Source organism: Aythya fuligula, chromosome 4 (assembly GCF_009819795.1).
Source record: "Aythya fuligula isolate bAytFul2 chromosome 4, bAytFul2.pri, whole genome shotgun sequence".
NCBI lineage: Eukaryota > Metazoa > Chordata > Aves > Anseriformes > Anatidae > Aythya > Aythya fuligula.
The window spans coordinates 47,097,231-47,158,178 of NC_045562.1; the positions used below are offsets into that span (position 1 = coordinate 47,097,231).

Sequence of the window (60,948 nt, forward strand, 5' to 3'; positions counted from 1 at the left end):
CCACTTGCTTTCTATAGCTTTTTTTTTTTTTTTTTTTTCCCCCCCACCACTCAGGTAGGTATTTGCAGTGGGGAGTCAATATGTGCCTCATTCTTCTGTGGAAAAAAAAAAGTGGCAATGCTCATTTTTGGAGTTGTTCCACTGTGAATGCCTATAAATACATACAGCTGGTTTGTGTTGTGTACCACTCCAGAGGGTCCGAGGCAGTATGGGATTGCCATAGCACAAGTTGAGCTCAAAGAGTTTTTTTTTTCTTTTTTTATGTTTTTACACTGTGTCTTGCGCAGCTCCTGTAAAGGACGGTGCAAGGGATTAACTTTAGGCACCTGGTGCTTCCATTCTGGTGGTGTATACACCAGTGCAGATTCACACCTCTGAAAATTACTTTCTTTAATCAAAGGCAGGTAAATATAGGTTGAACTAGAGAGGAAAAGAAACCGCGATAAACATGAGAGGAAAGCAAAACAGTTTGAAAAACGTGTTGGTGTGCATTGCCAGGATGAGAATAAGAAACGGGGAACAGTAAAACAGGCATGTCTTACTCCTGCTTCTTGTGCTGTAACTTTTCCTCTTCTGTCGTACACAAGTCTTCATGGAAAGTGAACAGACCAGGAGTCAATGATAAGGGCACATAATTCTCATCAATTTCTAGTTTCCCCATGCACGGCCTCCTAAGAGCATAGGAGCTACTACAGCAGTGGCAAACACCGGGGTTTATTGGGTTGGTTAGGTGTCTTCTACATATTTCTCCAAGCACAAGATCCAGCTTTTCCAAAAGAGGTGAAAAAAAAAACAATCTCATGTCATTGCTTTATTTTCTATTCTTCTCTGAAAGAAACCACTCTTAGTAAAGTTGTAAATAATAAACAAGAATTTAAATTAAGCTTTGTCTATGAGATATAAGTTTATGTTTCTTCTGAATGCTGCCTTTTGTTAGTGCAAAACTGGTTCAGATTTATCAGAATATATATATGCAGTTTTAGAGACTGTTCTTTGTGCATAGATATTATGTGATTTCTTCATAAAATGGTGCTTCCTTTTGATGTGTATTGATCGGCAGGTTTTGTGGGTATGTTCTACTGTTCCCGTAAACATAAGGTTTCACAAATGATGGCTGGGTACAGGCTGAAGCTTACGTGTTTTGACTTATGGGCTTGGAGAACTCCTATGGAAGAGCTGCACAAAATGTATCGCTTTCATAGAGCAGTATGGCTTCAGGCATCTGGAAAGGATGATTCCTCTAGAAATAACCATCTCTCAGATGAGATCATTAGCTCCAGAGAGAACAGGGTCAGTCTGCCTGTACTGCAAAACTGTTAAGTGCTTAACGCTGGCATGACAATTTCCTGATCCTCACAGAGCATCATTCAAGCATTAACTTCAGTGACACTGCATTATGCTTACTTCAGCTGTGTACCTGATAGTACACCTTCAGTGCAGCTCAGTACCTGAGTCAACATTTTGCTCATTTACTGGTACTGTAAGTTCTTGGACCCTGCTAGTAGCAGGAATTGTCACAGAAAAAGTAGGACAAAGATGAGGAGGAAAAAAATTACTCACGTTTTCTTCAGCACAAGGCAATAGCTTGTCCTGGCTTAATTGGCAGCATTTGGAGCCGATTGTAGTCATTTGTTTGGTGAATTTTATTAGCTCTGCAGATGTTAGCTGAGGCATCTTCTTGGTGAAGCTCATGAGAAGCCTGAAATAATAATTGATTTGATATTGGTGCTTTTGATTCCACCAGGCAGCAGTGAGCAAGCCACTGCCTTCACATAAATAAAGCTCCAGCCAAACCCCACAGAAGAACATTCATTCATACAAGGGCAGGGCGGAGCCTGGTGTTTATAACTCCTGTAGGCAAGTATAAGCATGCTCCGTTAGTTGGAGATCTCTCCTTCTTCTGACCAATCTCTTACCAGGTTAAATAAAATTAATGGTAAGAAGGTCATTTATATGTTGGTGAGCCCTCTTACAAAACAGTACGTATACTTTTCCTGTGTTATTCACTTCCTTTGAATGTAGGGATCTTGTTTAAAAGCCAAATTGAACTCAAGTGACTTACTGACAGACTAAATCAGGGCAGAACATTAGCTCAAAAAAAGTTCACTTTTTTTTTTTTTTTTTTCTTTAAAAATATGTTTATTAGCCATCATGGCCAGGAGAAGCATAGTAACTGTTAAATAGGCAGAAGTAGCATACCAGATTTATTGGAACCCTGGAACTCCTAAGGTCTATTAAAGATCAAACGCCCAGGAGTACAAATAGCCTACTCTATCTCCCCACAGTAAGACAGCAGAAGCCTAACTTTAAGTATGCAAGCAGTTTACAGATTTCATTGAGATTGCTTACATACTTCATTAGGCATGTGCTCATTAACCTTGCAAATCAGGGCCAGAGTTCCTCCAAGAGGCTTGTGCCTGCATGTTGCATTTAAGCGCAGCATACATTTAAGCTACTCAGGTTTCATTCTGTCTCCTGTAGTTAAATCTTGTTACAGTTGTTAACATTTACATCTGCTGCAGGAGATTGAGAGCAAAGTCTTTTGCAAAAGATGCAGCAACTGCCTTTTGGCCAAAATTACAACTCTTAAGTTAGAGCTCATAGCTCAAAATGCAACTATAAAGCAAAAAAAGTCATAGGAAACATAGGTGAGAGATAGAACAAGTTGTCATTTCACTGCCTCAGGAGTTTGGATAAGGACAGAACCCATAAGAAGCAAGAACATTGTTTTGGAAAAGAAAAAAAAGTCTTAAAAGTATTTAACGTAATCTTAAAAGTAATTAACGTATTGGACCACACATTCTAGTGGTGTCATTTAGCCTAGCTTTTTTGCCATACATGGATTTACTCCAGCCTGAGTTGTGCCAGCTGGTACAGCAATAATATACGCATAAAATAAAATCAATAAATACTCGTTTTGGAAATAGTAGTCTCCTTTCTCCTTGTAAATGTCACAGCTTGTTTTCATCACACTTTCCGTTTCATAAATGTGTTTCTTCAGTTCTTCTTCCTGAGGAAAATAAATTAGTTTAAGGAGTCACTTCTCAGGGGGAATGCAGAATGCCCTACTGCCTGATGGTGAGGCCTTGATATCTAAGGCTGCCTCTCGCCTGATACATACCACCTATTTTTAATTTCATGAGAAGTCTTTATCTGTCTACAACCTCTAAACTGCCTGAATGTGACTATTGTCCAATTGAAACAACTTCATTAAATTCTGTATAATGGACGGAAGGCTAGGTCTGAAACTCAGGGTGGCTCCAAACTGCAGACAAGTATGATGCTAAATGTCTGTATCTGAGACAATAAACATTTGCAAGAGGACAACTGGTACTGCAAGGGAGCCTAAAAAAGAGTAGGTAGTGGCTCACAGAAATGCCAGCTCCACCCATCTCCCCAGCATGTCTGTCTATTTCTGATAAATTACTGGTGTACCACTGGAGCACCAATGCAGTCTCTTACAAAACATCTTCAGGGAGAGGAGGTTGGGTACCTCTTAGCTGATGTTTGCAACAAGAGAGGAGTTGGTTCTTGTCCTGTCCCCAGGAAAAAAAAAAGTCGTCTTGACCCAGAAGGCCTGAAGTCTTTCCCACCTACCAGCTCTCTTGATCTACCAGCCTTCTCCCCAGGGTGAGGTTAATACCAAGGGAGGAAAGCAGAGAGCTGCCTGAGGAACCCAGTCCCTCCAGGTGCTGCTGCAGGGGTGCATCCTGCTCCCACTCTCTGTAATGCCATGTTCATTTCCCCAGCAACCCTCATCTGCCTCCAGTCACTGAAGGCTGTGATGGCTCTGCTGATGCTTTTCTGTACAGGAATCATTTGGGCCTCACAACGTTTGCTACAGGAACTGTGGATACTTGCTCTAGACCTGGAGTAGGGATAGTCACTATTTAGCCAGAACCAGTCCTATGGTCATGTGTCTGTAACCATCAACGTATTGTGTGAAGCATGATGGCACCCACCCCTCTGCTGCAGCAGTCTTGTGGAGAATCAGTTTTGCAGCACTCATCCAGTAGGTCCTCATATCCTTTACCAATTCTTAAAAGCATTTGAGCAGAAAATTCAGGGTGTCTTCTGGAATATTCATAGAGAAACCTGCAATATGTGGAGTAGGTATGTAGTGGATATTAGAGATAAAACTGCCCATAAGAGATCAGGGATGGTAAGGACAGCGGGGTGCTTTTGGGATGGTCTCATCTGACCTTGCATGTAACGGGGAGAATTTCACAGAATCACAGCCTGGGATTCAACCAAAACAAAACTGACTGACTTTGTATGGTTTGGATTTTTGTTCTTTAAATCCTACCTAAATGATGATGAAATAATTACTAGTAGCAAAGCCATTTATCAATAGACAAGGAAAAAAAAAAAAAAAAACTCTACTAAAACCAGTCACCTCACCTGGAGTAGTTGTGCTCAATCTATTTCTTGGGGACTTGATACTGTTTCTGTTGCAGCCTTTTTTTTTTTTTTTTTGCCCAAGTTTAATACTAATAGGATCGGGGCATCATCACACAAAGGAACATGGCTAGAACAGAAATAGATCAAACCTGTTTGGATCAAGACATGAGCCTGACTTAGATAAGTGTTTTTTAATTCTCATTTAAGAGTGGATCAAAGCTATATTTTGACCCTCAGATCAGAACTGATAGTGCCTAATTTTCACATGCATTTCTTCAGTTTTCTCTGAAATAACCATTGTGCCCTGTTCAGCATTTGTTGCTATTCCATATTCTCCAGGTTTGAGTGGTATTTCTCTCAGGTAAACTTGTACAGTACCACACGCCCACGTCCTCACAGAGCAGGCATCTAAGACTAATAAGCTGAACTTAAACTTTCAAACTGGCTCCTTTTGACCAAAGTAGCAAAACAGCAAAATTGAAGGGTAGAGGAAGATGTGTTACCTGGCTAAGTGCGTATCTTTTTCCTGAGCAAAGCGTTCACATATTCCTTTGTCTTCTATAAACTCCCTGACGTGGGGGGACAAGTTTGCAGGTTTGTCATCATTTTCTGCATTAATTATGCATTCACTTCTTTGTAACAGTGGCTTTTCACAGCACTTTTTAATTTTACTTGATATGATGTCTTGGTTGGTGCAGACATAGTGTAGAATCTCTTCCTGAAATGTAAACAAAGAAAGGAAAGAAATGTTATCACGTTTTGGTCTCTATTTTTTTGATCAGTATTCTTATCCCAGTTTTACATACAGAGAGAGCGACACCCAAAGAAAGGAGGTGGCTGGCCAATGCTATGCAACAGTCACCTAGCAGAACAAGGAAGACTGAAGTCCTCTTGCTGTATTTGCTGAAGCCTCTTGCTTGCCCTTTGATAGGTGCTAGGTAACCACCTAAACAGAGAAGTTAACTCTCTAGCTAGACAGCACAGACAAGTAGTGAGATAAACGGAATTGGTTTGTTAGAAGAAAAGGAACAGCAGATAGGCAGACATTATGTTTTGCTGAAGGTTACATGGAAAATATATGGCACTGAAGCAGTGTTAGGTCATTTTAGGCACAAAGTGGTTCTTTCTGCCCTTTTGGATGATTTGATGCTGGAAATATCAAATGAGAGAGTCAAGCAGATTTTTAGACTGAAGAAACAAACTCCAGGATTGTCAAGCAACCAGAACCTCACATGAGCGAAAAAAAAATAATAATAAAATAAAAAAAAAAAGAAAAAATATAAAATAAAAAAAAAAAAAGAAAACAAGAAAAAAGGCATTTAATTTTTCCAACCATATAAAAGTTAAATGAATTTTACCCTATCGCGCATACACTCCAGCATATCTCCACGACAGCAGTCCTTGTGCATGTTAGCAACATCCATCACAAGTTTGCTAACAGTAACAAAATCAGCTTTAGGAAATTTCTGGCTTATCTGAGCAAGTTTCCTGGAATGAAAAACAATACACATTGCTTATATTAACGTGAGACTGACAGTTCACACCACTTTCCTGTAGAGGGCGTTATGCAAACTGGTCGGAAACGGTCGGCTTCTGCTCTCACTGAAGATGATAAAAATTGTCCCTTGAAGCCGGTAACTGAGATACTTAAAGTTATCTGAGGATGCTGAGTGAAATATAGTGTGAGATAACAAAGACGTGGTAGGTGAACATAAAATTACACGAATAACCTTATGTTTTTAGAGCTGGGTTGTACTGTGCTCACGATCACTCTTTCATCACAAAGAGCTTGGTTCATTTCAAACTTTGTTTTTCAATTTTTGAAAGCTAATGGCAGCTTTTAGGGAAACAGTGACTGCTGTGATGCATAAATTCGTATTCTTAATCTGTACGCCTGGTTAGATGTTTGCTAGTGAGCTGAAAACAAAAATGACGTGGCCAGTATTCAGGGTCATCATACTGTGTGCAGGTGCGGATCCACTTCTAAGCTAGTGTGTGACATCCATGCTTTATTTTAACATGTGTATGCCAACTGGAGCTTACAGAAGGAGTCAGGAAGGATTGCAATGAGTGTCTGTAGCAAAGCATTACATCTTGGTGATGAATTTGGCTGTTCTGTAGCCAAAGCAAACAAACCCAAGCCTTGTTTGGCAAGCAGGGGGAAGACTTACAGAGCCTTTATGGTCCTTTCTCCAAACTTCTTCAGAATTCCACATGTGTGTTCCTGCCTCAAGCCATCTTCTCTGACTGGCTTCACTACCTTTGGTGCCTGGTAGAAAGATGTTAAAGGCCATGAAAACAGAACAGAAGACAAGACAATGTTTTAGGGTAAAACTACTGACAACTTTTTTTTTTTTTTTTTTTTTTTTTTTTTTTTTTTTAAGGAGGGATTTTTAAATAGTGATAGAAAGACTTTTACTGTCCAAGCTGCAATCTGAACTAAGTGTTGTGCCTGCTATTTACTCATCAGCATGTATTAAATAAGTATTCTGCAAAAGGAAACTAGAACCCTTCTAGAGAGTAGTTTACTATTTTTAGGGTGGGGAAGAAATCTTCACCTGGAAGCTACAGGACTGCCTTTGTGTTACTATTAGCTAATGTTAGTTGTCATTTGTTAGTGGTATTAGCTGCCATCTCAGGCAACCCAGCCAGAGCGTAAGAAAGGCATATTCAGTAAGGGCAGGTTCCCCATGCTTATTTTCCACTGTTAAGGTAAGTTGCTGTGAATTTCTGACTCTAGTTACATGTGGGGCATACCTCTACAGTGCAAATACTTGGCCAAGCAGGTGATGCGCTATCATTATGGGGCTATAAACAGGGAAAAACAAACAAACAAAAACACCACACCACGGATTTCTGCACTCTGCATACTACCACTTCCTCTCCAGGCATCCTTACAACAAACATTGTGCACATAGCAAAGGCAGAACTGATACCATGGCAGGTGTGGGGACTGCCCGTGGCTCCATATACATCTACCCAACATCCCAATTCAGGTATTTTCATTTAAAAATTTAAACTATAATTTCAGAGAGCATTTAAGTCTAATTTCAGCCCATCCTTAACAAGGTGAATTCTAACATCAGATGCAGATGCTGAAAAAGAAACAGACAATAGCCCTGCTTCGGCATTTGTTTAGCTATGGGAAAGCCACTGCTCACATGTTGTTAAACTAAACCCCTGCAATGTAATACCTGTCTCCGAAAGCATTCCTCCAGGTTATGAGTGGGGTTTTCGGCACTTCTACAGCAGTCCTTCATCATCTCATCATAATGGATAGCAACAGAAAGGATTGTTGGGGCATAGAGGAAAGGATGCCTTCTGGAAATCTCATAGATGAAACTAAAACAGAGAGCAATGTCTTTACTTTCAGAATAATCCCCCATATACAGGGGACTGCAGTGTTATTGTAGCATCTGCCAGTACATTAAAATAATAGCTACTAAAAGTGACTGTTTTCCTGTCAAAACTATCAGCTGTATAGTGCAGTGTTTATCCTGGAAAAAGTCTGATGGGGCTAGCATTTTCCTATAAATTAGGGGCTCAAATCCTGATGGTCCTGGCCTACAGGTCGCAAAACATCTGCTTGCCTTTTTAGGACTGAAGGGAGGTCCTTGGTTTCCAGATGAGCTCTCTGGATAAACTACAATGAAATAGTTCAGATTGTTTATCATTTGGACATATATTCAAAGCAGGAGGTGGCCGAACAAGGTTCACATAAGGATAATCAGAGCTGGCTGGATTATACAAATGTTTCTCATTAAGAAGGAAAAAGAGGATAGCATTACAGAGAGTCTCGTATTGAACTTTTGGTTGGTACTGCATTTATGGTCTCTAGGCTTGTTATTATCATATCCAGGCAACAAATCTATGATTTATTTACTTACTATCCTGTTAACGAATGTTGATTCTGTGAATAATTTTTGCAGGCAGCTTCAGCATTTGGCCTTTCAAAAGGAGAAATGAATGCTCTTGATGAATTTTTAAGGGAGAGGAAGCAATCGTTTCTTTCAGGGTCCTTTTTAGCACAGCAGTCAGTAAACCTTGGAAGATTTTCCTCCTGGCATATTGTATCGAGGAAAATCTTGTCCTGTGAAAAATTAGAAAAAAAGTTGATGCGTGTGAGCATTCCATTTTACTCTTGTGAGCTTTCTGGGGAGACTTGTTAACCCAACAAGCCCTCGCTTGCATAAATGTATAGATTCTCTCTTTTTCTTTCCTCCTGCTTTGACTGCAATGAATATCAGACTGACCTCTAAAACATAAATGATATGTCACTCTCTGATAGCTACTATTATGCCAAGATAGACTTTGAAGTGAAGTGGTTTTGGAACACACTGTCCATGTTTCACTGAACTTAAACCAACATTCAGACCCTTGTTTCTTGATTACATTTGAGATGATAGGGAAGATTTGCATAGTGTTGTTTCTAACATAGCAGGATCTATTCTTTTCTAATTAAAGTCAGCTGATGAGTCCTTGTTTCTTGTTCATAAAATAGCAATGTTCAGGTTCAGCTGTCAGTCATGTGTCAGCTGGGAACTGTTTTTATTCAGGATTTGCTTCAGACCCAAGTTTAACAAATAGAAATGTGTCATAACACAGACGGATAGTCATGTTTTGTGATTGAATCTGCCAGCTCAAAAGTGTGTTGGAGCAGACACCATCAAAAACTAGCAGTGTGAGTTAATGGAGTAGAACAAACATCTATAAGCATCATATTTGCTAGAAACATCTAATTAGGCTCTACTGGTTTATTTTTTTTACACTAGCCATAAAAGCACAACTTTCCAACCATCTTTTACAAAGATATAGATGAAGTAATTCAAAAGTTGCTGTGATATATGGTGGGGGCAGAACTTTTTTTTCCTCCACTCATCTTGAGATGCCTTATAGGTGAGAGCATGGCAAGGGAAAAATGTCAATAAAAGCAAATCTATACACAAATAAATCACATCTCCTAATAATGTGTTCCTTTTCGGAAGAAATATGTACTAGTACTCTGAAATTATAAGTCACTTTTAAAAGTCTGTGCCATATTAGAAGTATGGACAAGCTTACCAAAGGCTTCAAACAATCTGGGTTGTCTCCATCTGCAGCAGCGCACCTTTTGGCAAGATCTGTTACAGCTTCAGCCATTTTAACCGCTTTGGTGAATGTGCTTCCTTGCACGTACTGAGCAAACATGATCATGGCACTACAAGAACACAGAGCGATAAAGATGTTGCTGCCTGCCTAAAAACTCATCACATTACTTTTAGTGTGAAACAGTAAGATGATCATATTCTGTGATTTCTGTCATCACAGACTGAGTTTGCATGGGCTGGTGGAAGAGGTGAGTGTTTGACTCACTGTATGCGTTCATTTCCAAATGACACAAAATACCACAGGGATGTTCATTGGCAGCAAATTTGCAAGTAGACTTTTTGTCTGGACAACTTACATGGCTTTAAAATTATTCTCCTGCAGCTGAGAAAAACGCTGGCCAATGCTGTTTTTTTCCTCTGAAAAACAAGATAATTAGTCTTTGAACAATAATAAAAAAATGTTAAGTAAATTCTTCAAATGCTTTATATATATATATATAGACACGTATATATATATATATATATATATACGTGTCTATATATATATATAGGAGTTTCAGAAAAACATAATTCAGTGCCTGAGGTAGTGGCACTAGGTTTGGAAGGCATAAGCTCATATTACCTATCTGACTTAAGTATGAGGATGTGAATTTGTTTTTGAACTACAGGGCCAATATAGTTCCCCTGCCTCATTCAAGTGTTGTGGGAGGAATGGACTCGATGACCTTGAGGTCTCTTCCAACCTAGAAAATTCTGTGATTCTGTGATTCTGTGAATTTGCTGAAACCTAGAAGATGTACAGCTACTTAGATGATGCAAGTCACGTGATTAAACTCATTAGAAAATATCTTTTAACCTTATTTTAGGTTAAAATAAGGTTAAAAGATATTATTAAATTAATTAATAAAAATTATTAAAATATTATTATTAAAAAGTACACCCTATTTAAGGGTGTACTTAACTACTGTTTCGTTGCAGATAAAGGCTTCTCTATGTAGAAAGCATGGAATAATTTGAGGGCTACATTGGTAGTCAAAGCTCCACAAAAATTCACAGAGCCACATCCTTCTGTACAAGCTCTGCATTGGCCCAGTGGAAAACAAATGTGCTCAATCTACCTGAAGATTATGTGCAAATATTTTTCTTCTGTCAGTGGATTATTTATTAATGGCAAAACCTAAACCTAATCATTTCTTGAGTTCCTCATTCATTAGAGAATATTTTCAGAGATTAATTTCAACATAGTGGGTATATTCCCGAATCAGGATGATACTGGCTCACATCCATGTCAGTAGGGCTGAGAGCAGTATAAAAAGATCAAAGTGAAGAAATAAGCCAGCTTCTCCAAGTAACTAGGAAGTGTGAATTGGAATGATAAGAAGAGATAACAAAAATAGCAGTTGTTTTATGGTCTTGGGCTATTTACTGCATTTGGATGTTCTGAAGATGAGAAAATGACTACTGATAGAAATATGTAAAGTGAAAGACTCATCTGAACTGCACACTACAGGAGGTTTTCATTTGCCTCATTTTTGACACTTGACCTTAGTACAAGGCAGGGCCATCATAAGCCTCTCCAGGAGTCAGTGAAGAGCAATTTAGATTCCTCCAAAGCATAATAAAGAGCAATTGAATAACTTAGCTACTGAATAGCATCTGGAGGTAGCATCCCTCTTGTGCCTTCACTGTGTCACTCTCCCATGGACTATAGAGGGAAGCTAAAACAATTGCAGTCTTTACTTCAGCAGTTCTTGGAGTACCTGAAATTCAGTGGAATAACTCCCCCAGAGATTAAATTACCCTTCAGTACACATCCTCTCAGTAAGTTCAGGCTGTCCCACTACATGGACTCTCAAGACATTAAGAAGCATCGTGTCTATGGTTGATCTCAAGAAACAAGTTATACAGCTACAGTGTTGTCGTATATCTTTCACTGCTAAGAAAATACTATCTAAAATTGGCAGTGATAAAGTGAGATACCAAATAACCATGCATGCCAAGTTGTATTTATCAGCATTAAGTGAAAGAATAGAATAAAAATACGAGATATATGCTTACCTATGTCCCAATAACTTCTAGGCAGGGCTTTGACTACAGTAAAGATTACTAATAAAATTATATAAATTACTGTTCTCCAATTCATAATGTCAGCCTTTGGCAGACGCCTGAGATGGGTTTGGTTTATCTCTGAAAGGCAGAAAGATTTAAGAGGAATGATCTTATATACTCTACCAAATGATTTCTGGTTAATCAAAACCCTTTTAGTGCCATATATAACATTAACCCTTTTAGAATATTCCCACAATAATTAAACATGACATTATTTGCTTAGTATGATGAACCGACCAGCTTGTTGCAAAGAAGGAACCTTGTAGATTCTTTTTTTCCCCTGAAATTTAGACAAATAGACATTTTAAACTTATCACACTTCAAACAAGAAGTTTAAACATTCTTTGTGCTTTTTATCATGAATGTAGATCTCTTCTACTTACAGATTTGTTCAAAGGTGATTGCTGTGCAGAAGATGCCTTTGTTGACTGAAAGAACACAAGTTCATCAGTTACCCTGAGATTTTTGCATCCCTCCTTGCTGAGCAAGCTATCTCTTGTTCCCACACTTGGTGGCTCCCACACTTGGCATGGTGAAAAAGGTGAATTAAGATGCCCATGCAATGTATTTGCAGCATTAACAATTAGCATCAAAGTATGTCAGAAATCTTGAGACAAAATCAAAACTATAATGAATGGAAAAAATAATAAAGTTACTTAGTGCCTTCTTAAAAAGTATTCTGTAATCATCATCATGATGAAAACATCATATTTTTGGAGATAGAATGGCTTCAGAGAGCCATGGGTATTTGTAACTAAGAGACAGGTGGGCAAGGATATGTATATTCAGTCTGAAGGAGGCAACAAAGATAGAACTTCTTATTTTTTTTTAGTGAGAAACTGGCAATATTCTTTGTTCCATGCTGAAGAAAGATGATGAGGGTTGTTTGTTATCACATGAGACAGTATCAAAAGGAAAAAGATTCTGAATGAAGGTGGGAGCATGGGGGCAATCTGGGGACTACCTACTGCAATCCCACATCACTTCCCCTAGAATCAGCAGGGAGAGATGCAGATTGATCCTCTTATTTTCAGAATGGTACCCTAATACAACCTTGCTACTCTAAGCTCTAAAACTAAGGAAAGTGGGGGGATGAGTATTTGCTTGAAGAAAAACTGTGGAAACAGCTGAGACACTGATGTTAGAAACTTTTTTATAGCAAGTTTTTTATGGCAGGAGTGTGTTTGAGAGTTTTTTTATGTGTAACATGTTGTCCTAAGTATTTCAGGAAGCTGTACTTGGCTGCTGCATTTAAAACCCTTAAACTCAATTTATATTGACGTTCACGATGTTTAGGATGGTTAAATATTTTTATATATTTAATCACTATTAGGGTAGCAATATATCTATCTACAATGAACACTCTCTCATTTGCAGGAGGAAAATGTGTGTACAATATTTAACCAGAAGGAAAGAGTGTGTCAAACAGCCAAAATAATCAAGAATTCTTGCTTTTCAAACTACAGAAACCATGCCAACAAAATCTGTTTTACACCTATAGAGACCAGAGTTGTCTCCAGGCCTTCTTAAAACTATCTGGCAAAGGCCAAGGCAGAGCTAGAACAAGCTGATTGCAGTCAGGGTTTTTGGAGCTATAAATTCCCATCAGCTGGGGATGGCTGCATGCAAGGGGGAGAAATGTCCTCAGCAGATTCTTGAAATTCCCAGGTAGCTCTTATGCTGCAAAGTTTTTGTTTTGTGTATTATTGTAAGCAAAGAGGTGAGTTGGTTTGTGTAGGTTGTTTTCCTTTGTTGTTTGTTAGTTTTAGGGGAAGGTTCCTGTGTTTTGTGCTGCTCTCTGTTCATGCTGCACTTTGGTCATTGATTAGCATTCTCAAAGTAGGCTCCCAAAGAGCAAGAATGTCTCCCCAAAGCTGAAGTATTTAGTCTCTCTTCTTACTAATGAGAGCAGAATTTGTGAGTTTATTTTTTTTTCCTTAATTTTTTTATGTTGGTATCAATATATCCATTGCATTTCTTTAAAGTCAATGTTGGTACTTTCTGGTAATGTAAGTAATACATGTAAATCATTCCATTATACCCTTGCTTTATTGCACTTGGAGAGTAGTATTCTTACTAAATCTTGATCATTCATTCTAAAATGAGTGATGTTTGTAGGAAGTTAATCTACATGGATTAATTAAACTTCTTCCTGAATAGTGAGATACTTGGTTTTTACAAAATCCTAAGGTGCTTTGATGTGATATTTGGAGTTATTTTCCATGTAAATAACTTCCACTAGTCTGATGTGCTGTCTAAAACCTGCATTGGAACTTTCTTAACTCTTTTTGTAAAGAAAACATCACTCATATTCACATTTTTAGACTCTGATTTAAAAAAAAAAAAAAAAAAAAAGGAAGATAGCTAGGCTTAATCTGGTTAGGTGTTTTGGAATCTGTCTTGTTCTGGTACTGGGGTATTTTGCCTGCAGAAGACTTTTTACGGCAACTGTTATGAACCATGAAGTTTTGATTTCTCCCACGCTATCTCTTTTGAGTGCTTGTCTCTGTTGCATGCCTAAATCTCCACAGGCCTTATCAGCTTCTTAGGTAATAAAAGAAGTTTCTCATCCCAGGGTGCAAACTGCAGGTAGCTAACCTCTGCATGGCTTGGTGCAGGGCTAGCTCTGGGTGAGCCAGTAAATGGGGTATCAGCAGTCCTACATGTCTGATCTCTGCAGGCTGGTTACATTTTTGTAACTTCTGTGATCAGTCTCCTTAGATGGCTGTGCAGCATGTATCTTGTTAACCTACAGGTTATTGAACCCTCATTATTCAAATAACTTGTAATATGTTCTAAATTCAAATAATGCCCACAGTACGATGGTTAGCAGCACCTGTTCTGCCCCTACCAGTGGTACTTCCTGCCCTCTTGGAAATAAGCAATAATTCTCTGCTCTGAAGGGCAAGTACTTGTAATAGTTAGCTCTAGGAAGGAAAGGATAGAAGTATGGGTTTATATGTTAAAAACTGAAACAGAAAACCTGGCTTGCTTTTGCGGGTTCTTGTTTTGTTTTTACACCCCCTTGTCATTGAAAATCCTAACCCTTCTCTCTTCCCATCTTCCAACAATTGTTTTGTGGTTGAACATATAGAATTTTCAATTGAAAACAAAAACTATATTTCTCTTGGATGGATGTTGTTCAGCTAATTATCTGTAGGTTCCTTAGGAAAGCTTGTTTTCCTGGAAAGTGTTTGAGTTTTTCCTGCAAATATTTAGCTAAAAAACTGTGAGCAGTTCTCTGTTCTCTTACTGCTGTGATACACATGTGTGAATAGCATTCTAAGTGCTCTGAACTAGTATTGTTCTCAGCCTTGCTTGCTAAAACATACTGAACTTATTGTGCATACCATGGAAGTATTGGCCAAAGCCAGACTAATTCAAATGAGAAAGCATGTTAGAGCTTGAGGGCTGCCGAAGGAGAACTAAGTTATTTTTCTGTCTGTTTCTTAGGATCTGCTTTGAAGCTGATTGAAGGGAGTGGAAGACTTTCCTTTAAGATCACTTGTGACAATATGACAGCTAACACTCACTGCTGAATATACGCCTCAAACAATAAGGCCTTTATGGGATGTATTATAAAGAACTTTCTTACCTTTTAAAAGTAAAGATTTACCTTTTAAAGGTAAAGGTTTGCTCTTTAAAGAGCAAATCTTTTCCAGTGTATGTAGCAAACCTGGAGGCAATACAGGGAAGAAACCCATGTTGTTAACTTCATTTCTTCAAATGATTTAACATGTTATTTGGCAATGTTAGGAAGTCTGATGGTAAAGACTTACTCTTTTCAGTCGTGAAAGTGGCTGATTATCATTTGTGAACTTCTGTTTGACCTGGATAACTTCCTGGATTGGTATATTTTGCCAAAACTGCATGTCTCAACTGTTTTTTTACTGCATACATAGTTCAGTTGTAATTCCTTTTAAAAAAAGCTGTCTAAATTCATGGTCTATTCACCATGTGGAGAAATATGACTTGTTTCATAAGTAACATGGAATGTTTGATGTGGAATTCAAGTATTCTATACTACAGATTTAAGTATCTTCATTGCTGATATAAGCTGAAAAAGATGCATGATGGTGTAATGCATACCATTTTTCTCATTAAGAGGATTCCGTTCAAATTCCATTAATTTTAGAGAATGAAAAGATTTGTGTGTAATATCTGGCTTCTCCCCATTTTTCAGTCACACTTGGGTGCTTTGTGTGGCCCCTTGATTTGATATGATCTGACAATTTTCCCTTGAGTGCCTGTCATAAGGAGTGTTCACCCTGTGGGTGTTGTAAGCATGTCTGCACAGGAGACTGGGTAACCTCTGGCAGTACAGGTGGAAGCATGCCCAGGCCGCGCACGCCTACCTGCTGCCGTAAGCTGGCAAAGATGTCCTCTGTCCTTTGGTTCCTCTGAGTCACTTGGCTGGGAATGAAACAACCTTCCTCGCCACTTTACTGGCAGTGCTCTATGCCCTTTGTCTCTGGGCTCGTTTGGACACATTTGCAGTGTGTTATGTCAGAGTGGCATGTTGGTGGAAAGTGCACTGGGTGCTTTGTTTGGTCCCAGTGTTTGGCATAAATTGACATGTCCCAGGAGCACTTCTTTGTGTGGGTGTTAGTACTGTAGCAGTCTTAGCATGTCTATGCAGAAAGGAGCTTACCCTGTCTTCGGTTTCTTTTAATTCTGGTAAAATTTTCTGGTGTACTTTCAAGTGAAACAAGAAGAAACAAAGCCTGTTAGCAAGTAGACAAATTAACACCTTCATAAATCGGATATATTAGCTTCAGACTCTGTAGCCCTCCTTGCAGCATAAATTCACGTACATTTCACAGCTATTCTTCCATTGGGACTTCTCTTCCCATTCATTTTGTCTGTGACACTGCTGGGATGCTGAAGGCAGACTGATCTGTCCAGGATAACTCTGTAGGCCATCTAGTACCATGTAGCTACCAGGGTGGCACAGCCATTTAGTATTCCTAAAGAGGAAACTGAAGAGGTTTAGTCAGTGGCTGATACAGCCACGTCATTGTCCTAACAGATGGTTTGTTATTTATATGTGATCAAGGATTCCTCATTAGCCTGTTCTTGAGGAAATTATTCTTGAGCTTCTGAGAAGAAATTTGGGTTTTCTCCATATGAAGAGCTATTCTCCCAGCTACAGTTCTATGAAGCTGTGCCTTTCTCCCAGGCGTGCTGCAACAAGAGCACAAAAGGAAAAAGCAACCATCCCATTGTTGCTGCCTGCTGGAGCTCCATGGCACTGTTCCTATTTTTTTTATTTTTTTTATTTTTTTTTAGCAGACAGACAACCTTCCACTTGAGTCTTTCCAGGTACAGGATGTAAAGTTTCTGTCCAAAAGGACATTTGGTCAATTCCATGTCATAAGGACTGAGTAGTACCCTTCAAATCTTACTACTCGGACTTCTATCTTGCTTTATTCCTCACCTTCTCTTTCATTCCAGGGCCATGTCAACAATGAAATACACATTTCCTATAGAGTACAGAAGATATAATTGAGTAAATAAAGTGATTACAACTCACCTCAGAGGGGATCTCGGTAACAGACATCATTTTAGATTGTAGAAAGAAGACAGAAAATTGATATGTATGTTGTACTTGGAGGACTGACATCTCTATTCAGGAGTGCAAGTTCTGGTTTCATTCAAGGGGGTGGTGTTGGTGCCAATAAGGATTCACCAAGAGAACTGAGTGCCTGCTTTAGCTCTGCAGGATGCTTTCTTTTTCTTTCATGCCATCTTGAGATGATCTTATTGGATCTTACCTTGTTTTGCTTTGCCTGAGGATCACATTGATGAGAGGCTCTTCTACTTTCCTTACTCATTGCAACAAAATGTCCCTCTGGAGGTTCTGGGCTGAATTGGTTATCACACCCTAAGGATAGAAAAAGCAATCATTGATAATGGGTGGATTGTGGGTATCAGAAGTGGGATCTGCAGCCTGGTATTTAGCATGCAAGCTTTAAATGAGTGCTGTTTCTGCTGAGGTTGCTGCATTTGTTACAATACAAATGCTTTTTGTAGGGCAGGAAATCGTATACCAGTTAAGTGTGAGAGCATAAGACAAACCCACAAAATCTGGAAAGGAAGAAGTAAGCTATCGTTCAAGTTAATATCCTTTTCCTTCTTTTTTTTTTCTTCCCTCTCTCCCTAATTTCCTAAGCTCCTACATCTATGTATGTTCCAAATCCCACAGGGGGTTGTTTACAGCTGAATGGGACACAACAAAGTACAAAGGGTGACATTTACAACTCGTCCTTGTCTTTATCTGGCACCTGTAGGCGTGATGGTCTAGCCAAGTGAAACACCATTGCTGAATGTCAAAACAAGCTATCTTAATAGCACAGAATCACTGTTATCTTAATACAACACAAACTTTGGTTGCAGTGACCTGCTTACACAGCGTTTTTGATAAGGTGGGGAACTTACTATGCCTGCTTGCAGGTACCAAAACAAAATGCATGCACTTTAGAAGGCCCCGAACAGTTTCTTATGGTTACTCTGCAAAAGACTGCTCTCAAGATAATGACTGTTGTACAGCTCACTGTGGACCTACAAGAGTTTTAGCTTTTGGAGTACAAATTGTCTTTTAACTCCTCAGTGTATGGCATTGCCTTATCCGGGGTTCTTTTCTGGTCAAGTCATCCTCCCACTGCTGCCCTCTCTGCTCCCCTGTACTCCTAACACCACTCGGTTTACAGCCTGACCCTCAGGGCTGACTGTTCTAGCAGGCCCACAGAGTGGTGACAGCTGTCAAGACTAAACACCCTTTTAAAACCATCCTGCCAGCTTTTACAGATCACTTCCTGAAAAGGATGAGGACTTGCCTTGGTACAAGTGCATAGAGCAGTTATTTTTGACTTGCAGGTGGAAAGTTTGTTGACTTCTGTTCCACCAGGAATCTATTTGCGATGGTTCTTCTAGCAAAGGATCCTGTTTCTCAGTGGAATACTGCCTTATGACCTTTTATTTCTCAAGGCCAGTGGCTCCTATATTATCTTATTCTTTTCCTGACAATTTTTAGGTTGTTCATGCAGCAAAAGTGTTACGGTTGAATGAACAACTTTGAAAGGTAGACATGAAGCCCTCTTAAGTGCTAATTTCATATATAAAGCTTGTTTTTACTTAAACATTTGTAAACCTACTTTTTCAATCACACTTGACTGTTGTCCACTGAATAGTATCTCCTGTGTGTGCTGCTGGATAGCTAAAATATGGCATGGCAGTTGGTTAGCATAGCACTTTGCCCAGAAAACTCCTGTTAGTTTCTGGAGTAGTACTAATCAAGACCAGGAGGGGGTACCTAGGGTATCTCAAGTGGTGTCAGATGCCACCTTGTAGTCAACTAAATTTAGTCAACTCTCTGTAGCTTCTGCATGTCTGAAGAATGAGACAAGCAGGCCGGTTGTATAGAATGCCTTAGAATTCTAGAGACTTCTCATGACTTGCCCCCCTTTCTTTTGAGGAAAAGGTATGTAAAATTGCTCTCCCCATTGAATTATGTCTACCTGGCAGAAATCCATGCTAGAAGAGATAGAAAGACAACCATTCTGGACTCCTGCTAGAAATGAGTCAATGGAACAGGTCACTCTTGCTGCAGTTCAACACTGAAGTATGTAAGGTTTTTTTAAGGAAGGGATATCGAAGAGTGAGGAAGCAATGGCTTTCATTTCTACCATGTCTACTCTTGCATTAAGCCACTTCTGCAGTGCATGTGTAATTTGCTTTCACTTTACAGAATTAGCCAACAACTGGAATAACATAGGTTTCCCAAGAGTTTCTTCATTACCCAATTAAAAAAAGATATAAAAAAAAAAATAAGTTATAAAATCCATGTTCTTTCAGACAGAGTATGACTCCCAAGATGAGCAATACAACAACTGCTTTTTCCTGCACAAGTACTACAAAGGACATGTTGCTTGGACCATGTAAAAGATTCCCAGGCACTGGGAGAACACACATCCTAATAGACATGTCCAGATGTTACTAGTCTCTGTATGTATTCTGAAGATGAGCTTTTTCTCTTTATGTTCTTTGTGAAATTATGCAAAAAAACTACCAAAAAGTTACCGACACAGTTGCAAAGATGTAAGGTCATCTTAAGGAAAACAATTCTACTAGGATTTTCCTACCTATATGTTGATCAAGTCTTTTCTGATTCTTTTGCATATAGCAAATTGGAAAAGAAAAAATCAAAGAACAAACCGGTAGTCACTTCGTTATTGTGGATTATATGTGACTATGCAGGGGAACTTCAAAACAAAGAAGACTGGAAGCAATGAAATTACTTACATGCTGTTATCAATGAATGCTTGTAAACAATTAACTACACAAATGTCAATTTCCATTAGAGTTTAGTGAGGCTTCCCAACTACAATCAACCTTGCTGAAAAGAAGTGTGACAAAATTATTTAATTAAGTTTGTGATTTTGGCCAGACTATTTTGAAAGTATCTTGTAAACTCAGATTTTTACTTTGCCTAGCTACTTAAGAAATAGTGTAAATAAAGATTGGGAAACAAGTTTTCCTGCAAATTATAACTTGGTGTAATCCTCGAACTCTGCAGCCACTTCTTTTGTCAATATTTCTTGAAAATTGGTCTGTATTGGTATTGGCAAATAATGGCTCAGGCAGAGGGGAGATTTGCCTTTATTTTTCACTTAGGACTACATATCATTAGGAAGTTAATTCAGAGTATCAATTACTTTGCGTAACTTGAGGGACAGTTTCCCCCATCTTCTCCATGTTTTATATGCTTCCAATAAAAGAAGTAAACGAAGTTTCATTTTTTTTCTTCACCAGAGAAGAGCAGAGGGTACAGCATGCTCTCACAGGTCTTGTACGACACCTATATGCAGTTAAATTTGAGAGATTCAGCAACCAAAGCCAAATGAAATGTTTCAATATTAGTCCTAGTGACAAGTTTAGTCCTAGTTTTATCGTGGTTGAAACTCAACTTACTAGTCCTGGTTGCAGAAAAGTCACTTCCAGGTCTTTGGATCCAGACACTAACACAGCATGAATCAGAAAACATGAAAGAAAATAGTCACTTAGCACTGATTACTAAGCTATACTTATTTTAATTAACTTAAAAAGCACACCCACTGCTGAGCAGTAAGTCATGTGCTACCCTTAGTAAGAGGTAACAGAGAACAACCCCTGGGCAAAAAGATCATAAAGATTTATATTATGAAGAAATATACCTGATGGTGCTAAGGGATACATGATGATGGTAGGAGACTTTCTTGTATATCTTAAGATGCACCCAAAATTTGCACATTTTTGATATCATACAGTCATAAAGATCTTCTGACATGTATCTGAGAACAGAAAAGCTGCTGTTTGACCAAGAGGAATTTTCTGTAAACTTAGAAGCATGCCTTGGTCCAGAGCCACTACCCATTGCCAAGCTCTGGAGATACTTTACTTTTTTATAAAAAAAAAAAATCTGAGCTCTTCATGATTAGCATCATACGCTGGTATGGAGAGCTAGAAAAACGTTCTTGCTAACTGATCAGTTTGCTGTTTTCTTTCTCATGACCTGTATATAAGTATTATACAAAGATATACAAAGATCAGGATGTTATCAAATGTTCAAATGAAAGCTGAAGCCTGCATTAAAGGAATTCCCATTTATTAAAGCTGCAGCAGGTGGCTTTACAAGAGACTCTCGAAAATCATGAGCTCCCAAATATTGAGACTGAATGCAAAGCAAATGGGGCCAAGAGGGCGTGGCATTTCATCAACCTCAGAGGGACTGTGAGAAATCAAGCAGTAACAGGGAAATGCCATGGCCAGGAGATGACAATACCTTGTGGGGATGTTCTTACAAATACCAGTAGCAATACCTGGTGTTTTAAAAGACAATGGAAACTCTGCTTACACACAAGACAACTGTTACTTCATAATTCAGAGTATAGTACAGGTATGGACAGGAGGAGGTAGCTGATTAATTCAGGGATGAAGAAAATAAGCTTTGGGTAGGTGGGAGAAGAGTATGATGGATGCAGATGATGAGTGGTCAGCTGAAGGCATTAAAGACTGAAGGAGAGGGCAGAAGGAAATGGATATGGTTTCTTACCCTTCTACTCCTGGAGAAGTCAGATAAAGATCTTGCTTTCTAATCACCTAAGGGAAAAGCATCATTTCTAACTTCTGGATCATGCTGTTATTCTGGAAGCTCTGGAATCTGTACAGACATCTTCTTCACACAGCAATGGTAGGTTTTGCGCAAGAATTAAGGATTTTGACTTTGTTTGTTTTGTTGGTTTAGCATATGAAATCTAAATATAACAAATAGGTTAATTTAGAGGAGTTTTCCATCAACTAGTGTTAATGGATGATACTGTCAAAACTGTGTTTCATGTAAAGGATGGGTTTGTAGCTGACATCAGGCTTTTTCCAAAGACTGAAGAACTTGATTTGCAGATGTAGTCTTTGTGAATATTTGAGGTTCACTGGTCATGGTTTTATTAACCTTCAGAGAGGGTATACGAAAAAGAGATATGAGCTATTAAAAAAGTGATAATAGAGAAAGTAAAAATTAGCTTGCATATTACTGAGCAGCTACAGTACATCACAAACTACAGCTAAATATTGGTTTGCTATACTGTGCTGTTGTAGGAGGAGGAATAGGCAAATAGGGTATACAAACAGGAACAGAGTGCAAGGCTTTGTAATTCTCTGGAATACTCAGCACTGCAAGATCTCACTCTTTTAGATCCTTGTGTATTACAGCAGTACCATGTTCACAGAATCATCTAGGTTGGAAGAGACCTCCAAGATCACCTAGTCCAATCTCTGACCTACACTAACAAGTCCTCCACTAAACCATATCACTAAGCTCTACATCTAAACGTCTTTTAAAGACCTCCAGGGATAGTGACTCAACCGCTTCCCTGGGCAGTCCATTTCAATGCCTAACAACCCTTTCGGTAAAGAAGTTTCTTCTAACATCCAACCTAAACTGCCCCTGACACAACTTTAGCCCATTCCCCCTCGTCCTGTCACCAGGCACGTGGGAGAACAGACCAACTCCCACTTTGCTACAGCCTCCTTTAAGGTACCTAAAAAGAGTGATAAGGTCACCCCTGAGCCTCCTCTTTTCCAGACTGAACAAGCCCAGCTCCCTCAGCTGCTCCTCGTAAGACTTGTTCTCCAGACCCCTCACCAGCTTTGTTGCTCTTTTCTGGACTCACTTGAGCACCTCCATGTCCCTCTTGTAGCAAGGGGCCCAAAACTGAATGCAGTACTCGAGGTGCGGCCTCACCAAAGCCAAGTACTGGGGGACTATCACTTCCCTAAACCTGCTGCCCACACTGTTTCTTATGCAAGCTGGGATGTTGTTGGCCTTCTTGGCCACCTGAGCACACTGCTGGCTCATATTCAGCTGACTATCAACCAATACTCCCAGGTCCTTCTCAGCTAACCACTCCTCTCCCAGCCTGTAGCTCTGCTTGGGGTTATTGTGCCCCAGGTGCAGGACCCGGCACTTGGCCTTGTTGAACTTCATGCAGTTGACCTCAGCCCATCGGTGCAGCCTATCCAGATCTTCCTGCAGAGCCTTCCTACCCTCGAGCAGATCGACACATGCACCTAACTTGGTGTCGTGTGTAAACTAAGGGTGCACTCGATCCCCTCATCCAGATCACTGATAAAGATACTAAAGAGAACTGGCCCCAGTACTGAGCCCTTGGGGACTCCACTAGTGACCAGCCTCCAACTGGATCTGTCTCTATTCACCACAACTCTTTGGGCCCAGCTATCCAGCCAGTTTTTAACCCAACAAAGTGTATGCCAGTCCAAGCCATGGGCAGACAGTTTCTTAAGGAGAATGCTGTGGGAAACAGTGTCAAAAGTCTTGCTGAAGTCAAAGTAGACCACATCCACAACCTTTCCCTCATCCACCAAACGTGTCACTTTGTCATAGAAGGAGATCAGGTTCGTCAAGCAGGACCTGCCTTTCATAAACCCATACTGACTGGGCCTGATCGCCTGGTTGCCCTGCAAGTGCTGAGCGATGACACTCAAGATAATTTGCTCCATGAGCTTCCCCAGCACTGAAGTCAAAAGACTTAAGTCTTTCCTGAGACACCATCTCCCTGGGAAGGCATTGCTATTTTCTATCTAGACAGACACAACAAACATTAGCCTCTCCAGGGCACACCATGTACTAGCAAAACTGCCAAGTGAATTGTCACACTGCAAGAAATGGATGCTTACAACAGTGCTGGTTTGGTCAAGTTCATCGAGGTTGGACTCAATGATCTTGAGGTCTCTTCCAACCTAGAAATTCTGTGCTTCTGTGCTCTGGCTGGTTTGGCATATTATTGCAAACTCAGTTGTCCACAGGCAATGAGACAGGCCTTCCAAAAACCCGTCACAGCGTACAAATGTGTGTGCTGATTTGTGTTTTGATTTGCCACTTGACTACTTAGGAATACTTGTGTAATTTTTCAGTGAGTTCTAGGGACTAGAAGTTAAAACAGAAGTATCAAAGCAAAAAGTCTGTTGAAATACCCTAACAAATGTTGCTGTATGAAAACAAGTCATAGGTGTCATGCCAAGAGTTATCTTAACAGTTGGCCTTTCTGAAACTTGAAGTCATGGTTCAGGTTTTGTAGCAGAAGCTTAAATATGTTCCAAGTTCCAGGAGAGTTTTCCCTACCTCTTTAGGAGACACTTATGTGGTTACAGAATATTTCTGCACTGTCGTCTTAGCTAGAGCTGCAACTCTGCTTATTCCTCTGCCTTTTGAACTCAGACACAACTCAGACACTACAAGGAAAAAAGAAAATTTACCTCATTACAAAGGAACCTGGATTGACAAAAAGCATCAGTTTTGGAAAAACGCAGCCCAAAAGAGACCTTAAGAATACATGGAAAATTGCTCAGCATGGGAGTAAAAGCTGTTAAGATGTAATTTTAGAAACCACAGCATTACCGCGGCTTAAGATACTCCTTTAAGTGCTGTAGCTTGTCTAGGGTGCTCTTTCTGTAACTGAAAGATGCTTTCATGTACAAGAGTGAAATGGATGGATTTCTATGACTTGTAGAAACTGGGTAGGGGTGTCAGTTCATTTCTTTCAGATTTTTTGGTATATTGATATTCAACTTTACTCTGTTCCCTTGACACATCACTTTTTTCAGCAATTATACATGCAGCCTGGAAATCATACATATGAATTTTGTATCCCTTTGGAGTCAGCAAAATTACACAAGCAGTAATTAAAAACACATTCTGGATTTCTAAACCTTAATGGAATTGTTAACTTTGTATATGTAGGTATTGTAGCTGTTTAAAAGATCTACCAGACATTACAGTGAGCTAATCAGCTCATGAAAGACTGGAAAACTACTGAGAATTCCCCACTTCTTTATAGTCTTGTGGGGCTAGACCTGATTTTTCTGCTTCAGAATCACGTTTTCCTTGGACAAGCTTAATGTGTTCTAATTAACTACAACTAAACTACAGTGTCCTAGAGTAGGTTAGTCTCAGCTGCAGTGCATGACTGTGAATTAGATAATGGGAATGGCCTTTATAATGACTTTTGTGCTCCTTGCCATGAACATGGAGCAATGAAGGGAAGGTGTTTAACTGCAGCTGCTGAACGTTTCTTGCTCAAATTCACTAAGCCCTGCATCTGTAATAAGACGATTGTGAACACCTTGAGGCCACATACATTCTTCTAAAACAATGCGTAACTATGTCTAACTGACTGAAATTTCAAACCTTCCAATTGTATCAAGATTCACAAATTCTTCCCTGTTTCATTCTGAGTGTATTTATGTGGTTCTGTAGAAGATTCTTGGTTCATGAACTAGAGTCACAAAGGGTTTAAAGGCCAAGAAAACTACCCCCATAAAATGCTTTATTATGCAAGGGCTCTAAGCTGGAAAACAAACAAAAAAAAAAACCATGCCATCCTACATTCAACTGTACAAGATTTGTGCTTTTTTGTTGTTGTTTGTGGATCGAAACTAAGTATGTAATAGAAAATCATGGTGTTTTAGTGGTGTGGAACCTAACAATGTCTCTGTTAGGAATGCACTGCAATGAAGGGCATGATTTTGATTGTTGGCTTCTTAAAAGGCATCTCTAAAGTCAGAAGTTTTTTTTATAAAGAACTAAAGGCATAAATAGACATGTTTAAAAACAGCTCACTGTGCAGTTCTTTGCAAGAGAAGAGATGCTTGATCTGTGTCTATAAAAATAATAAAAATAAAAATCTTATTTTCATTTTTAAGAGAACATTACTAGCAATCTTCTATAGACTTTACTTCTTTAGAATGTTTGGAACATTCTCTTACTGTGTAATTATAATCGTGAGGAGTCAAATGTTCCTATTAAAGTCTAGCTAAAAATCATACCACTTTTCATATTATCCGATTGGTGGGACATAAATATTTTAAAAGAGCAAGAAATAGAGAAAACAATGGGGTGCCTATCCATAAATACTGCTGTAACAACCATCTTGTGTAACGAGTGCCTGTAAGATCTTTGCCTTAGAGCAGTCACCAGCAGACCAGGGCAGATGCAGATTTACAACGATTTTATTTACTATTCATTTTTTGCAAAGTAATAGAATTGAAAAGTTTCTGGAAAAGCATGTGGTTTGACAAAAAAAATGAAGATTTACGAAACCGTCATTCAATACCAAGGAAAAAAGGTAATGGGCAGGAGAAGTTACACAGAAGCATTTTATCTTCATATTTTCTCCTTGGGCAGCCTAGATGGGATTAAAAAAAAATAATAATATTATTTTGCAAAGCAGTAGCATTCTAGTAGCACTTCAACCTTCCATACGCTGTATGATTGTAGTTGGTTGACTACCCATTGAGAAAGCCAACATATGGTGGCTAAAGGGCAGCTAGATGCTCTTTATGAGTTGAAGTTAAATGGGTAGAAAGATGGGGAGACAGGGATGGGATTACCTGTTTTTTATATAAATGTTATTTCTTTTACCTACCGTGTCTTAAGCACCAATTCCTAATGTGGCTCTGCTCTGGACTATGAGATTAGCACCCTAGAAAAAGGAATTCAAACAGTTGTGAAAGAGAAACAAAGGGAACACAGTACGCAGTGCTTGTGCAAGAACTTCTATGAACTTCAACTTGTGTCTGTGTTATGGCTCAAAGGATAATTCTAATGGTACTTTCTAAGTTTAGGAGCTGTGTGTTCTTGTGTGCTGGGTGTCTTTCAATTTTGCGAAGGTAGAAAATAAACATTTAGAGTGAATTACAGACAGAATAATTCCTTCTAAGGTCTTCCTAATATATGTACCTATGCGATACTTTGGTTATAAATAATAAATATTTTTTTTTAAAAAAAAGGATTCACTCAATAATGCAGATCCATTAATGCTTCACATGATAAAGAGATTGCTCTTTGGAAACTGACATTTCTACACCTTTCCTAGTGGCTGGTTTCCTAGTGAGTTCCCTGTTTCCTGTATGCTTATTTTTATTTTTAAAGGAGCTAGGAAATACCTCTTCGCCAAAGCATGTCTCGATATCTGACTGCTTGCAGCACTTGTCTACCATGGCAGTGAACCCATCAGCAATTGTCTTTATTTGTTCTTCTGTCATCTGGGGCTTGCGTTTAATGAGGTTGACGAGCAATCTGAAAACAAAGCACCAAGCCATAGTTAACGCTACCTGTTGTCATTTGTTTTGCCAATGCATAATATGTCATTCTATGCAGATACAGTTCATTTAAGAGGCTTTTTGTCATGTGTTAGAGGTCTTTGCCAAACTCCCTGTCTACCACCATCACTTGCTGGGTTTTTGTTATCCTGATTATTGGTGTGAAAGAACTTAGTGAAATGATCTGTATGCTGCGTTAACTGAGTAAATCCTAAGACTTGCACTGTCTGAGACAGTATATGAAACTGGTCACGTTTAGTTAAGACATTAATTTCATTTGAAGAAAGTAACTTATTGTGCCTCTTCCTAACTATGTGATGTAACACGCTGACAAGCTCAGTACAAATACATAGTTCCATCTGGTTTTCTCTGTCAGCAGTGAAGTCCCAGTCAGACAACAGATCAGGGTTTTTGTTAGCTTACTTCTGTCCCTGCTCAAGTGTTACGTTTTTGAGTTTATTCTCCAAGGAATTTCATTTAGCTTACTTCATCTGGCCTGTTGCCCGTTCTTCAGCAGGAGCACTGCACAATTTTTCATCGAAGTTGAACACCTCAGGATCAAACGGTGGAGGAACATATTTGGTATCTACTCCCATGGCACTGAAACATGGTCTCCTGTAAGCGTAGGAGTCACTGCAGCAGTGTGAAACATTGTCATTTATAGGTGAGGTCTCCTGTCTCCTGCACATATCCTGAATCACCATGCTCAGCTGGTGAGAGATAGATGGAAAAAAGTACAAACATGAGTTAAACCTTCTACAATAACAGAAGAAATGTGTGATGTTTGTGTCACTATAGCATAGCTGAAAGTGGAAGCTATCCAACCTAATCAGCTGCTCAGAAATGGCAGTTTTAGAATTTAAAATGAATGTGTGTTCCTGGAGTCAGATGTTTTTTAATCTGCTGATGGTATGACCATTAGACTATAATCAATAAGAACGGTTTTCTTTTAAGAGGCTCTTTTTCTAAACACAAGCTCCTAAAGACTCAATCATCTGACTTTTGCTTTCTGAAGGAGAGCAAAGCTGAGTTACAATTTTCACAAGCTGCCATCTGAGAGAGCTATTTAGGTCCTCATGTTCATTAAAAATGAATGGACTTCCAAGTCTGTTACGTTGCTAATTAGCTTGAGGGCTATGAAAAATCAGTGTTAGTTTACTATCCCACCAGATTTCCATGTTTTTGAGAACAGAAGAAATCTCTCAGAGGAATAAAAAGAATAAACAAATGTACTCACATAACCCTCAGAACAAGGTAGGCGTCTGTCTTCAGGAAGCTTGCAGCACTTGGTGCCAACGCCTGTCATTTTCTTTCCAATTTCAAGCAAGGTCTCAGTTGATACCTGAGGCATTTTCTTAGTGTAGCGGATCAGCAATCTGAAAAAATTGCATTAAAAATGACTGCTCACTTTTGAAGAATTCTCTGCTTAACTACACTAGTGAACTGAAAATAGAAGTCAGGTTCAAATGCATATTCCCAAAGCTGCCAGAATCATCATTTATGCTGGAGAATACTTATCAGAAAGTACTTACGCCTTGAGGAAGTCTGCCTCGCCATGGGTAGTGAGAAGATCACAGTTTGTCTTTACAACATCCTGAGTTTCTTTGATATGTTCATTCAGTTGATCTTGCTGCAAACAAGTTAAAATTTATCAGTAACAGAGCAGGACATTCTGGTCATGATCATGCAAATATACCTTATGGTCTCTTCTAAATCTTACTAGCTCTAAGATATCCATTTTGAAAGGCCAACTCTTTGCTTCTAGCCTAGCTGGAGTAAAGGGGACTTGATTCATAAATGAGCATTCAGTTCTAACAGAAATTCAGTAAAAAAAAAGCTGAGATGATTTCATATCTTTATCATGGGCTTTGCACTTCTTCATGTCCCATCAGAATATTAACTTCTTCTGGGATTAGTCTCTCAAAATGCTTTTTGTCTGCTCCTCAACTGAATTGCTTCATGATTGGTACCAACCAAGCATTCTAGTCACAAGTAAACAAAGCATTGCACCTACAGCATTTGCATAGCACTCAGCAGGGTTGTCAGTTTTGCAGCACTTTTCCAGGAGTGTTTCATATCCTTTAGCAATTCTCAGAATCAGCTGAGTGGAGAACTCAGGGTGTCTTCGTGAGTATTCATAAACAAACCTGAAAGACACACAAGCTGATAGCATTAGAGCTCCTGAATAACATGCTGCTTTCCTCATGCACCACACAGTAATTGACAGTGACAGTCCCTCAGATGAGATCAAGTAAGGTGGACAGTAAGTTTGAAATGTTCCCTGCTTTTTTTAGTAAAATGTTTTGGGTTTTGGCCATTCTTCTGACTGCCAACAGGGCAAATTTAAGAGGAACAAAATAGTTTCCCCAGGACAGAATGCTTCTCAAGCAGACAATGTATGTGGACCAGCACCAAAATAAATAAATAAATAAATAAATAAAGGCAACGACAAATTCAGCTTTGATAATAGCCACAAAGTGTGAATGAGAAACTAGGCCTGAAGTTACATCTGCCACATTGGACTTCTATGTGGTCCTCTCTTTCCTCCATACACACTTGAAATATCCAAGAGGATTTATTATTTTTTTTTCCAGTGATACAAAAGGCCATAGCCCAGAAACAAAAGCAGATCATTTACAGGACAAGCACACGTACTATTTGTACTACTTACTCTGACATGAATGCATCATGGCCTGCCTCAAAGCTTTTACAGACTTCCTTATCTTGGATGTATTTTTCAACTAGTGAAGGAAGATCTGCAGGTTTTTCATCAAATTCTGCTTCCATAATGCACTGGCTTCGTTCCACAATGGGCTTCTCACAGCAGTCTTTGATTTTACTTGAGAAAGACTCATGTTTAGAGCACATGTAGTTCACAAGCTCTGCCTGTAAAATTAAAATAAAGCTTCAGATAAGCTATGAAATAATAATTTAAAGATAGATCAATTCAACTCTTTTCTCTGTTTCAGACTTTTTTTTTTTTAATTCAGGTTACTTATTTACTTAGCGATTTCCTAAAGAAATGCTGTCTCCATACAAAGGGAAATAATCAGAGGTACTGGCATTTCCTGCACGTGTTAAGCAAGATGTTCACAGGCATGGGGGAGAATCAGCTTCCCTCCCTGATCTTGGAATCTTTGAGGAGACAAACTCTGGAAAGGCAGTTAAAACCACTGAAACTGTCACAAGGATGCCTGATTAATCTTTTCAGTCCTGTCACATGTCCAGCTCTGATAGAAAACAAAACATTAAAAACCGTAGTTTTATGAAGCCAAACCAGCACACCAGCTGCTTATAAGAAGTATGTCTAAGTTCCAGCTGGGCAGGCAATATTTAAATACGGTTATTATTGCAGTTTTGCAAATCCTCCTATGCAAGCTGTCCTTTAGAATTAATTGGGACTACAGAAAAACTGGATTAATAGTGATTAAAATCACACAGCAGGATTGCAAAGAATTTCTTTCTGCCTCCACTTTCTTTTTCTTTGTTTACAAATGACTTAAATTGATCAAATGCCATCAAACAATCCCCCTCCCAGATGAACATTTTGATTTTGACCGCATACACACACTATATGTGTGTGTATATACATATGTATATATATATGTATGTGTATATATATGTGTGTGTGTGTGTGTGTGTATCAATAAAAACTCCTTGCCATCATGATCATGGTCCAAAACCTAGTTCCGGTAACAGTCAGCTGAGCTGACTGTAAGTTTTGAGTGGCTGAGAAACCTTCCAGCAGTGTTGAATAGAAAGTTCCTAGGACTGTGAACTTCAGCAGGTATTCATGCTACTGAAATTTTTAATTTCCTACTGTTTTTCATGTATGTAAACATTTTTAAAGAATATTTAGCTTACCCTGTCATCCATGCACTCCACCATGTCCCCTTCACAGCACTCTTTGTAGACATCCTTAACATCATGGATAAGTTTTGAGATTTCTGCAAATGAAGCCTTGGGATATTTTTGACTCAGGAAAGCAAGTTTACTGGACAGAGAATAAGAAAAATACACTTGATTCAAAGCTCCATATGGAACAGAAAACTTGCAAATCACTAACACTTATGCTATACATCACTGATGACATTCATTCTTCTCACCTAACTTAAGGCTAAAAAAAAAGGCATTGACACCTGTACCTGCAATCCAATTCTCCTTTAAAATGAACGATAAGAAAGAAGTTTGGATTTTCTGATCTGAGGTGTACATATAAGAATCACACCCTAGAATTCCCTCTCTCAAATGACTGTAAAGTATCTCTGTATTAGCACAGACACAGTACAGGAATCAGAACAGGGCACAACTTTGGAAAACACGTAGATTAAACACATTGGAATCTGGTTCTAGTGATCTCTCTCAGGTCTCTATATCTTGTGTATTGGTTCAAGGGATGGCTTCATTTCTTTGTGACTCACATGGATGATCTTTTTACTACTACTCACTATCCACTTGGAATACACAGGTTCCCCTCTGCATCCAGTCTTTATGCTGAAACCTGACCAGAACTAAATTCTACACTTGAAAAAATAGGCTGAGAGATCACTGCAGGTGTAGTCCAGAAAGACTGACCTACTAATCTCTATTGTGTTGGACAGTGTTCCTCAGCCAAAGTTACACTGGGAAGTACCGTGAGTACAGTTATCAAACTCAGCATATAGAAGTGAATTATGTGTGTTGATATTTTCCTCATGAGTAGTTGCAGGTTTAAGCCAACAAGCCTACTTTTTATAAAACACTGATTGGAACTTACTCTGCTTGGAAAATTCTATCTCCAAACTTCTTGAGGATTCCACAAGAATACTGCTGCTTCACACTTATTTTCTTGACTTTTTCTCTTATGGCAGTTTCCTGTAGTAATAGGATGCACATTGTCACATTAAGCTAATTACATTTAATGGACTGAGCAGAAGGCAAATCTGAAAATCCCACTTCAGAAACAGTACAGGTTCTTGTCCAGTTAGCACTGATGTAAAGCCAAGCAAACTGAGAATTCCTTAGGCAGCCCTAAATCAGTTCCCAGTCCAGCATCTAACTTCTAGCCTACACACTATGCCTTATGGCATAGTGCAATTCACCTAATGATAAGCTGCTCTTATAACCAAATATTCAATTTCATTTAAACTCTGTGGCCCCAAAAGAGCGTAAGTTCTCTTCTAAAGCACCACAATGATCACATGGAAGTCATTGGAACTGAGTTTGGAGACAGAGAGAGAACTTGGCTCATGCCAAATAATCTTGAAAGTTAACTTAAAATCTACGGTTCTATGTGGAAGTCATCTGATAGTGATCAAAGTCCTAGCACATGATTAATCTTGACCCTTCTTTACAAGTTCTTCATACAAAGAATTACATAGCCAGGAGTATTCCACCCACTTCTCACTCTTTCTCCTCCCTTTGCTCATGCAACGAACTGGGGAGGAATAGGAGAGACCTCTCATGCACCTATCTGTTGGGTGTGGAAATTGAATGTTAGGGTGCCAAAAAAGATCTGTCTTCCCCTAGAGCCTCTTTGGTAGCATATCTTCTGGCTATGGTTCACCTTTATGTTGCAGACCAGCTACAGCGTTTTCAAGCAAAGTGAAAGATTTGCTTTACCTTGCCATCCAAGCAAGCACCGACATCACTCTCTTTACAACAGCTCTTAAGTGCGTGTTCATAATCAGCAGCCACACCAAGGATTGTAGGGGCATACAAGAAGGGGTTTCTTCTTGCAACAGAATAGATGAAACTATAAGAAAAAGGAAAACATAAGTTACATATTTCAATGACAACAGCAAATGGCCTCAAATGCCTTAAGGCTTTGCATTGTGATTTTGCATTGTGAAATATTTGAAAATTCTGCGTGTGAAAAACTAATCTGTGGCCATTTTCCCAGGATTTTATTGACATTTTTTATTCTCTTTATTGTTACCTTTCTTCATATCCTTTCTGGTTAGAATGGGGTTAGTGGAGAGCTGGAGTAAGTAAATTACTACATTAATGTTGGAAAAACTGTGTTTTTTCTAATAAATTTTTTTTTGCAAAATGTCCCCAAAGATTTACAAAATGTGATCATTTAAGGCCCATTTTGAATGGAAAAGCCTGCTCCAGCATGGAATGAAAAGAATTTGATGAGAGCTTTGGATATTTAATCATTAAGCAGCTGTTTTATACATGCAGATAATTGATTGCACGCTTACAGCCTCTTCAAATGTCCTTACACACTCACTATGCCTTGGGGTTCGCTCAATTAAATATTTAAACAGTACAAAATTGCCATTTTTCTTACTGTCCCAGAAATGACACTCTGTTGTCCTCGTATTCCTTGCATATAACATCAGAAGCTGGTCTTTGGTACGGCTGAACGAAGTCTGGTTGGGGAATTTTAAATGACAGGAAACACTCATTTCTTTCAGGATCAGATTTAGCACAGCAGTCAGCCATTGCACCGTATGAGTCACGGAGTTTTTCTACTTGGCAGATTTCATCCAGGAAAATGGAGGGCTATAAGGGACACGATGAGTTAAAATTATTGTTAGAAAGATACTGTTGTATAGGTAGTGTAATGTACTTTCTATCTATCTGTAAGAGAAAGCCCAAACTCAAAAGTAAGTAAAATTTTACCAGGGAAGATTTAGACCATAAATCAGAATAATCCATTGCTTTCAACACAATTTCATAGTTTTATTTTATGTCGTCCAATATCAAAAATTACAATGCCCTACTAAAAAAAAAATTATAAGTTAAAATACTCCATGCCAGTCAGTGGTCTCCTTTTACTTGTAATCTGACTAAAGTGAATTCTCAGATGAATTGAAGCAGGATTTGGTGTTCTATTTGATGATCAGCTTGGGAAGCCTTTAGGGAGAACTAATATAGTCATGTAATTTGGTTTGAATGTGAGAACTGGCAAGAACACAAGCACCTAAATTTCTCAGGGGCCTGGCTGAACCTGCTAGGCATCCAGGGATCTTATGTACCTGTAAACATCTTAGGATACCTGATCTGAGCAGGTTGTTGTTGTTGTTTGTTTGTTTTTTAACTTTTTACCTTGAATTATGACAGGTATCTTTTTCAAGTCACCCCGTATGAAAACCCACACACTATGGCTGCTTAAATTCCTACAGTTAGACCTGTATTTTGCAGACAGGGTACTTGTACTAATGGTAACATTTATTTATGGACAACACTATACTTAATGTACTGAAGTCTGCTTTTGGGGCTCCAATATATAACTCCACCCATCATTGTGGCACTTCTGAAAGGCAGAGTTTCAGAACCTGACAAAAACAAGTTCTCTGTTTCAACATAAAAATCTGAACCTTGACTGATGACAAGTATAAATCCTCAATGAGGATGATTCTGGTAGCTGCATAGAATGAGAAGAAACATAATACCAAAGGATTTGCTACCTACCAGTGATTTTGAGCACTCGGGAGCATCTTCATTGGCCACACACTTTTGTGCCAGATCTACAACATCCTTCACAAGCTTAGACAGTCCATCATAAGAACACCTCTGGAGATACTGGGCAAATGTGATCATGGCACTGAAACAGAAAGCAAATTTTGCTATATGGAGATAAGGAACACAAGATTCAAAATTACTTGTTCAAACAATATGCACAAATACTTAAATAGAGTAATACAAAGATCATTAATACTGGAACCCATATTCTTGCTCTTCTCACCTCCTTAAATGATAGACTAGAATTAACATGGAAAAGATTGATTTGAATTTTCTGCCACTTTAACCAGTACATTCCTAACTACCATAAACTAAGCTGCTTTTGCCATTGTTACAGATGATGGTCTTCACAGTGTCTTCTTCCAGAAATAATTATGTTCTTATAAGGGCCTTCTGCCATTCCCAAAACCCATTTCAAAAGGAAATCATTGAATTGTCTCAGAAAACTTGCTAGAAGGTTGTGGGTTTTTTTGGTAATGTCTTAGTCCAGAATAACTTCTCTCCACCCAAAGGTTATCAAAACTGTATTATTTACATGTATTTTCTTTTCACATGAGGAACACAGGTTTCCTCATAATGCAAGGAGTTGTGCTCTCAGAGAGCAAGAAAGTCATCATGACTTTTGCAGCTCTTATAGCACCTGTAAGCTTTGCATACTAACAGTAAGAAGGCTAATTCAATGCAATGGTTTGATGAGACCCATGCACCTTTCATGAGCTCATACAGTGTTTAAGTTTCCCTTTTTAATTCAATATCAATAGAGATGGAAAACAATCAGAACATGTAAGCAGAACATTTACTTACACTGCTTTAAATGTCTCCTCCTTCAAATCATTGTAGCGGTGGGCAATCTCACTCTTGTGATCTATGGGAAAAAAAATAAAAGAACAGTGATGTTCATTTGCTGTGCTAGACCCCCTTGAAGAATACATTCTGGGCACCTCAGGCCAGATTTCAGAAGTGTGCATCATTAAACCAGCTCTTGCACATATCATTATTTTGGAACAGACCAAGCTAATGCTGAGTGCTTCCCATCTTTGGGTACACCATCCTGTGTAATCTGCACAGCTATTCCAGGTATGTCATTCTAAAGGTTTCTTCAGGCCATCTAGAATTCTTTGTTGTCTTAGATGACCATTTGTCTGCAAATACTTAATTCTTATGCATGCCTATCTTTCTGAAGGCACTCAAGTGTGTATTTTTTTTTATTTTAATATAATATTCACCTTTGTAATTATATTCAAAATGACTGCTGTGACTTCCTATTAGTGGTTAGCACATGCACTTTACATAACCAACATGATCATATCTAATCTACAAATAAAGAAATGCAGCTGCAGTTTGATTAGACTAAGCATTCGTAGATTTTTCTTTCTTCAAAGACAAAATTATGAACTGGGCAGACATGTATGATTTTTTCACTGAATGCATACCATCTGAGCTCATCACGAGCAGGAAAACAGATGAGACCCTTCACTTGGTCCTGATAGTAATAAACCTAGATTGTGGTTATAGACCCTTCACTTGGTCCTGATAGTAATAAACCTAGATTGTGGTTATAGACCCTTCACTTGGTCCTGATAGTAATAAACCTAGATTGTGGTTATAGCTTGTTTGTGGTAAGAAGACTCCCACAAGATTTTCCAAACAGATACTGAGGCAGGTGGCCACAGTAACGATCAACATCTGTTCATGTAATTCATTCATGGTACAAAGTGACACGTCACCAAACCTACTTGCTCAGTTAAGTGATTGTCTGGAGTATTCTACCCATCTCCTCAAGATTTCTTAATTCAGTTTCTTTTCAAGTCAATCGCTATTTTTTTTTTTTTTTTTTTTTTTTTTTTCCCCTCTTTGGATCAGGCTTACGAGATTTGTTCACGAAATTGCATTGCAGTCATTAAGTCAATATAGCAAAGACGATAAGGGCAATTAATTAATCCCTTCTTACCTGCATCTCGAGCAACTCTTTGCAGATTCCTGGATGTTGCTGAACTAAAGAGGAAAATAAATGAAATTAATGTTACCCACTTCATGGTTGCAGATTATGATGTGGGCTAAATTATTCAGAAATGCTAGGAAGATTGAAGGGAAAGCATTTTCTTATATACCTCTTTACTACCTGTTTCTGTAAAATATTAACCATAGAGCTGGCATTTGGAGATTTCCATTTGGTCTGAAGAAGATTACAAAACTTGCAATGTCCTTGCCAAAAATGAATTTGATATTATTTGTTCGTTATGTTTTACACTGGACCTTTTTGTCCTGAAAAGGTTGAACCTTCCAGCATCCAAACAGATAAAGTTTTGCGTAAATTTCCTTATCAAATTACAAACAAGGAGTTCAAGGCATCAGATCAAAATGTCATCGTCTAATCCTATAGCCGTGCTTCTTCTTTGCTACTATTTGCTCAAAAGTGCAGCAAGTTGGTACTGTACAGTAATAATTCACCTAGATAGGACTGAGTTCACATAATCATTTTAAATTACAGAGTTTTAATTTTAAATCCCCTTACAAAGATGAGATGGCAGTCTCCTTAGGACAGGCTACATGCTTTCAGTCCTCCAGGGACAGAAACAAATTGAATGTTTAAGAAGGAAATATTGGTTTCTCTCACCTAGGAATGGCACAAGGCACACAGGTGAATCTAGCCTTTCATTTGGAATAAAATTTCCATATTGGTAAAATATAACGATTAGTGCAAAGGTACCAGTAAACAGCATCTCCAATTTTAATTGGCTTCTGAATTCTTGAAGAAACAGAGAGTAAAAGTTTGAAACCAAGGAATCTGAATCTCACAATATATGTAGCTCCAGGGTGGAACAATTTCATGTGGACAATAAATCTGTTAGTAAGTTGGAAATGACAATTTTACTCTGTGTAAGACTTCACCTCACCCCAGATTTCTGGACATAGGCTTAAGGTAACAAAAGGAGGGCTGCTAAAAAAGGAAAAGGGCTGTTTGAGCACCTGATTTGGTAGATCCCATTCTGGTTTTCTGGGGTACTGCTACTCATCAGGATCCACAAAATTGCCAAACACATCTGTAAACATTTGTAAGAGCTGTCACTTGATAATTTTTCCAATGAATTTTCATTTACCCTGACATCCTTCAAAGACTATTCTCTTCACTATGCACTGCTCTCCTCTTTGAAAGGTTTCTGTTAATTAGTCAGTAATTAAGGAGATCGGGTACAGGAAGAATTGTGACATTTGCATGGAGTGCCTGGGCATGGTATAAAGCTTAAACTATTTTTCCAGAATATTTAGTAAGAAGCTTCAAAAAATATCAAGCATAAGGCTTGATCCCTACTGAGTGCAAAGTGATGCAGTTCCACAGCAGGAAATTGTATAATGTACACCAGCTGATTTCAACTTTTTTTTTAGCATTGGGAGCTGGGGAAGAGTACACAAGAGAGCTGAACTCCTCTATATCATTCACTCTGAATAGTTTCAGCAGCCAGAAATAAATGGTTACACCGTTGACATTTTAGTCTGTCCCTCAGTCTCTTTAATACAGAATGTAAGGAAATATTCTTATCTATTGCAGATAATTATTTAAGTTTTCATTACCAAAAGCTGGATAAATTTCCTCTGGAGGAGACACTCATCAGCTTGAAAGAAGTTGTTAAAATTATTATATAGCCACCCAGGAAGAACTTTAAATTTCTGGCTTATGATCTGCTGATAATGATATCTTGAGGGACAGGCAAAGACTGACCAACATCTTAGAGCATGAAAAGCACACCCTTCCAGACCTCTTCTGCAACTTTCCATCCTTCTGCTTTCACTACCCAGGATGCTTTCCTCATCTTTCCTGATCCCAGGTTGTCACTACCTAATTCCCACTAACATCACAAAAGGCTTGCCTGTCTTGTTGATTCGTTATCTCCTCCTCCTAGAAGTGAGATATCTTCATAGTGGTGTAACCTGTGTTCTAATTCTCTCCTGAGTTCAAAACCCTGTTGTTGTTGCCAGTGAGTTTCATTCAATTTAGCCATATTTACATATAAATTTCACTGAGACTAGATTATGTCATGCCATTGTACTTTTCCCAAAGTACCTTATTTTGGCCACTATCAGATGCAGCACAGATATGATCTCTGACAGTAATTGCCCTGCCTATCTATCAATATACTTAAAATGCTCTGGTTAGGTAGACCCTTCTCTTAACTTGAAATGTAAACAGTTAGTAATTTCAAGTCAAATACAGAGTTGAAATTAATTAGCTTTCAAGTTTCTGGCAACCAGTACCTGTTGGCCTTCCTCCTTTCCAAATCTTCTTCCAGTCCCCCCATCATGTCCTCTCATTTCTTCTGATCATTCTACTCCTGTCCCATGACCTCAGTGCTGCTTGTGTTAGTTCAGTAAAATGCTCTTCTTCTGTTATTACAAAATATACATGAATATGAATATATACACCCAGTGCAGACAACACTTGGTTAGGCGGAGCTGAGATGGAGAAGAGACGACAAAGCCTTAAAATCTTATTCCACCAAGACTATTAGAAAAGGGAAAACAAACAAACAAAAACAAATTAGGAGAGGCTCTAGTAATTTTAAGGCTTAATGTTCAAGATTCTTAAAATGGAAGGTCTAGTGGGAAAAAAAAATAAAAAAAAAAAATGTAGAACTGTAGTAACTAACATATTCTCTCCAAGAGGCTAAAAAGTGAATGGATTTCCAGATCATAGAACCATAGAATAGAATCTATCACAGAACCATAGAACAGAATTTATCTTAGAGGTCTTTTCCATTCTAAGATCATCCCATCCAACCCTTAACCTAGAACTGATGAGTCCACCACCAAACCACCTTACTAAATTCAATATCTACACATTTTTGAAGACTTCCAGGGATGTTAACTCAACCACTTCCCTGGGCTGTCCCAGGGAGCTCTCCTGCTGCTGCCCCTCTGCTCTGGGTTGCAAAGCACCAGTACAAGCTCCCTCTGAGAGGGGGCTGCTGCTTTTAAGGAGTTTCTCCCTCCAGTGGCTGGATTTCAGTCCCCCTACCTATTCTCAGTGCATTGCTGGAGGTCGTGCTCTGCCTCGCAACTCACTGCTTCTGGTAGCAAGTAAACTGGTATAGCTCAGAGCAAGGTCTTCTAATACTTCCTTAGTCTTCTACTCTCTCTCTCTCCTTTTTTTTTTTTTTTTTTTTTTTTTTTCTCCTGATGCAAGCCATTCTACTGCAATGCTATAGTATTCCTGCTGGGAGTTATATGAATAATTCAATTTTGAGATTTCTGGAAGTTTTACAAATCAAAACCAAAACAAAACAACAAAAACCTTGTTTCTGAACTTGAGTTTTTAAATGTATCCAAAATAAATCTAATGACATATCTAAGACAAAGATATTTCCAGGTAATTTTAATAAGAAACATGTTAACACAATGCATCAATGCATCCTGTCTCTCAAAAAGACCATTCTGTGCTCCATGAAAAACTGCTTAAAAGCTAGATGACTTTACATTATAGCTTGATACAATGGAATTTATACAAGCTGCTGCTTCTGAAAAACAACAGCAACAACAAGAAGAAACTTTTCACTTTCCCAAATCTGCTCCTGATGTGTTTGCACATGAAAAATAGCTTTTTTTTTGTTAGCGATGTAAAGGATCAAGGCCCAGTTTAGCAATTAATGGCACTCAGTGAGATATAAACATGTAATTAGGTGTATTGTTGACAACCATAAAGTGAATGGGAAATGCAACCAGACTGGGAACATTGCCCAAGTCACAGTGCTGAAAAAATGTGATAGTGATAAATCATGCCTTAGACCAGCTCTGGCAATGTTCTAAGGGTATATCAAAGCAGTCTGAAGAAAAGGCAGTAAGGACTGGGAGATGAAAGTCTTTTCTGTTTTGTTGAAATTTAGCACAAGAAAAGGTCTCAATATTTACTGTTGCATCTTGAAAGCTATCTGGAATTTTCCCCTGCAGCATTGTGCAGTGTTAGCAAGAACACTACTGGTCCCCTGGAGTTAATATGTAAGTTTGTAATACAGGGTCCATGTTTATTTCTAGATATCTTCTGTTGTCTGTCCTGTACTTCATGCCAACATTTCATATTACTGCTGAAAAAGAGATTTGAACTCCAATGCTGCTGTTTGTTTAACAATATTAAGTATTATACTGAGCTTCCTGTTGCTCAATTCTTCCATACTGCTTTGAGTAAACTTTCAGCAAAGCTGTCCTAGTATTAAGAAAGGAACATAGCAATTGCATTTTAAGATGGAAGCACTTGCACATACATTAAGATGAATCCATTTACAAACACATTCAACAGTAAAGTTGCAAACAGTAACTGGTATTACAATCTCAGCTGTGGGGAACCAAGGGCAGTAATTCTGCAAAAAAAGGAAGCATCATTTAAAAATATTTCCATCACACCATGCTGTGTAAAGTGAAAGACTAGATACAGGGTAGGTAACTTTATTCTCAGACTCCTAGTGGAGAAATATGTTCAAGGATACCTACTTAACAATCTCCTTCCAGTCTGCCTATGGACAGGCTTCATTTTGTGCTGTCAGCTCTCTTATGATACAACATAATCACAAAGAATGAAGAGATGCCATGGTAGAGCAACAGTTCATTTGGACTTTCTGAACCATGAATTTTACAATAACTCTTCATTTACCAAAAAGAAACACCTATTCATCTTTGTGTCCACATGGTTTGCACTTATAGGAGACTGCAAGAGAGTGGAAAGCATTCAGAAATGGAAGGGAAAGGTATTCATATTTCACAGGGATTAGTATTCCTACTAAAAATTACATATATGCAGACCAAAATGTACTAAAATTACTGAAGCTGTTTGAGTAACAAATTTGATATATCATCATAAGAAAACTGCCAGAGCACTTCTGGAAAGTAAGTCCTTGTCACAGTGATCTCCCAGACCTCCTAATTCTGTGGCCCTCAACTTATTTAATGCTATTTCTTATTTGTGTTAAAGACCAAAAGGCTTCTTTGTGTTAATGAACTTTGAGATACACATCAGATCTTGAGATGTTCGTGTGCCAGGACCGCATCTACTGCCAGTAACCACAGTTCTGTTTTGGAGGTGGTTTTGTTCTTTGTTTTTCTTTGGCTTTTTACCTATCTAATGAAAACACAAAGGTGGGCAGCCAACTAGCAATTTTGTTCTTCCTCAAAATGAAGAATAGCTTTTTCCTAAAGTGGATGGAACCTACAAAAAGAATGCTACTTCCCTTCCAATCTACCAGCAGGCCGAGGTGACATAATGCTTAAAAAGGTGTTGTCATCTCCTATTTCCAGTGCTGGGCCTATGGACATGTGCTTTACCAGTATTTCTTTGCCATTGGGCAGTAGTTCATTTTTAAAATAACTTTAATTAGCAGTACATTTCTCAATAAGTGTCTGTAATCTGAGACACACGCTCAGGTACCAGTCTTTTCCTGCTGCGGTGCATTATGTTTGCTATTCTTATCGCTGATGTTTGGCTCCAATGTAAAACAAGTCAAACAACTGAAACAGATATATGGCTTTTATTTGAACAGAGATGGACTCAGAGATATAAAGTGAGCAAGAATGCCCATCCAATGAGCAAACATAAACATTGGAAGGATTTGATTACTGTAGCAGAATAGGCAGAGACCTGCTAACAGTATTCCACGACAGGGCATGCCTTTTGGGAACATCCTTAGTTCCCATGTTAGGCCAGTCATCCTGAGAGACAGGCCACTCATCTTCAGTTTTCCAGAGGTTTTTTTTTTTTTTTTTTTTTTTTTTTTTTTTTTTTTTTTTTTCCATCAAAATATGAGTGTTTAAATCAAGTAGAGTTTAATCAAGTAAATCCATAGTTTCACTGCACCTTAATAATTCAAATACCTAATTCCAATAAGCTCAAATTGCAATTTAGTGGCTTAATTTTGTACTCCTCTCCTGGAACAGATTCAAGAGCACAGATCTGCATCCTCACCACCAAAACAGTTTTGCAAACCTGAGCTTCATGCCAAAATCCAGGACACAGACTGTGTCCAGAATATGCAGTATTTAGTGCTTACTTTAAAGAGAGGGAGAAAGACTTCAGACTGAATAACATGCAGAGCTTGCTGTCCTCTCTATGGTCTCTCTCTAACATCAAGCCCACCTAGAAAGCAGAGATTTCTTAAATATGCTGAAAAACATAATTTAAACAAATTGTTTTAGATGTGTTTTGAAATATTTTCTATATATATTGTTACAGATGGTGGATGTATGTTTTCCGGACTGCAAAGCTAAGCATGAATTGAACAACCTGATTGCATAATGTAACATTATACCTTCCAAAGTCCATCTCAAGACAGGCACACACACATTCATGCCCCTTCTTTTTAAGTTACTCCTTTCTTTTTGCTTAGGTAGGTCCCTAATCACCTGTTAATATGGCATTTACCATGGCAGGAGTTGGAAGAAGGCTCTTTCATGCCATACTAGCCCTAAAGGCCTTGAGAAGGCCTTGCAAGCAGATGTAGGAGAAGCCAGTGCAAATCTGGTTTTGGTCTTGTTGATCAGGTCTCAGTGGGCTCTAATGGCCCCAGCATATGTTTTCAAAAATATCTCTTCCCAAAAATATGTTTAATAGTATACATGTATTGCTTTTATATATGATGTTAGTAGTAATTATTAGTCTGTCATCAGAGCTGATTCTTGTTCTTTCAAGTTCCTGCCTTCAATCTGGTATATAGTTGCTTTAAATGGTGCTTTCCTTTAGAAGGAAAAATGCATTTTTCATAGTTTTCTCTTTATGATCTAGGACTGCTGCAGAAGAAATCTTCTCTGTATCTCATAGTATCTCAGGTTTAGCCCTGCTGTTCCAAGAACATCATGCAACAGTATTCTCTCTGTGTGTGAGATGCTTCATAAAAATACCTTCTGATCATCTATAGTAGTTTCTGGAGTTTCCTTCTGGACTGTTCTAGTGGAGCTTATTATTGCACATATATGAGAGTGAAAGATGCTTCAGTTGTGCATTTATTGCTCTGTGGGTGTTAGTAAGATTAATATGAAAGCTCCTGGATGCCGTATATCTAGAAACATTGTCCTAGTCCCTATCTCTGCAACAATGTGCTTTTATTCATTCACATTCCACTTACCATGGAATTTCAGAATGGGGAAGTTAGTTCCTACTCTTTGCTTCATCTTTCAGATGACCTGTGTCTTTTCTGCACTCCCATCCTTGACTCACCCAGAGAGCTTATACACAGTAGGCTGACATAAAAGAACAATGTGAAATATTTTTTAACAAAGACTTTATGATGATTTAGTAATGCCTTTTGGAATGGATATCTTCTTTATTGTTTTTGCCCAGTGAGAGGAAACTGCAGGTAAATTAGTAAGTGTATCGCATATGGCATAGCAGTCAGCCAGCAATCTCCTTTTTCTTCAGTCTTGCTTATTTCCACTGATCAGAAAAGATTGACTTCAGACATCACAGGATTTATTGCTATGCCCCTTTTTCATCTGATGTATTCTGTTTTGACATTAATCTCTAAGGTGTTTGAATCCTGTTAGTGACTCCTGTTGCCTGTCCTGCTTTTAAGCCACTGTATGTTCGATCCCTAGGGCATTCTACCATCCCTATCAATTTGTCTCATGAAATCCAGAGCACAGTGATGTAGCCATTTTCCTTATCAAGCAACAGATGCCAGTACCAGCCTTTGGCATTAAAAGCATGAGAATGGTTTTGCTTTGTCTTACGATGTAAGACAATATGATGTAAGACAAAATGATGTAAGGTGTTTGTAGGCGTTTCATATAGACTCCTTTGTAATGCATTAAATTGCTTCAGCCTACCCAAATGAGTCAGCACTGTGCCACGAAGGCAAACTGCATTTTGGGGTGCATTAAACACAGCATAGCCAGCCGGTCAGATGAGGTGATTCTCCCAGTATATTTTATGTCAGTGCAGCTTCATCTCAAATATTGTCTGCAAGTCTGGCTTCCATAATATAAAAAGGCTGTTATGATACCTGAATGCATCTAGAGGATGACAGCAAAGCTGACAAAAGGGTTGGAGAGCATGCCTTGTGAGATGAGGCTGAGGAAAATTGGTTTGTCTGGTCTGGAGGAGAGATGGCCAAGAGGTGATCTCATTGCACTCTACAACTTCCTGAGGAGAGCAAGTGGGGAGGGAGGTGCTGACCTCTTCTCCCTGGTAACTGATGATAGGATACATGAGAATGGCACAAAGCTGCATCAGAGGAGGCTCTGACTGGACGTTAGGAAAAAACTCTTTACCATGAGGGTCATTAAACACTGGAACAGGTTTCCTAGGGAGGTGGTTTATGCTCCATGCCTGTCAGTGTTCAGGTGTTTGGATAATGCCCTCAATAATATGCTTTAAATTTTGGTTAGCCCTGAAGTGGTCAGGCAGCTGGACTGGACCTTTGTAGGGCCCTTCCAATGGAAGTAATCTGATTTCTAAATGTGTAGCCTTCAATGTTTTGTGAGGTCTATCAGCTGGAAAGTTCTGTGAATTTTATCTGTTAGGTCTTTTTTTCCCTGTTTTCCTGACTCTTTTTTTTTTTTTTTTTTTTTTTGGTCTTTATAAGTAGGTAATCTGCAGATTAGGTGAAATACTGACGTGATCATTTTATCAATTTCTAGCTACAGGGTCCCTCCAAAATATCATAGCGATGTTTTTGTATGAGTATAGTGCATATCTGTCTACAAAATAGATACAAAAAATGAATTATCCTAGGTACAGTGTTACTGGGTTCATGATGCCTTCAGTTAAAAGAGCTTTTTTCTTCAATATTTTTTCGACTTTTCTTTGATACACTATTTGTAATTTGAATTGTTGCAGTGGTGTGATTGTTGTTTGTTCCGTGATATAACTGTCTGTGGTGATCTTTTTTTCTTCCTCTTACATAATTCTCAGGAGGCCTTTGGAATCCAGCACATTCACTTGTGCCCTCAAAACTATTTGGCACTCAGTTTCCAATTTCCATGCTGCTGCCTGAGCTTTTCAGCCTCTGTCATTCTGAGTTTTATGATCTACCTATTTTTGCTCTTTTATATCCCGCCGATGTTATAAATCTGCAGAATCTCATATTCTCAGTGTCTGCTTGCATTCTTCTTTACAATATCATTAAAAAGTGGTTGGCATAACTGATACACATGGAACTGTATATATTAGATTAGTATGTTTTTTTTCAGTAGTACACACAGCAATGATTTTGTTGCAACTCTATTTCTGTGCTTCATTTCAATTTTAATATACTTTTCATGTGTTTTCTTCTTTGATAAACTCTTTTTGGATCTATTCTACTTATGCATAGGTTTAGCTGTGAGTCACTTCATATATTTCTAATGACCTTAACAGATTTGCTCCAAGTTCTCTGAAAACTTTCACTCAAGAGTTTCTGTGGTTCATTCTTTTCACCAATCCATCTCTGTTGTGGCTACTTTATTGTCAATAGCTAATAAAAGCCATTCAACCTCAAGGAGTTGTTGATGGCACTGTGCCTGGAAAAGTCCAACTGCAGTCAACTGTAGCTCAATTGTCTTTGGCAGTATAGTACCATTCAGTGCAGAGAGCCAAAGCTGAAAGCTTTTGTTTGGTAAGAGATTGTTAATATTTCTTCTCTAAGTTTGATGTGGTTCAGGTTTAGCAATGAAAGTGATACTGAAAACTTCTGACAAATGGCAGGAAGTGTTTGGGCTGTTTTTATTCTGAATTCATTTAAGATGTATATCTGTGAACTCCAACTTATAAAAGCCATGACTACAAACTTTTTTCTAAGTTTAAGCACGTGTGTGGTAAAATCTGAAGAAAAGCATGCTGAAAATTAACTAGTGATTAGAACTAGGAAACCACTGTTTTTGCTCCCAACTTCAAACTCTTGAAGACTTGAAGAAATTACTTCATGTCTAGTGGGACTGTGGGACTTCTACAAAATTTCTGTGATTTTACATGGACTCCCCAAATTTGCAGCTGACACACCCAAATGCTACAGCACCACTGACAGCCTTTGTCCCTCAGCAGTACACTCTTACTTTGTCTTCCTTTTTATTTAATTTCATTGTAAACTCACAATTTTCCTATTTTGGCCTAAAAACTGTGGAGTTGACAAATATTTTCTCTTTCATGTCTATCTCCATAGAAACAGATTTTGTGTTGCTGCTATAATTGTTCTCTGAACTTGTGCTTTTTTTTTTTTTTTTTTTTTTTTCTGTTAGGATCTCTGGAATTTTAGCATTGGTTTGATTCTCACAAAGTTATTATTTTATCTATTTGAGACAACTTGTAAATGTTCTCATTCTGCCCTCCATTTCTCAGTAATCAATTCCTAAATATAAAGCTTTCACAACACTGGAAACTGGAAAGATATTTCTTTTAACAAAAGCCTTGGAGCAGGAGTGGCATTTTCCTCCTCAAATGCCCCCTTTGGCCTTTGTGATTTCTTCAGCTGAGTACTGGTACTTTAACAGGGGAATGTAAGTTTATAGAACCATTTGTAGGTCCTCTTCCCTGGAGTTTTGCTGGTTATTGCCCAAGGGAGATAGACAAATGTGCAGGGAAGGTGTAATCCTTTCCATCCCATGTACTGAACAAAGCCCTTTCATAGTCGTAGTTGAAAATATTGCTTCCAGCACTCCTATCAGAATCCAAGTTTTCAATTTCCTCAAAGCCGATATCAGCATAGAGGTAGGACTCACCCCCTGATATCCCAGCAGGGAACACCAAAGCTCTGAGAGCAGGAGGGTAAGGATGAACCAGAAGACACAGGGTCCACAGCTCTGCAGCCTACCAAGCAGGCCTGCTACAGCTAGGACTGAGGCTGTTCTATTTTTTTGAAGCAGTGTGGTTAAGAGATTTTGAAAGCTGACACTTTCATCTACTCACTGACATAAAGAGAATCAATTCCTGCATATTACTATATTGTAATGAATTCTGAGGCTCCACTGTCATGAGCCCAACATGAAGTTTTAAGTCCCTGCATGTTAATCTAAAAACACAGTGAAATATTTCAACATTTTTGTCTAAGCCTCAGAAGCAAAGTTCAGTTAGTCAAACCTGAGCATGTGTACTTTTGTGTCTGAAAAAATCAATTGTTTTTAACAGCTAAAAGCTTTTCAAGCAGCATTCAAACAGACCACATTTATTAGGTGATCTCTGACTTGCAGTTCCAGGTCCACTACTCCCTTAAATGTGAATCAAACCCCAATGATATTACCAGCGTGTCATGATCTCTTAGAAGAGAATTTGATATGCAGCAGCAACAAAAACTCTTATTTCTGCTGATTGCCATTTTCCTTCGTATGTTCTCCTTTACCTGTATTTGTTATGATGTAGTACATAACACTGGAACCTGGGATTGCTAATGCCAAGGAATTGACTCAAAAATAATATAAATCTGAGGAAAGGTTGCTTTTTTCGATTGCTTGTTTTCTTTAGAGTACTGCTTTCAAACTCTAGCTACAATTTTCAAATTGGACAAGTGATTTGGGTTACCAAATTTGAGAGCATTCACAAATGCCTGATTTTAAAAGAAAAGTTCCTCAGTACTTTCCAAGAGTCAAAGAATTTCATCTGGGACCAAAAAATGTGATCAAGCCTACCAAAGCTCTATACGGTTCATGTGGTTCTCTAAATAAGTAACAAAAGAATTGGTCCAGATACTCAGTGATATGAAGGAATTAGAAAGAGGCAGCAGATACAGCTGTGGCTTTGCAAAGCCTGAAAAACATATATATATATTTTCCCAAATTTCAGTGCTAACCAGAGAATTCATCTCAAGTCATGAAAAGAAATACTAGCAAACTCTTTGCACATGAAGCTTTTAGTGTTGTCTTTTGGATCAATTAGACAGTGGCTATACTCGCTAGGCCATTCCTCTACACTGCCCTCCAGCCCGAGTCCTTGACATTTGCTTTCTGTTCTGATGGCTTTTATTCTAATACCGACAGTGTCTCAGTTTTGCTAATCAAGCATATTCATGATCTATCTATAGGTCTCCAAAATATTTCATGCAATTAAATTAAAAGAACTAATTTAGAATTGCCCTTAACTGACTTGATCTTTTAAGTGAACTCCACAACTAAGAGAGCTGCAAACACACAGTGGGTTTCCTTTTACCAAGCTTCAGGTGTCTGGAGGCACCTTAGCTAATCCGACTACAAAGAGACTCGTGACTTCCTTTAAAGTCAGCGTGGATCCCATTCATATAGCCACAAAGTTAAGAATACATGTCATCTAACCCAAAGGATCCTGCCCTGTGTTCCTTGTGGTAATGGGGTGATTCCCTTTACCCTGCTCTGAAATAGTCTCTAGTTAGATTTATATGTTATATCTACCTCCCAAGTCTTAGTAAGTGTTTTCCATGCCAGGGTTGCCTCAGACTGCCAGATTCCTGGCTCCCTGGGCAGGGAATTTGGAAGCCGTGCAAGTTCTGTGCTGATCTAAATTTCTCACAGTTGCTATTGGCCGAGTGGAGAGCCTAGTGCTGAGACAGGACCGAGGACTCAGCTCATTGTGTAAAAACAGGAACCCTGAAAATGTTGAGAGCCTGACACAAACACAAGTCTTATAGCTTCCAGTGTCCTGCTTCAGGGTCAGGCACTGTAGCCTCATTGCTGTCACCACTGTATGAGTTTTGGGGTTCACAACTTCCTGTCAAGGAGCCTGGATGCTTTGGCATGGCCATTCAGCCCAGAACACTGATACTCATGCTTCACTTGACTGGGTGCTCCGTAACTAGAAATCCTGCAAGCACAGGGCTTGTCTTCCTGCATGTTGTTAAAGCCAGTATGTGTCTATGGAAAACTTAACCTCAGATTTGGTGAAAGCTTATCAGAAATGTGATGCTCCCAGTGAAACATTTTGGATTCAACAAATTGGCATTTTATGTGAAAACCGTCCAGTAAGTTGACTGGGTCTACTTTATGCAATAATGGCTGCTTGAGGAGAAATATCACCAGCACATCTGAGCTCCTACTGAAGGTAACAGTAAAATTCATAACAGGAGTCTGAGATAGGGCTGTACTGAAGCCTTGGGAAATCTCAATTCTGACTGCATTCAGTGGCCCTGGGGCCACTGGTCAAGACAGTGAATGCTTAGAATATTCAAACCTTACAAACAATATATATCTTTTAATCTGATATCCCTGAACAATGTCCAATAAGAATTCAAAACAATTTAACGAATTACAACACTGCAATCCTAGAACTAGCATTCAACTATGACCTACACGGACAAATGCCCATTTCTGACACCAGCTAGTATACCTGACGTCTTCTCAGAGACCAAGAGTGCCCATTTCTGAAAGACTTAGCCTTTTTACAGTGGTTATTATTTCCATCCGACTTCTAGAAATGTGCAGATTAGATTGTGTTAGTCACAGTGACACCTTCACGCATTTACACCCACACCTGCTCCCTGTCTTCCAGGTTGTAAATGCAAATCTGAGTATTGAATTTAACCTGCCAAACATAAGAAGCAATCTTCAATCTAAAAATGTGAAAGGACTGAAAATGTAACCCAAAAGATGATTAATATAATTCCTGGAGACCCTACTGGAAAATGTACAAAGTTCAATGTGTGTCAAAAAGACCAAGCCTCATGTTCCTTGTGTTGTTTCTTTCTGTCAGAAAATCTGTGCAAAAAGGAACACAGTGTGAGCAGAAAGTGGATGTGCAGGAAGAAGTGGGGCTTCAGTTAAAATCCCGCATATGGAAAGCACGGGATCCATCATTATCACTGGTGCTTTTGCTTCTAGACAGTGAATTTCAAACCTTCAACTCTATTCCTGCTAACCCAAACAAAAGTAAAATTTCTGATCCTGCAGGCCCCATTTCGTCTTACACAGCAATCCCATGAAACGGAGTGAATCTAAACTAATGTAACCTGAATCGGACCTGCAAATCTGTTCTGGTGGGCATGTGATTTCGTGCAGCAGTAAGATATGAATTAGAAGGTATCTTGTAAACAGAGCCTCCATGAAAAACGTGACTATTTGAACCCAGAATAAAATCAAGAGAACAAAGAGAACAGAAAGATACCAGCTTATGAAGAGGTCTGCCTCTAAAGTTAAGGTATTGTCTCTATGGAAATTCAAGAATGACCTTTCCTTCTTTAAGATCTATGAACTTAGACCCTAAAAAAGATTTGTAGTTGCCATGGTTTTAGCACAACAAATGTGGAAGCCAATGGCTAGTAACGTTCACTGTTTTACTGATAAGATGTATTTTTATCAGTCTTCATGGCATTTATTCATGAGACTTTGAACTGAATTTTCTGCTCTTTGGAAAAAACACGAAGTTATTGTACTGTGTGGTAACAAACAAAAATTCCACTGACATGGACTTAGGTCATTTTATCTTGCCACCCACGAAAAGAAAACTTCATAATCAAGGTGGTCAGAAATTCAACACAGAACAACATGACAGTGGAACTAAAACTTGTTTATTGGAGAAGCTGAAATTTAGAACAGGCTTCCAAAGGAATTTCTATGTCATTCATTATTGTCATTTTTTTTTCAAAGAAAAATAAACTAATTTTATTTGATTCCTAATTATCAAATAGGCAATCTATCTGCTTGCACTTCTGAAAGGAAAAACAAGTACTTGCACCTTTTAGTACATAACTGCATTTTAAATTAGGCAAGGACAGATTTAAATGAGACAAATCGGAAGATACTGTCTATTGGGCACCTATATTGCCTAAGCAGCTATCTGAGAACTCAGTAAGGTTATCAGGTCCTCACTGTAGGATTTTGAAATATGCTCAGTATTAGCCTAATTCTGCTTATGCCAAAGTCAGTTCTAAAACTTGTCTGGCTTCACTGGAAACCAAGTTAGATAAAACAGCATGCTTTTGAAAAGTGCTCTGCTTATTTGGCCCAGACGAGAGAAATGGATCACTGATAAAAAGATGAAAACCTGGAGAATAATCTAACAATAATTTGTCTTATTTTATTTATTTATTTATTTATTTTTGAGAAAACTAATAGCCAAAGTCAGAGATTCATTCATGTCAAGTCAAAATTAGAATCTTATTAGAATCAAAATTAGAATCAAAATCAGAATCTGCCAAGAGGTCTGTGTAGTCAAGACTTTGTATTGGCAGGTCTTCTAAGATAGGAATTACAAACATGCTTAATTGTGTGCTCTGTGTATAGCCACACTGAAGTTAACAATGTATGCAACGTCAAACTGCAGCAGAGACACTGGTTAGCACAGAGTATTTTAGAAACTGTTTATTTTATTGCAAGTGGGAAGCTGTTCTTCATGCCAAAAGCTTTTTATTATGCCTTGGTTTTGGAAGCTAGGGGGTTTAATTTACAAAAGTGACAAGAGCTGTAATATCTTGGATTTTTCTGCATGAATGTTAGATATTCTCTGTAAGATTTTGAGGCAGTTATTCCACACCAAATTACACAAATATTTTCAGTCTGGTTACCGGAGGAGCAGGAAATGTTTGTGTCATACAGCAAAGACTTACTATGGCTTTAATTACCACCTGCATGTGAGGCCAAGCAACCCATTTGAAACTGCAGCAGAAGACTAGTGCAGATGGAACTGCAGTAGTGGTTGAAAAGACTGTTGCAATGAGCTGTGGGAAAAGTACAGGCAGGGAGAGACACCAGGAAATATGGAAAGGTACAAATATAAAGAGTGAAAAGCAGGTTTGCCTCAGATTATATCGAATTTATTCTAAATCTGATGTTCATGCCTAATTCTTTCATAAAAGAGAGCTTTGGCAGAGAAAGCTACTATGTGTGCTGAGCTACATAGCTATCAGCATTTGCTAGGAGCTAGTTTTGACTAACATTCAGCCTCTACAAAGTCGTCAGTCAGTCGGGAGAAGTATGCCACCTGCTGTTAACAAAACTCTGCACTGAGAAGCTGTGCACACAGAAAAATGTAATGTTCCTGTGGGCCAAGAAAGTAACCTTTTAAGTAAGACAGTGTTGCTACAGCTATTTCCATTTAGTGACTAACTATCACAGGATAAAAAGCTTGGGAGGTGTTTCTCCATCCTTTGTTGCACTGGTGAAGGATGCTAAAAGATTAGTGCCTCAGCAACATTTGAAAACAACAGGATATCAATTATTTGTGCTTGTTGCACAGGTACTGCAGCATTCAGGCCATACAATTACATCTGGATACAACTTTGCCTGCATTAATTGTACTTCTTTCCCCTCCTTTATTCAGGCTGCTTAGAGTAAAAAACACTGAATCTATAATTGCACATTACAGGGGGCTAGAAATGATTAGAATCACACTGCCCACTGCAAGTTACCTATTATAGCAAATGGCCACGTGTAGAGAAGCATAGGAGCAAAACCAGAGAGAAAAAAAACATTGTCAATGGATAAGTCACAGAGCTAGAAGCTGGGTCCCCTTCTTGGCTCTGTCATTAACCTGCTGTGTGTCCTTTTCTTCTTCACTAAATCTCTTTGCACCTGCTTCCTCTCTTACCTTTTGTAACATTTATCGGCCTGTAGCGCAAGCATTTGAGGTTGGGACTACCTATTAGGAAGGATCTGTATAGTACTAATAGCGAAATCAGTTCCTTATACAACTAATAAGGACAGGGTTCTTCTCAGGAGGCAAAGTCTCTGTATTTCTTCATGTAAGAATGTTGCAGAAATGTTTGCTATTTTAAATAGCAGAGCCAATCGTTCATAAATTGCATGGCTTTTAGCTATCTATTTCTGTGAATATGTATGACCCACACAACACACAGAAATACACAGGTTCTATCCTCATGATTCAATGGTTCCATCCAATGTTCTATCCAATGGTTCTGTCCTCAGAGAACCTGTTAAAAATGTGGCTACCAAGGAATTAAGGGATATGTTAAACGAAAGAAGTGAATAATGTGTAGAGAAACTATGATTCATATTCATAAATCTCTTGCATTCACGCTGGAGGAAAAAATCTTTAACTTCCCCTTGTTTGGAACTGGCGTTGGGGAATACAGACAGCACCAGATATTTGTCAAACAATGAGCAGAAACCACAGTGTAGGGAAGCGTCTGATTTTTTTCTTTAGCTCTAAGTGGTTCCAGTTTCTTTTACAGCTAAGTTGTCTGAAGTTGAATTTTATTAAAACACTGTAGGGAATGATCACATGTTGGTTAGAAAAGGAAGAATAACTTCAATTTGAACTACTTAAATAAGGTCTCACAGGAAAGTTTACTTTCCCAGATGAGCACGCACCCTCAGTTTTGGACAGTTAGCCAAGCACTGTCTGCCATTTGTGCATGTACAAGCGCTGTACAAACTGCAGTATGTCCCACCGAAAGAAGGACTTCTTGTATATTTTGAACCCTAGAAAGTTCCAGACAAAATATATTTGTGGTCAAGATCCAGATAGGAATTTGACACTTGATTCCAACTTAGGCTAAAACTTAAATGAAAGCTATGTGAAAGAAATATTTGTAATTATTATTACAAATATATACATATATACATATACCTCTATATATACAAATATATACAATATATACATATACCTCTGAACTCATACACAGTTCAGAGGTATATGCATCCACATTTATACTTAACAAAAAAAAAATCAATCCATAGATCTGATGAGACAGTCAAATTAATTGCATATTCCTTTAAATGTATCCTTTCAGAAATGATTTTTGGAAAGTTAGGTTCCTAGATTGTTTCCAATCACATAGGGTGATTGTAATTGCACACATTGTGTGCAATTGAGGTGTAATTGCACCTCATTGTCCTAAAAAAATCCTCTTCTTTTTCATCAATGCTGAGATTCACTGTCTGTTCCAATTCAGACAGGTGTTATTTCATTCTAAAAGAAAAGCACAAACTGAGCAGCCTCCATTACTTTTCAGGATGTCCAGAGCTAATATATATATATACACTGCCACCTTCTGTGTAGATGCTGATCCTGCCTCCAGAGAGTAAACTCTTATTAAAATCTCATTTATGGTAGTGAGTGTTCATAGAGGAAAAAGAAAGAAAAAAAAAGAAAGAAAACACTAATAAAGAAAGAAAACAGTTGAGCTGCTTGTTATCATCCAGTCAGGTAAACTGGAACAGAGAAACAGGAAAGGACACTGCGTGAGAAATTTGAAGATGGGGATGGTAGTCTGGGGGCTGCTGAATGAGCATTTGAAGAATCAGTCTGAGGACAAATAGGAAAGATGGAACTGAATGTCCAAAGCAGACTGAACAGGAAAGGATGTGCTGTGCCTGGAGTAAGGTTCTGAGACAAGAGAACACCATCTGACAGGCTCAGAAGAATGGGACTTGGACAATGAGATAAAGATGGGGGGAAAGGAACCTAGACAGGAAGAAAGGAAAGGAGACAGGGCAAATGTGTGGCTGAAAATTGGGAAGGGAATCTGTGCTTCCAAGGACACATCTACTTTGGTGACCTGGAATACCACTTGGTAGGTACCTTTGATACCATCTGTCCCTCCCCACTGCATTGCTAGCAACTAGCATGCTGCCTTAGGATGTACCTGCCCACTGTAGACACCAGCTGCACTGCTGGTTCAAGCATCAGAGAAGCCTCTGAAGCAAATGAATTTCATGGTTTCTCACAAAACACTTGTAAGACGCCAATTTAATTTCTTCTGAAAGTGTTTTGAATAAAAATATGTGAGTAATGAATAATCCAATTTAAATTTGAAAATCTTTTTTTTTTTTCAAAGTGAAAACACATTATCTCATTTTCAGTACTAACAAAAAGTTACTTTTTTCCAAAATTTTTCAATTTCTTCTCCTTTCAGCTGACACTGAATTTGACACAAATCTGCGCACAATTTTCCAGTCTAATTTGCATGCAATTTGCTATTTGAAAAATGTTGGCTTCTTGCTTTGAATCACTAATTGTGACCAAATGGTTTTATGGATGTCTAGATTGAAACTCAAAATTCTGATCTAGAGACAAATTGAGTCCTCAGAGCTGCAACCGAGGTTAACAGGAGGTCGGTTTTGCAAAGACACAATGTTAAAAAATGCAACACTATGATAAAATCAGGTCATATTGAAAAAAATGAGTTGAAGAGTTTTATCTGAATCCTGACATGTCTTGGATTTTAAGTGTAAAATGTAGAGATAATCATCCCTTCATCTGTAAGAGATGGGTTTGGAATAAAACATCCAACTTAAGACAAGACTGAGGGCTGAGTGCAAATTACTCATTGAAACACTTGGCTAATAAAATGATAAGATTAGATTGTAATTATAAACCACAACAACAAAACTAACCAAACAAGCAACAAACAAACAAAACAGAAAAACTAGTAACATGTAGTAAATAATCCCAGGAATCATATACTGGAGATAGAGGAAAAATCAAAATACTGAACACATATTTGTTGAGAATGCAGACTATTCCTCACACCAGGTGAAACAGCAATGAGTAGAAAAGCAAAAGACTATGACTGCAGAGGCCATTTATTTTAGCCTTTCCAGACTGCTGATTGTAAACTTCATCTTAATACAATGCAGCATGCCTTTTTCCTATGTATCTGAAGCATATGTATATTAAATACACTTTTCAGAGATGCTGAATATCCAGTTTTGTGGCCAAGAGTTACATATTCTAATGCAGAGAGAGATCTCCACCTGTCCTTCTATGAATTGGCATATATTCGCGTAAAGTTCATAAAAGCTTTCCTAGTTCTCATTTATCTTCCCTCTCTTTGGAGGTTGCTATTTTGAGATATTTATGTTTAGTGTATGTGAAATACTCATCCAGACTTACTTACATTCTCACATTTGTGAATGAAAACTTTTAATTTTCTTGACAGCCCAAAGCCTTTCATTTTCCCTGATCCAAACATTCAAAACAAGCTTTTCGAAACCCATTTACATGCAGCTGGGAGAAAGATCCTTCCTGAGGTGTAGCACAAAAATAAGAGGTACCACTCTCCAATCACAATGTAAGAGATTTCAATGAAACACTGTACTAGTATGGCAAGCTTCTAGAAAGAAACCAGAAGCTTTTGTTTTAGGAAGATTACTCTGTATGCTGATAGTTATGCTTATAGTTGTAAGCACGGAAATTCCCTTCTTATGCAAAATTGAGATAACCCTACCTGTACTAAGGTATTAAGATTCATGCTTGAGAAGACTAAACCATAACAGTCAGATGCTAATTTGGGGTACGAGATCTATGGTGTATACTCCTGTACAGCAGGGGAGAAATGTCAGGGCTTCAGCTATGAAGTTACAGTCTACATCTGAATTTGATTTGTTAAAGTGTTTTTCTTCCAGCCAGAAGGTGAGATCGTCTTTTTTTTTCTTTCTTTCTTTAAAAGCTCCACTTTAGACTCAGACTTTTTTCTTATGATCAGAATTCTCTAAATGCATTGATATCACATCTAATGTCTAACCTAACAATCTTTGAAAATTGCCATAATGAGGTGTATAGCAAAAAGACCAGCTCTCACTGTAGCTTCAAGTATTAACAAAGAGAAAACTAGACTTGTTGATTAATCAGGATGTGCAATTTATTCGCTGTTCTTGTGGGAAAGTGTTTGTGTAATTCTTTTGGAAGTACTTTTATCGGAAAATGTTTTCATTGCTTTTACACGAGTTGTTTTAAATGAAAGGTATTTTAAATAAAGAATGTGAAAAATTCTTTAAGACACTAGGTAATGCTGATAAAGTACAATGTTTGAAAAATTACGAAGAGCTTTTTATAGTTTGTAACAGTCACTAGCCAACAAAGCAGCGTGCAAGATGTGGAATTAGAGTACACAGATCTTATACCGAAATTATTTGCTGAATGCAAATGGAGTGAAGAAGACATTTGAAATTTGACTGATGTTCAATAGAATGTAAGAGCTTTGCAGAACCTGGGGAGACTGTAGCAACATTTGAATTTGTGTTCAGAAAGACTTCTGGAATACAAAGTTAAGTATTAAAAAGTAGTATCTCATGCATAGTTGAAAATCACACACCTGAGAAATAAATTTTAGTCTCAGCTTGCGTATCTAAGCTAACAAATGAAAATAAACAATCCAGATGTACTTTCAACACACTTATAAGCTTTCTCATGACACCTATAGCTAAACATGTATTATGACTTGTTGCAGCCCTCTTTTCAAGTACTTTAGAGTCTTCTTAGTGATACCTTCTTGGTTAGTAATATAACTAAATTCATATACATGAATGAGAAAATAAGAGAACTACAGGTGACAGATGAAAATTTACCTCATCAGCAATTTTCCTCCTGTGTACGTGAAATCTGCATTGAAAAGAACACTGATTCGGGAACACCAAGCTATTCAAGACAGCACCTAACCTTGTAACTAGTTTGCATTAAAAGCAATAGTATTTTAAATGTGTTTCATATATACAAGAAAAAAAATTCTGTGCTTAATCTTCTGGAAATAAATAGAAAACAAACAAACACCAAAGCACTCTGTATTACATGCTGAATAATAATAACAATAAAAAAAGAATATGTATGTTTAAGAATGAAATGCTCTAAGTATTTTTCCTTTCCAACCTGGGTTTACTGGGTAATACTGGTGGTTGAGGAATGGTTGGACCAGATGATCTTGGAGGTCTTTTCCAAGCATAATGATTCCCTTAAGTTGTCTTTCAATTCTGACTAGTTTTAGATGAACGTGGATTGCCAGCTTCTAGCTCCATCTACTGTGGCAAACTAAAATGACAGAAAGCTTGATCTTTCCTCTTTTTTAAAAGACAGCAATCTATGGCTTTTGAAAGCAAATGAACTAACGTAAAGGCAAAATGGCAGATATATAAGCCAATAAGTAGAATAGTGCAAAATAAACAAGGTAAGGAAAGTTTTGTTTTGAAAAAAAAAAAAAAGAGGCTCTGCAGGATCCTGGGTAGCTGGACAATTCTGGATAACTGGGGGCTATTAGACAGTTTTTCTAAATGTCATTATAACTCTGGGAAACAAAATTTTCTTTCATTTTATGCACCATTTTGAGATATCACACTGCCTTCGCTGAAACCAAGGTCTTACTAAGGTTTTCACAGAAAGACAGAGACAGAGACTGTCACTCCCTTTCTTGTCCAGAGATAAAGTAGCCTGGTATTTTCTAAATATTTTCTATGAAGATAGAAGAGCAACAGCCTGAACCTTGTTATTCTGCATCCCAGCAGAAGGCTGTTTCCATTAAGATCTCCTGAGCTGCACCAAGAGCAGCAATTTCAAGGACAAATTTCAGAACTGATCAATTGTTTACTTAAAAAATGGTTACTATAGAAATTATCATTAAAGACTGGCAAGCCTCAAAGTAAAACATAAAATGTAAGAAATGTTATACCTCCTAGTCAATTCTTTTGTAGTCTATATGCATGCTAGCTTCAATGTTTCTAATAATAAAAGCAAAATGAAACAAAATACATGACTTAGGTAAAAATTTTGATGTTTAATACAGGTAGTTTTGGCATGAGAGTTCTCGCACTAAGCTTGGGATAAACACAAAACTTCAGAGGACCCGTGGTGAATATATGTGTAGCACTGAATGGCAATGATCTACTTCTGCACTTCTACTAACTGTTCTTCTATCTGTTCAGTTATTTCTTCTGCTGAAGACTACAGGGCATTATTTGGCAGGTTTTGGTGACCCTGTATGAAAAAGCTTCTCTCCCTTTCCCCAACAACTAATCTACACACTAACACAAGCTGGGTTCCTGGTAGAGTTCAATCACTAGAAAAAAACAAGGACTAATTCAGAATTAAAACCAAAGGAATGAAGCTGTAGATGTCTCATGATACAGAAAAGGTGTTTTGGTGAGTAACAAAGAGTAGCACGGGCATTAGTGTTATATTTGCATGGTTGGTAGACCTCACTCTCTGTAGATTCAGTCCAAGACTTTCTCCAAGTCAAATATCTGGGGAATTTTGTACCACTCTATATCATACATTTAATACAGAAAACTACATTAGAGGTTAACCTTCCTAAACACCTCCCCTAAAAAATCCCAGTGTTTCTCCCCACTGATCATATAGAGACTAGGTTAGGTGTCAATAACCTCACCTTTTATTTCTATCTTTTAAAGCACTTGAAAGGAACCCAAAGAGATCCAGAAGCTCATCAAATACTATTTGCCTCAATTCGCCATGGTATTTTTTCATCTTATACTCACAAAGTGTATACTCACATTTTGAAAACATGAAGCAAATTAGGAACCTGAAAACTACTTTCAAAAATGATTTATCCTTGTAAAAAAGAAGTAAGTTTCAGAAACTATTAATAAATTTTCTTTCTTAAATAAGACACAGACTTGCAAAGTACTAAATATATTACAAAATTAATGTTCTTCTCCCTTAATGCTTCAGACCAATTTCTATCTCATCAACCCCTCAGAATTTCAAGTTTAAAATTATGTTTTAAATTATGTTTAAATTTAAATGTTATATGCTGGGTAGTACTGGGAGGATTCAGTAAGGTATAAAATGCTGATGGGTTTGTCAAGCTGAGTGTTAAAATCTATAAAGTTCAAACATTACATAAAAGACTCACTGAAGGTTTTGCTTTGTGGGTGTGATTTTACTTTCTCAATCTTCCCCAGGAGGAAGTGGTCAAGCACAATGTTTTTTCAGGTTTTAAGGGCAGTAATCAGAATGTGTAACATGAGCATGAGATGGAACACAAATAATTTTCAAGACAATGAAGGAGGATACAAGTGTATTTCAAATTGAAACGGGTGTGGTAGCCACTGCAAATGGCAAAAAATCACCTGGTTTACCATGCCAAGTGGAGGCAGAAGTCACTTTTGAAAGGGCCTTCAATACTGGATGCATTTGAGTATTAGTATTAATGTAAGTGCTTTACCTTCTGCATATGTAGAGGTGCTGTCCCTTGAACAGTGCTGCTGTAACTATAAGCAGTTCTTCCAGACTGACATCGATCTTGTTCAGTTCTGAATCTGTGTGGACTTCCTTTACTTTCTTCACTCACAAAGCCACTCCAATCGAGATGCTGACAGGAAACCTGTAACGGAGAAATGCAGATATTAAGAAAATGTAATTTAAAGTAATTGCCTTGGCTACATAAAAACAATTTTTAAACTTTCTTTTGCATAATTTACTGTTATTAAAAATGAGTTTTAGACAATCTGAAAACATAGCACAAAAAAAGTATTTCATGAATGTAGAGACATTTCTTTTCCTTCTTTCTCCCTTTAACCTTATCATCAGTAATTGCATAATTGCTGAGCAACCTGAATTTTATTATTTTTTTAAAGAATTAACTACAGTCTAATTTTAGTTAATCTTGTCTCCAATTTCAGATATGTCTTTTTTATTTTGAAACAA

General features: G+C 38.2%; 2 protein-coding genes across 2 annotated transcripts; both read right to left on the reverse strand.

Moving 5' to 3' along the window:
- Window positions 1–538: 538 nt before the first annotated feature.
- LOC116488616 (alpha-fetoprotein) lies at window positions 539–9,594 on the reverse strand. The gene is made up of 10 exons (XM_032186319.1): window positions 9,463–9,594; window positions 8,289–8,491; window positions 7,596–7,743; window positions 6,573–6,670; window positions 5,760–5,889; window positions 4,905–5,119; window positions 3,963–4,095; window positions 2,909–3,010; window positions 1,561–1,647; window positions 539–766 (listed from the first exon to the last, which is right to left on the reverse strand). Exons 1-10 carry the CDS (start codon window positions 9,592–9,594, stop codon window positions 539–541), a joined length of 1,476 nt encoding a protein of 491 aa, XP_032042210.1.
- Window positions 9,595–26,224: 16,630 nt separating this feature from the next.
- ALB (albumin) lies at window positions 26,225–36,739 on the reverse strand. Its single transcript, XM_032186921.1, has 15 exons — window positions 36,655–36,739; window positions 35,508–35,568; window positions 34,653–34,785; window positions 33,526–33,740; window positions 32,853–32,985; window positions 32,008–32,105; window positions 31,116–31,245; window positions 29,923–30,137; window positions 29,266–29,398; window positions 28,784–28,881; window positions 28,489–28,627; window positions 27,738–27,961; window positions 27,096–27,228; window positions 26,576–26,632; window positions 26,225–26,335 (listed from the first exon to the last, which is right to left on the reverse strand). Exons 1-14 carry the CDS (start codon window positions 36,737–36,739, stop codon window positions 26,582–26,584), a joined length of 1,848 nt encoding a protein of 615 aa, XP_032042812.1. The 3' UTR covers window positions 26,225–26,335; window positions 26,576–26,581.
- Between the last annotated feature and the right edge of the window lie 24,209 nt (window positions 36,740–60,948).

Coding starts and splice junctions, on each gene's coding strand:
- LOC116488616 (XM_032186319.1), bottom strand. CDS start 9,594: ATGATCATGTTTGCTCAGTACGTGCAAGGAAGCACATTCACCAAAGCG. Junction 6,671..7,595: donor AGGAATGCTTTCGGAGACAG/GTATTACATTGC, acceptor TCTTTCTACCAG/GCACCAAAGGTAGTGAAGCC. Junction 767..1,560: donor TGCCTTGTGCTGAAGAAAAC/GTGAGTAATTTT, acceptor CTTTTGGAAAAG/CTGGATCTTGTGCTTGGAGA.
- ALB (XM_032186921.1), bottom strand. CDS start 36,739: ATGAAGTGGGTAACATTAATTTCATTTATTTTCCTCTTTAGTTCAGCA. Junction 33,741..34,652: donor CCGAGTGCTCAAAATCACTG/GTAGGTAGCAAA, acceptor TGTCCCTTATAG/CCCTCCATTTTCCTGGATGA. Junction 28,628..28,783: donor GAGGCAGACTTCCTCAAGGC/GTAAGTACTTTC, acceptor CAATTTTTTCAG/ATTGCTGATCCGCTACACTA.